The sequence below is a fragment of the Acartia tonsa genome, chromosome 1 (genome assembly GCF_053477335.1).
Source record: "Acartia tonsa isolate MP-2025a chromosome 1, ASM5347733v1, whole genome shotgun sequence".
NCBI classification, from domain to species: Eukaryota; Metazoa; Arthropoda; class Copepoda; order Calanoida; family Acartiidae; genus Acartia; species Acartia tonsa.
The window spans coordinates 2,062,179-2,134,267 of record NC_137260.1 but is presented as its reverse complement, the minus strand read 5'-3'; the positions used below and the strand labels follow the sequence as shown (position 1 = coordinate 2,134,267).

The following is a 72,089-nucleotide window of genomic DNA, read 5'->3' as shown; positions in this document are numbered from 1 at the left end:
TCATAATATCTACGCATATTCTATATCCAATATAAAGAAAGTACAAAAGTCATAAAGTTTTACTTACAAAATTGTAAACAAAATTTATGTTAAACCAAAACAACATTTTTGACAGCTTAGATACTCTATAACTTGAATATACCTTCCGTCTGGTTGGCTTGTACCCAAGGAGGGAGATGACATTGGGCTGTTTATAAAACTAATTCCCAAAGTTTTAAAACAACATTTTCTTATTTGTTTGCTTAACAACTTTGTGGACTTAAATTAAATTTTGATTGGTTGATTCAAAAAGTTGAGTGAACAAACGTTTTAACCACTAATTGTTTTTTTACAGAAGAGGTAACTTTGTTTATCATTATTTGGAATGTACATAGATTTTTTAGATTTGTACAAAAGTATGTATGTATTATAGTTCAAAATATTCTTTGAATAAAAAGATTTTTATTCAATTGAAAATGATACAATTTGTCTTGTATTGAGTAAAATAAAACTTTTACTTTCTATAAGACAGTGTTTATACAAATCTACTGATAATTTTGATTTAGTAAATAAAGGATTTGTAGCCAATTTTACACTAAAATTCTAGACCAAAACTAAATCACTTTTCAATAATGTTCAAAACTTGGTGCAAGCACCAATAAGGGGTAGAATGTAAATGAATTTATTATTACTTAACAGATTATTCTTTACTCTAATAAATCAAAACTTTTATCTGGCTTATTAACGATCCTACTCATCCACCCCTTTCACACTATCCTCTTCCCTCTTACTGGAAAAAAGAACTGACCAATAAATCGTGTTCATGTTAGCATCCTAAATTGGCAATTTTTACCCTGTCATAATATCCACGTATATTCTACATCCATTGTAATGTAAAAAGTTTTTGTGGTTTCATGTGCTACGCGGATTTATTTTCTATCAGTTTTTGTTAGAACATCCTATTATACACAATTTTCAGACGAGCAGTTCTTATTTAGATTTCTGGACTTTTTTGTCAAAATTCTATACAAAAGTAAGTTTAGTACATTAGTGGATATAGAATATACGTGGATGTTAGGACATGGGAAGATTTGTTGTCAATTTAGGTTGTTAATATGAACCTAATTTATTGGTCAGTTTGTTCATCCAGTAGGAGGGGTAAGGGGGTGCATGGGAGGTAGGTATCGTTATTTTAGCCAGCTGCGAGTATCGCCTGTTAAGAGTACAGGAAAATCTGGTACAACATCCAAGTTAATAATATATCGATTGGTACAATTTGGCATTTTGTATTGAAATATGATTTTGTATTCTTATTCTGTAAAATATATATCTTTTGTTTTGTTATTTTTATGCTACTTATGGGCATAATTGTTTTTGTAAGTACTTGCAGTCAGGGAGGGATGGGACATTGGACAGGCCTCAAAGTTTTATATTAACGTTTTCGTAATCGTTGGCATAACAAATTTGGGGACTTTCACTGAATTTTTTATTGGTTGTTTTATTGATTTGAGTGTTCAAACGTTTGAACCACTGATTTTAATCTAGAAAAGAGGAAAAATAGTGTGTCATTATTGGGAATGTACATCATTTAACGGCCATTGTCTTATCCTTTTAGATCCCTGGTAAATCACAAAATTACACTGGTATTCAAAGTTAAGGTTGTTTCAAAAGGGTTCATTTTATTTATCATCATTGGCATGGATGTAAGATTATCGTTCATTGTCTTATCCCTTAAGATCTCTGACTTGTAATGCAAAAGTTTGGTGTGTGTGTATGTGTGTGTGTGTGTATGTGTGTGTGTGTGTGTATGCCACCTAGTTTGCTGTTCTGTCATTAACACAGATTGGTGGTAAGGGTTTTTATTTTTTATTATTTTTTGCTACAACTTATGGAGAACTCGTGTCAACACCAAAGCCTCTCAGAAATAAGTTGTCGCATAAAACAACAAATAATTTTGTGAATTACCACAGGGGTCTAAAGGGATAAGACAATGACCGATAAATTGAAGTTTATTCCCAATGATGATACACAAATTTACCTCAACTGTAGATTACAATTAGTTGTTGAAACGTTTAGACACTCAATTTATTGAACCAACCAATAAAAATTCAATAAAAGTTTCCAAAGTTGTTAAGCCAACGAATAAGAAATATTATTTCAAAACTTTCGGGACTAGTGTAATAAACAGCCCAATGTCCCCTTCCTCCCAGCAAATACCATGATACAAGATATTGAAAAAGCTTACTATTTCTCCTTTATTGATCTTTTCAAATCTTCATATACATAGATATCAATAGTAAGATCTCACAAATGGCCAGAAAGATATTTCTTTAATTTTCAAAGAATTTTTTTTGGTCATAGGCATGTATTAGCTTCTGTAGAAGGAGGTTGCATTTTAGGGATCTTAAGGGATAAGACAGTAAAAGATTAATTTGTACATCCCCAATAATATTAAACAAAATCAACCGTCCGGCAAATTCAGATTGGAATTAATTAATCTAAATTTAAGTTTTTGAGCCAACTAATAAGATAATGAGGATATAAATCTTTTGGTATCAGTGTAATATATAGTCTAATGTCTAAATATATCCTATTATATGCTTTTAAGTCTGAAGCGAAGGATCTTGATTATCACTGAACCTATATGGTTCTCCTTTACAGTGAAGCTTCTTATAGTTCTAGAGAAGGTTTTTATCTATTTTAGGACGGTATCTTCACCCTCCAAATATAAAAATCGTAAGCAGAGGTGTGTTCTTACAAAATCTTTTGCCCCACTAAAATCATTTTGCCTCACTAAAATTTTAGTGAGGCAAAATTATCCCCTCTAAATTTTTAGTGAGCCACACTGATTTTAGTAGGGCAAACTGATTTTATTGAGGCAATTTTTTAAAAGAATTAACCTCTGATCTCATTAAAAAAACTATTAAAAAATTAAATAAATATATTTGTTTGCATTTTCATAAAAACACCTATGTAAGAAATATATAATAATAATATGCAATTTATAGTATAAATAAAATATAGATATATATAATATTTATATGAATTTATAATTCTGTGTATTTCCTTATATGTAAATAATGATTTTCCTTAAGAAGTAAATTATTCTTAGTAACATAATACGTAATAGCCACAGTCTTTTGTAACTAGATATTTTACATAATTTAGGGGTAAACAGCAGTAGGGGATAAGACAATGGCCGATAAATTGATGTACATCCATAATGATGATGCACAAAATTGCTCCATCTGTAGATTATAATTCGTGGTTGAAACGTTTGGACACTCAACTAAATAAACCAAAATCAAACTTCACATAAGACCCCAAAGTTGTTTGGCATACGATTAAGAAAACGCTATTATAAAACTTTGGGGACTGGTGTAATAACAGACCGTTGTACCCTCTCTCTCTTTCTGGGAAAACAGAATCAACAAGGATGACAACATCCATAAGTAGCGAAGCATAACAATTTCTATACTTTCAATTGGGTTTGTATACAGGGAGGTTGGGGACATTAAACTAGTTCCCAAAGTTTTGGCATAACGAATTCTAATTCATTGGCTTAACAACGTTGGGGATGAGATAGGTTGGTTCAGTAAGTTGAATGTCCAAACGTTTAAACCATCTATTGTAATCTACAGAAGTGTGTACTATCATTGCATTGGGGATGTACATCATCTTATCGACAATTATGAAAATTTGCGTATCTTGGCCAATTTTCTTTTTAAAAAGGCATGAGATTTTACAAAACTATTCTTGTTGGGACTTGATTTTTAATATTAACATACTTATTTCAAAGAAAATTTGATAATCTTATTTAAAGCAATGTAAATTTATTTGAAGTACTTTAAGAATAGAATTTCTGTTTGTTATTGTTTTGTTTAAAAGTATTTACAAACTTGAATCACAACTTAGATACAAACTTTAAAAGCTATAATAAACTAAATGTATTTAAATTGTATCTTTATATAAAATGTACTTATATCTAGAAATATATAAGTGATAATATTATCAAAAATGTATATGATGTCTGACTGTCTGTGCTTTTATATCAAAAAAATCTTGGTAACCGCTGAACTGATATGATTCTGCTTTACAGTAAAGTTTATAATATAAATTTTTATTTATGTATAGTGAGATTTCAGGGATCTAAAGGGATAAGAAAATATCCGATAAATTGATGTACATCCTCAAAGATGATTCACAAAGTTACCCCTTTGCGTGTTTGCAACGTTCAACTTAAAGAACCAACAAATAACTATCAATATTAGTCCCCAAAGATTTTAAGAAAACGAATAAGAAAACTTGATCATAAAACTTTAGGGACTAGTGTAATAATAAGCAAAATGACCCCTGTCTTCCTGGGGAGATATTATCATCCATCCTTTGAAGAGAAATCACCAAAGAGAAAAGGTACCCCAAAAATTATGAATGTGTGTTTACCCATTTCTGTAAAGTACTTTGAGGAGCCTCTAGGGGCGTTGTCTTATGCTATGCCAATATTTATCACAGCAACGAACGGAACAATACATTATGACCCTTTGTACAGTAAAAATAAAGAAATTTTTGGACGAATGGCTTATTTATAACGATTTATCAGTGGTCGATGGACGTACGAACAAGCCATTATCATAAAAAAGCGTATAAAACCACAAGAGCCTAAATCAGATCTAACAGAAAAAAATTTAAGATCAAAGAAAGAAAACGAAGTAGCGGGTTTCGTCGTATTTTCACACTAGCTAGCCCCTACGGGGCAATAACTTAACCCTACGGGGCAATAATTAACATTTACCTAAAATTAAATAACTAAAATAATCAAAAGTTACTGTGAAAATACGATAAAACCCGCTACTTCGTTTTCTTTCCATGATCCGAATATTCTATTTCCAGCTAAATAATTGGAATTAGAAATTCCTTTTCAATTCAGGATTTTACTTTAATTAGGTCAAATTTTCTAGGTTACAATATTATAATAGAGATTTTATAGAGTAGTTATTAACTTCTAGATTATACTATGATAATAGAGATTATATAGAGTAGTAATTAGTTTCTTGGTTATTATATGATAAAAGAGATTATATAGAGTAGTAACTAATTTCTTGATTGCAATATGATAATCCGGTCCTACCCCAAACGCAGGAGTCCCAAACGTCGGAGTGGACAAACGTAGGAGTGGGACAAACGTCGGAGTGGGACAAACGTCGGAGTGGACATTGCTTAAGTAAAACCTAGGAGTGTCCGCTATTTTACTAATATGACAATTTTGAAATTTTTTTCATACCCCTGTCTACAAAATAATGACTCGGCATCCTAGCCTGCCTAGCCGCAGCGCTCGGCCCCCTGGCCTATAACCTAACCTAACCTAACCAAGAAAAATAACGGGACCGAAGGATCTCACTAACCAATAAACCGTTATTGTTTAAAGGCTTCATATAATTCCAGGGAAGGTTTTTAACTATTTTAATAAGGTGTACTGTATTAAGCAAAGCAGTGAACTATGTTTGTTAATATTATGAAGAAAAGTACTTTGTCATTATTTTGCTGGAAGCTGTGAGAAAGCCAAGACAGGGAGTAGTATTATCAGAGCTGGATCTTTAAATCATTTTAGTGGTGAGCCAACTTTCCACCAATGAGAGCACAGCATTTTATAAAATGCCGCGCTGTGATTGGCTGAAATTCGGCACACCCCAAACTGGCTCACCACTAAAATGATTTAAAGATCCAGCTCAGAGTAAACTAATAGAGGTGGAAGGGGTTAAATAACTTTATGTCCCTACCCCGTGGACCCTGTGCCGACTTTCAATTGGTTCTTTGAAAACCAGCCAATAGCATCGTAAATATAAATACGGTCAAGTCGCTTTAAAAAAAAGCAGAAATTAAATTAAGCTGGCAGACTAAAAAGGTCCCAAAAGTAGAGGCCAGGTGGTTGCCTGGGTTATACATCTATACTTAATACATTTATTATAGTACATATTAACAAAAAACGCTGATTTATCTATGATTCTGTTTTTTTTCATAGGTGTTACATGTAACAAGTAATAAATAAGTAACAAATCATATTAAGTCAATTGATAATGAATTTATTATTATTTGGATCTTACACCATATTATCATATACTGTGAAACTAGTAGCTGACTAAAATAATGATCCCCCCGCCATCCACTCATTTTACCCAATCCCCTTCCCTTCTACTGGATGAAAGAACTGAATAATAAATGATGTCCATATTAGCAGCCTGAATTGATGACAATCTTTCCCCTGTCATAATATCCTCATCAATTGAATGGATACTTTTCCTAATAAATATCTCTGTTCCAAAATGTATAAAGGGGGGAAGAAGACTCATTTTATCTGCCAAGAATAATGTTTCCAAAAACAGACAAAAACTTTCCTCACAAAAACAACATTACCATGATGAAACAACAAATCTAGGATTTATATAAAAAAAAAGAATAGTGTGTATTATTATTAAACGAGTATGGAGGTTTGGTGGTTTTCCTATAATTGCCTAAAAGAGACAGAACCCTCCCCCCCCCACTCTCTTTATATCTAAATAAATTATAAATACGGGGGTGGGATTAGTTTTCTGTGGGTTTTTGTTTTACTTTAGGTCACATAAAGTTAGGGCTTAGGCGCAAAAACAGCTAAGGTAAAATGTCATAATTCAAAAGTAGGGTAAGATTAAATTATCTTACAAGGTTTTATAAATCCTTAAAAAGTGTGTTAAACCTTTAAAATGACTATTTACGTTTTCAATACTGTAAAAATCAGCTTGAAGTTTTTAAGATGGCAATTGGTACGTTCAGTGTATAAATTTTATATTTAAAGCCTAAATTAAGTATTTATAACAGTTTAACTTTAGCGTGGTGTTTAAGTGATCTCATAATATTGCTTAATTTAATGTTATATTCACATTGTACGAACACTATGAATATTATATAGCCATGGTCACTAGAAAGTATAAACCCTATACGAAAAATCAATCTTCTCTTATTTAATGGACAGTTTAGAGATAATAACTTTAATTATTTATCAATTTGAAACTTTGTTTGAATATTTCTATAACAATAAGGTACGATTTGGAGCGCATAACACTATAAAATCATTACCAGAAAGTCTGTACGTCCATTTAAAACACGGTGATTTTTTACTTATTTGACAACAACTTTTTGTATGATGATATAGTTATTCTAATTATCCCATTTTGGAATGATAATTCCTAGGACAACAAGGTCCAATATTATAAGCGAAGCATTTCTATAGTTAAATCCTAAAAATGAAAGTATGTCCTTAAACAGTGTCTTGTACGCAATTTTGCAACAAATTTGTGTTAAATTTTGTTTATATTTACAAATTAATGTTCTACTTATGAAGATCTGACACTCTACAAGAGTTAGTGTTCGTATGTCATTCCTTCTTATTTTAAAGCTTGACTTTCATGGATGTTGCCATCCTTGTTTAATTCTAAAAATCTTAATTTTTTTCCTTACCTGAAAAAAGTACAAATTTAATACAAATAGTATACGTGGATATATTAACAGGGGAAAATTTTTGTATATGGACCTCATTCATTTGTCAGTTCGTTTATGCAGTAGAAGAGGAGGGGGTGGGGTAAAGGGGTTGGATGGGGTATAGTTATTTCAGCCACCTGCGAGTATCATTTTATTAGAGTACTTGAAAATCTGTTGCAACCTCCAAGTAGTTATATATCGATAGAATTAGGTGACAGGACAAAAAAAGTTTGTACGTATCTTGTAAAATCTGATCTATAGCTTAAAACTATGCGATAGTGTTGTGCAAACATTATTACTAACAATATTTCAAAAATGTTGGTATTATACCTTGAAATAAGAAGTGGAGCATATAACAATATGTTAGTATAGAGAAAATATGACTTTCTAGGCTGCAATTTAATTTAGACTTCTGACACAGCTTCAAAAGCTTCTATGAAGATACAAAAGGAAACCAAAAATGTCTTCATGAAGGTTTCATCATTTCTTATTATTCAATTTCTTTCTTCTAACTAACCAATAAACACCTGCTAAATAACTCAATAACTCAAGTTCATAATTATTTTTTTGTGCTTCGCTTATTATTTATTTTTTATTCAAATAAATCAAATACAAATTTTACCTAACCTAATAATGCATATTTTTATAAGCTTTTTAGTTGCTGATTGGAAACTCTTAAGAAAAAAAGTTTACAGAAGGTTGGGTAACAAAACTTTTAAAGATTAAAAAATTTGCATTTTCTACTAGAAAAAAATAACTAAAACATTTAAAAAATCTTTAGTTACATTATTTTTTATTCTAAATTTTCATAAAATGAGTTGTTGCACGGTTTCCCTCAAAGAACCCGTCGATTATTTTGAAATAACTTTAAATAAAAATGAGGGGAGGGGGGGGGGGGAATTGGTATTTCGATTGTATTTTTATTTATTATTAACTGTATGGTCAGGTTAGGTTGTGTTATATAAAAAAAACATAAACATATAAAAAAACATTTATTCAGTGACAGATTACGCCCCGTCTTACGAAGCAGTACATACAATAGTACACCAAGCTACTGCTTAGTACCAGGTGTACTTTACAATTTTTCATAATATTTATAAATTTAAATTGCATGACTAACACTAGATGTTATGTGTGGCACTGATTAGGCTTCCCTAAAAGTAGGAATATGCGTATCCGAGATGTTTGCATTGCCTTTTTTAGGTTGGCATTAAGTTAATAAGAAAAATAAGAAATAATAATGTCAAAATAAATGTAGGTAAAATTAAATGGACAGGGGAAAAAGAGAAGGAAAGAAGGGTTACAACAAATTTTAAGGCTAGTTTTTCTTAAATTTTAAAACCATTTCTGTAATTAATAATGTAAGGTTTTTAATAAATCCAGGCAAATCAATATATTTTAAGTACATTCATTACATTCTTCAATATTACATATAGATTTAAAAAGTTCATCTTTAAGATTTAATGCAAATGTTTTTTTAGGAATATTCTCATTTAAAAGATCTTTTTCATGACAAAAATTATTCCATAGTCTTTGAAATGGAAATAATGGAAACCTTTCAATTTTTTTAAATTTGGCTATTGGAATATAAAACTCACTAGAATTTCTTATTTGTCTCTGATTTCTTAGATTATTTCTAATCCATACACCATCAAAAGAATTTGGTAGCCTCCAGCGAATAAAATCATAAAAAAATAGTAGTTTTGTATAAATAGATAGCTCCTTAATAGGCAAAACATTAATTTTCCTAAACAAAGGTGGCGTATGGCTGTTATAAGAGGATTTGTGTATAGTTCTAATAGCTTTTTTTTGTAGAACTACTAAAGGCTTAATAGATGATTCTAAGCCACAGCTCCATGCTGGCAAGCAATACAATAAATGGCTATTTATAAAAGAGTGGAATAGTGTTACTAAGGATTTTTCACATAATATATGCTTAACTCTATTGATTAAAAACAAACTTCTAGATATTTTTTTCCTTAAATATTCAATATGGTATTTAAAGTTAAGTTGAGAATCAATAAACACACCCAAAAATTTAATTGTGTTATATTGGGATTAAGCAAAAACAAAGGTGGGGGGGGGGGGGGGTCACGAAATGAACTTTGAGGGAAGGCACCAGTTGTGGGGGGATGATAATATATGTAGATTTTACATCAATTATATTAGGGCTATTTTTTATAAATTTATAACTTTGATAACAATTTTTCCAGTATGGTTTCCACTTGATTGAATTTATAACCAAATGTCTGCCATACTGAAAAATCATGTAATGCGTTACAATTTTCCAAGAATACTAGAATAAAATCTAAGACTTGTTTTAATGTTATAATTTTTTACTTTAAAATCCGTGGAAGCTGTCTATAATACGATGCCATTAATAACTATTAAAGTTTGTCAAACCTCAGCGTGACAGAAAAAGTTTTATTAAAGAGTGAAAAGGCTTGAGATATTTAACTTTATTGTCTTTAAATTCTTGCAGAGGGCTCCCTTTAATCTTTAATCACTTTAAAGGGAGGCTTTGTCATTAATATTTTTTGATAGAATAAACGAAACATTCGTTAGCTAAAAAATCAGCAGTGTCCAAACTTTGTAATAAATGATTTAAACCTACAGAGGGGTTTGAGGATGTACAATGTACATCGCTCCATTTGAATATTAGTTTAGCCATAAATACTTTTATTCAATGTAATTCGACAAATAATGTGTCAATATGAAACATTATTTGTCAATATTATATCAGGCTAGAAAAGTCACGCAGGAATTCTAGAAGTATAGGGCCCCGCAGGGTTAGTACTCCCTTTTTTGGGGTAGGGAATAAAGGTAGTAAGACAAGAGGGGTAATGTCTGATTGAGCCAATAAGAGAATCTCATTGGAACCTTTATTAAATCTCATTGGTTGAAATTGTGTACACATTTCATAAAACGCATGTTTTTTTTCATTTCATACATAGATAAAAGTCAGCTGTAAACAATGTCATTTCTTAGTACAAAGCTTTACTGCAAACTTACTTACTAATTTTTTTTTAAATCAGAATTACCGAGTGTCCTTTTTCTGTTTAATCACTTTAATGACTGTGTCGTGTATGCATTTTATCCACAAGAATTGGCATGGAAAAAGTTCTCAAATCTGCTGGTTAATCTTTTACAGCTCCTTCCACTGCATTTCTTTAATTTTATACCCTGTAGACAGGGATCTAAAGGGATAAGACAATGGCCGATAAATTGATGTACATCCCCAATGATGATATGCAAAATTACCTCTTTTGAAGATTACAATTAGTGATCGAAACGTTTGAACAACTATCTTAATAAAACAATCAAAGTCTCCAAAGTTGTTAAGCCAACGAATAAGAAGGAGTTATTATACAACTTTGGGAACTAGTGTAATAAACAGCCCATTGTCCTCCCCCTCCCTGAATTTTATACCTTGTAATACATACACTATTTGGTAACAAAGTGTTTTTATTTTATTTCTAATTAGATATAAAAACAAGAAATAAGGTTTAACCAACAAGCATTTCATGATTTTTAGCTTTTTTAAACACGATATTTTAATCATCATATTCATTTGATTTTTAAAATAAGGATTTCTAGGACTAGATATAAAGCAAAGTGTCCCTATTATTACGTCTGAAAATGAAAATGTAACTAGACAAAGTGTCTCAAAAATCAGCCATGTGACGTCATAAAAATGAGGTAGATGAGAGGAGAAGTGGGAAAGAAAACCCATAAAAAAGAGATGGACAATCCCTCATTTTTATGACGTCACATGGCGTCACGTCTCTCTCTCTCTCTCTCTCTCTCTCTCTCATACACAACAAAAAAGATAAACAAAAACAAAACTGAAAGAAATGATTATTTTGCCTGAAAACATCCATTTGTCTTGGCCTGCTTTGTAACGCACCAATTTAAGATTATATAATTAATGATTGCTATTACTTTACTTTCTTTCTGTGTCTACAAATTATTTTTTTATGTGGAATACTTATTTATCGCATCGTATTATAGACAGCTCTCCGCGGATAGTAAAATGGAAAATAAAATTTTTGAAAAAATGTATGGGGTTTTAATTTTTACTTTAGGATTTTTATTTTGATATCAATTGAAAATTGCCTGTTATACAATGCTATACATGATTTTTCAGTATGGCTGAGAACTGGGTCTAATCCAGCGGATATGAAACGGTTTCGAAGCCATACTGGAAAATATCTATAATACAAAGTAGAACGATGTTTGTTTGTCTGTCTGTCTGTTTGTTTGTCTATCTGTTTGTTTGTAGCGAAGGATCTCTCTAACTGCTGAACCGATCGGGTTCTCCTTTACAGGGTAGCTTCTCATAGGTCCCGGGAAGGTTTATAAGTATTTTTTTGGGGGGGTGGAACACCTCAACCCCCCCAAAAAAAATTTTCTTTTTAAAACTAAATTTAAAATAGTGGGGTCGTCGACTACCCCAAAAAAAAATCCCCCCCCCCAAGAAAATTTTTTTAAAAATTTTTCTTTTAATTCTAAAATACGAAAAATTGGTTTGATCAAACCTCTTGGGGCAAAGCCCCTAGCTAGAGGCTAGAGGCGAATCCGCTAGTATTAATATATAGTTTTTTTTGTGTGTCTATGCGTAATTCATATTTGTATCAATATACTTTGGTTTACTGGGTGGCCAACAAATTACCAAAAAAATGCTAAAAATATAGTTTTGTGAAAGAAATTATTACAGTGAAAACAGGCCTTAACTTTAGCCGAATTTTAGATTTATGTACAATCCAGTCAACGATTAGCAGCTACCGCAGACCGCATTTTTTTTCCAAATCTGCATCTATGGCAGAAGTATGAATTTAAAAAATACAGTTCTTTAAAGCTCTTCAAAAAAACTCATATTAAAAGGCAAAAATCACAAGGAAAGAGTTGAAAACTGCATAGCAAAATATTATTTCATAAAAATAAAAAGTTAATGATGAAATTTACCCTTTTAACTGATTTAATTTTTAATTCATTCAAGACAAACTTTTTGACTGCAAAATAAACACATAATTTTTCGTTGTACACCCTTTCTACTTATTATAAGTTAATTATTTCATTTCTATCCCATCTTTTTTTTTGGAACACTCTTTCTACATATTGTATATTGTATAGACATAAGTAATATCTAGCAATGTCTGATTATTTATACATTAAAAATATACACTCTAAAAAATGTATTTCAATAAATATTTTTTTTCAGTATGGCTTTTAAACCGATTAATATCTGCTGGATTAGAACCGGTTGTAGGCCATACTGAAAAATTGTGTTTAGCATCCTAATACAGACAATTTTCTACGAATAATAAAATAAAAATTATATAATTAACGCCATTTTATATATTGATATACGCGGAAAGAATTCTATAATACGATGAAATAAATAACTATTTTTTTCACAGTGTATTGATAGAAACCTCAATAGATCAGTTTGTGTAAAACATATGATTTCTTAAGAAATTTTAGTGGTATAAGCTTCTCTATAATTCACACACAAAAAATATTATTCATTAGGAAATTTTAAAGGTACAAGCTTTATTCTCTGTAATTCACACAATTTCGATAAAAATATTACTTAAAAAGGTTATTCCATATGTAATTTTAATGGAATATAAGCTTCACTATAATTCACATTCCTTTGGACATTTTAATAATACTAGCGGTTTCGCCCCTAGCCTCTAGGGGCTTTGTCCCAAGAGGTGTTAAAAAAAAAATTTGGCGAAATTCGTAAAAGGATCAAGAAAATCTTCAGCAAAAAAAAGGACCAAGGAAATCTTCAGCAAAAAATGGGGGGGGGGATTTTTTTGTTTTTGGGAGGTATGGGTGTCCTACCCCTCAAGAAAATAGCCTAAAACCACCACAGGAACAGTAGGTATATACCCTGAAGAGTAGAATCCGATCGGTTTAGTGGTTACCGAGATCTTAAAGGACGGACAGACGGACAGATAATAATAATAATAATAATAATAATAATGTTTATTTGGTGCTGCCAGGTACCCCCTAGCTTAGGAGATAGCACATAAAATACTCTAAATTGCTGCTATCTATTGACAATTTAGAGTTTACATTATGATGTTTAGTCTCATACAAAAATATTATAATATATACTAAGTTTAATTATTAACTAAATATAAATTGGTGGAATAAAAGGAAAAATTTTTTAGGATATGCACCAGGAGCTACAGGAGTACTATCTTGACCAAAATGGGGATAGTGTATTTGATTCCTGGAGCCCCTTTTTAAGGAGGACGAAAAGAAAAAAAAGAATATAAAACAAATTAATTGTAAAAAGGGAAAATTGAAACTTTAATTTAGTTAAATTGAGTTGTGAGGATGGTAAAAAAAAAGAAAAAAACACAAATAAACATTCATATTATGTAAGAGAAATCAGTAAAAAATAAGAAAGATGGAGAAAAAAAAATAGATGAAGGAATTTAGAGAAAAGTAAAACAAAATAAATCAAATATAAAAAATAATAAGATGGATCATTGTTGTATATAAGTTTAATACCATATTTTAAGTTTTAAAATATCATTGAAGATTAATAAGTAGAGATTTAATTTAAAAAGAAAGGAGGAAGAAAAAAATCCATAAAAAGGAAAAAAAAGCAATACTTCAAGCCTATGTCATTGTATTATTTTTCAAAAAAACAGAAAATTTCTCAATTAAAAATAATATCTTTTTATAGAATGCCACTTTGACTTTTGCCCTATATTCAACCCTCCCCTCCCCGCCAAAAAAAAAAGACAAACCCCCCCCCCCCCTCCTTAAAAAAATCACGACAAACGGACAGACATCATTCTACTTTGTATTATAGATAAGCTTCTGTAAAATTCACTTAATTCGGCTAAAACATATGATTCTTCAAGAAATTTTAATGGTATGATAGCTTGGGAATTGATTTCCGTGGTCAATTTTTAATCTTCGGTATGTGTGACTACAACCAGGAGTTGCCAACAATTTTTAAGGGATAAGACATTTGACGATAAATTCACATACACCACAAATTCTAAAAAAAATACCCCATCTGTAGATTTAAAAAGTATTTGCTGTTTGGCCCCACCAAATCAAAATTCAATAAAATTACCCAAATGTTATCAGCCATCAAATAAGAAAACGTTTAGACCAGATTTCCAGTCTAATGCCCCCTCCCTCCCATGGTCATATAAAACAAAGGAGTTAAAATCAGCTTTTTTGGGAGGTTTGCATTAAAAGATTAGAAAAAACTATAAAATTAGAAAACTAACGATTCCAAAAATGTTTAAAAAACAACACGTTTAATTTTTAGCTTGTTGGTTATACCTTATTCCTGAGTTACGCCGATTTTCAAATATTAAAGATAATTATCCTTGGTTCAGGGAGGAAGGGGACATCGGGCTGTTTATTACACTAGTCACAAAAGTCTTATAATAGTCTTTTCTTTTTCGTTGGCTGAACAATCTTGGGGACTTTTATTGAATTTTGATTCGTTAGTTCATTTAGTTGAATTTTCTAAACGTTTTAACCACTAATTATAATTTACAGCTGGAGTAATTTTGTGTATAATTATTGGAGATGTACATCAATTTATTGGTTATTGTCTTATCCCTTTAGATTCCTGGGTTTTCATTGAGAATTATAAAATGAATATTGATGGTGCAAATATTCAATTCATTTCTTTCAATAATATTTCCTTGATCTAATAAAAAAATCATAGTATTCAATAAAAATTCAATATATTAGAAAACAAGGATTCCAACATGAATGGATATAGGATATACGTGGATATATTATCAGGGGAAATTTTATGGTCAGTTTAGCTTGCTAATATGGACCTTAGTTATTGACCAGTTCGTTCATCCATTAGGAAGGGACGGGGTAAAGGGGGTGGATGGGGAGTATCGTTATTTTAGCCAGCTCTGCAAGCATCACTTTATCAGAGTACATGAAAATCTGGTGCAACATCCAAGTAAAAATATATCGATTCTTACAAGCATTGTGCAACATCAATAAGCTAAAAATAACGGTAAACTGTTATATAGAAAAATTTGGATAATCTTATAGAACAATAAAAATATGATAAAAAAATATTATGAGGATTTTAAGAATGTGTATGTCGAGATGTACTAGTCTGTGCAGGAGAGTGTGTTTGTAATTTATCAAATAAATTCATTTAAAAAAAAAAAGAAGAACTAATCCTACAAATAAATCATTCACTATTTTTGCCGTAGAATTTACAAGATTTTTTAATAGACCAAGGGGGTTAGTTTTTACTGGGGCGATTTCTCTCGGGAGGATGGAGGTACCCTCACTTAAAATGTTTATAAACCTTTAGTGGACCTATAATTAGATTGACTGTAACAGAGAAGCATATCAGTTTCAAACAAACCTTTGTACAGTAAAGAACTATGATAAAGAAGGTTGATTAGATGTGATTTAATCGAAATATATTCCTACAAATTGAGCTGTGTGTTTTTCCTTGGATAGTCTCCTTTCAACAACGTTGCTGTGTATTATATATAAGCTAATCTTTTTTAACATTAGCTTAAATACATTTTCACACTTTATTTTCACTTTAGAAATAAGAAGAGTGAAGCATTAATCACAACTTACTCTCAGACAACCTTCACTAATTTTATAGATAATTGAAATAAATGGATGAATTTAATCATTTTAAATATCGGCTTTCATTCAATACAGCCATTATTTTGGATTAGCAAAAATTTGAATATTTTGTCATAAAATTATAATGTACCAATCAATTCTGCTATGATTTATGTATGATTCTTGTCAAGGTCACCCAAGCTTTTTATTTTGAAGGGGGTTAAATGAGGGGTTTCAAAGGTTTGAGAGGGGTAATATAATGTATTTATAAAAACATTTAAGGGGGTAAAATAAGGGGGTTTCAAAGTTTGAGGGAGTAAACACCCATTTACTCCCACTCTTGGACGTATATAATTATTGTCATTTTTAGACATTCTTTACTTGCAATTATGTTCTGGTTGGACCCAATGCCGAAGTAGATTAAAGGCAAGGCTATAACTAAACGGTTTGTCTACAATGTGAAAGCTTTCACTAGCCCAGTTTTGTTAGCCCCTAAAGGCCAGACTATCAAAACTGATGATTATATTTTAATATTCAATGGAAAATAAATGTTTTTAGATTAATTTGCTAAAATTTCAACCCTTTTTTTTTAGGCACACCTGTCTATCAAGGCTTGTGTTAATGGATATAGAATATGCATGGATATTATGACAGGGCAAAAATTGTCGTCAATTTAGGTTGCTAGCATGGACATCATTTGTTGGTAAGTTCGTTTATCCAGTAATAGGGGAGGGGGTGGGGTCAACAGGGTGGATAAGGGGGTCAGTGTTATAGCCAGCTACAAGTTTTACTTTATTAGACTAGAGTACGTGATAATCTTGAGTGTTATCCAAGTAATAATAAATCCATTAAGCTTGTGTATGAACAGATTCTAAATTTAATTTGACATTATCTCATAGTTGTAATTAAATTAATTTTATAGGTCACTTAAGCTATTACATGGCACTTACTTAAAACCTAAATTAATAAGTTAAATTTTATTTAACAGTATTATCAAATCAACAATAAATCTTATTTTTTGTTGGTTATATAAATGAATTATTGAATTTGATAGATATTTCAAAATATACAATATTCTTTTACTTAAAACATACTAAATAATAAAAATTGGTTCATGGCAGGTTTTCAGTGATAACCCCTCCCCCTAAATAATAAGCATCCCTCCAATGGGCAGCTTTCCGCGGATATCAAGATAGAAAAAAAGATTAAAACCAATACTGTTTTAATAACGTCGAAAATAATCTGTTATATGATGCTATAATTTTTTTTCAGTATAGCTGAGAACAGGTTCTAATCCAGCGGATATTAATCAGTTTCGAAGCCATACTTGAAAATGAATTAAAAATAAAATTGTATTTTTTCTGTCCACTTAGTTTGACACAAACGGTTTGAAAAGGTTAATTAACTTATGATTCAATTAGTTGAAATAAAATTATTAAATGGAAAATATTTATTTTAATTAAATTTAAAATCAAACGCTTTGCTAATGTTGAAGTGACGTTATTATAATAAAAAATATTTTAAGAAAATGTTTGTAGGGGGGGGGGGGAGAGGACATTGGACTGAACATTATAATGGTACCCAAACTTTTAAAACACGTTATCTCATTCGTTAGCTGAATAGCTCTGGGTATTTTTAATTAATATTTATAATTATTCAAACTAGCAATTTTAAACGTTACAACCAACAATTTAAATTTAAAGCACGGGTAAATTTTGTTTATCATCATTGTCTTATCCCTTAAGATCCCTGATACATTTTCAAGAAAAATATCTATTTAATCTTACATATTCTAACGTATTAAAGCTTTTGTGTAATTATCATATTACTCTGATTTTAAAATTTCATATCCTGAGACAATTAGGTACGATAAAATATGTAAATCATCTTCATAATGAAGTCATAAAACTCACTTGTGTCAATATTAAGTATTTAAATTAATTTTGATGATAAATCCGTAGTTATTCTATAATTGTTTATTTTCTTTTGCCCTTTGTTTTGTTAAGTTTTGTTTTTATGGATGTTTGTTGACATCTTATATATATGATTGTATAGAATTCAGAAAATAAAAATCTTTTGTATTATTATTAATTTATGATTTCTTATATTTAGAAAAGCATGAAATATTGACAATTTATAGACATTCCAGATTTAACTAGTTATTGGCAGAAGGGATAAGACAATAGCGTCTGAATTATCATCAACTCTATTCTTCCTCCCAAACAATTATAAATAATTGTATAATATGACTTACAAGAATTTGAGATCATTGCCCCATCCATCTATCTCTAACTTTTGGTCAGGTAAAGTTATTAAATTTTTAATGGAAATTATACTGGTAACCAAAAATTTAAAATTAGTTCTCGCATGTGTAGGTCTATACACTATTTATTATTCTTGTTAAGCCGCGACTAAGCCTCAAATTAAAATCCGTTTTAGATTTTTTTGCAATATTTGGGTCAGGTTTATTTCAGCTGATTTTTTTTGAAGATTGCCGCAGGCTTACAGGCAGCTGTCGAGCCCTGATTTATAATATCATAATTGTATCATAAATTATTTTTGTATTGTGTAAAGAATAAAAAAGCGAACATCTTCTTTTTGCTTTCAACTTCTCAAACATAACATTGCTGGGAAGTGTCTTTAGATTGAAAGGAATGATCGAGAGAGTTTTTTTTTCAAAAATTTACTGACATAAAAGTTGAAGGCCAAATAGATGACATACAATCTTTCGACGCTACCTTTGATTTTATTTATAATTATCCTAGCATATAAAGTAGTAAGGTTTTTTTGTCTGGGACTTAAGATTTCAATAACTACTGAAGTAATAATTTTTTTTCTTTAGGAAGCTTCACATGGGTCCCTAGATGGTTTTAGGCTATTTACTCTCCTTCTCTTTCTAATACAGAGCCTCTAGATGCTATTGGCGCAGACGCTAGTTAAAAAGACATAAACAATTCGTACTTTAGATTTTAGTTTATTTATCTTTTAAAATTGCATCTCCTTAACTAACATCAATGACTTTGGGTTTAATTTTAAATAAATTTTATCTAATGTCTAAAATGTTAAAAATAAAATCTTACTTTGTTTTTTTCCGCTTTTCAAATAACAAGAACAAGGGCTGTGCCTAAAAAATTTTCAGGGGGTGGTAGGGGCCCCTATTAGCCCCCGTTTTCGTTGTTGCTAGGGGTATTTATAACTAAACAGTCACTTTATTAAGCACTATTAAATTATTTTTTTGTTTGTAAATTTTCTAAATCACTTTTTTTAAATTCTTATTTTTAACTTAAGCAGATAATTTATAAGGGTGACACATATGTTGATAATATGTAGAACAAATCTTACTATTGTACTTCATATAGAATATGGCTTTTAATACATGGATATATGCTGGATATATATATTAATATATCTATCCATGTATAATATATGTATGTATATATACTACATTATTTCTCACCCAGCTTTATATTTTCACATTAAGGCATATGATCATTTCAAAACTTCACTTAATTAGTACTATTGTTACAATCACTTCTCAATTATCTTGCAATCTAATTTAATTTTATCATTTAGAAATGTAAAATTTTTGTTTACATCTTTTTTAAAGTTATCACCAAAACATTGCGCGAAGCGGCACTGTTTTTGCCCGGTGCGTGAAATCTATACTGGACGTAAGAACAACTTGAGTCAGAGGCTACTCACACACACACAAACACACACACACACACACACACACACACACACAAACCGCTGCGCAGCCTCACTCACTCAATCTAAGTTGGCAAAGTATTTAGATCCACCCGGTTCTTCTTGTTCTTGTCTGTCCTCTCTCAGTGTACACACACACACACACACACACACATTTACTCCCATAGGACGTGCAGGGCCATACACTCACACACTCAGACACGGCATGGGCCATTGAAACACACAAATACACAAACAAACGCACGGCATGGGCCAAACACACAGATACACTTAGAGTGTACACTTTCAGCCTCATTCACCGCGACCCATGCCGTTCTAATGACAGACAGGCACAGCCTCTCTGAATGACCCAACCCGTCCTAATAACCCAGGCAGGGATACAAATTGACCCAGCACGTCTTAATAACACTGCCTGCTACCTACTCGAGTTGGCCCAACCCGCCTGAATGGCCCAGCAAGCCTCACCGAAATGCTCCGGTACGGCCTCTCTTAAGCAACGTACGTCCGAAGGGAGAGGCCTGAAGGATTGAGTAAGGGGTTGTGGATAGCTGCCTAATTTCAGCCACCAACTTCCCATTACATTTTCCTACTTCCTACACCCTATCCTAATATTGCTAAACTCTCTCTTTCACTTATTGTCTTGTTTCAAAAATTTTATCTCAAGTCTGAACATTTACTTTTCGGGATTTTTAGGTTATTTAACTTTTTTTTGTAAAACCTGTAATATATATTAAACTTGTAAAATTCTAAATATTGTCCCAAAGGAATTCTTAAAAGTCGTCCCGCAAATTTTATACGAAGGCCCCCCCCCCCCCCCCTTATTATTTGGGTGGGGTAATTGATAGAGTTTAACTTAAAGTCAAGAAAATAAAACATTATGATAACCTGTTTTACCCCATCCCTTATCCTCTACCCCACTTTTGCTTTCATTACAAAATTCTTCCATCCTAACTTAACAACGCTACTCAATACTGTGGCTCACCAAATTTACACATAAGGTGACGTTAACATGGGAAATACATATAATTAATTATGAAAATAATATATCCAAGTGCGTCTGTCGATAAAAAGAGAAAGACACAATAAATCATTTAGCTCTTTATTTTTAATTTTTTAAGTTTAAAAATATTGTACTCGGCTATTCCTTGGCCGATTTAGGCTTTTAATCATATCCTGGCCGAGACAAATTTAGACCGTTGACTAATCAAAAATCGGTTCAGTTAGAGGGATACCCAACGTCTCAATTTATTGCTACCAAAAGTCTTATAACTACGTTGCAATTATATAAAAACCCGTAAATTGAGTTTAATCAAAGGAGTATACTACATATTTCAATCACGCCCCCATCCCGTGATACAGCGTGGAATTAATTTGTCATCGACCGGGGTAATTATGGGGTAGGGGTGGGGGGTTGATGTCTAAGATGATGGGGTAAAGAATAGAGTTTGACCCTTCACTCACTTTGATGCGTCCCTCCCCTTGAAGGGTATACCAGAAGAAGGAAGGGTAGCAGGGATCTAAAGGGATAAGACAATGGCAGATAAATTCATGTACATTCCAATGATTATAAACCAAATTATTCCTTCTGTAGATTAAAATTAGTGGCTGAAACGTTTGGACACTTTATGTACAACCACTAAAAATATATTGAAGTCCATAAAGTTGTCATAAAGTCAACAAATAAGAAAACGTCATAATAAAACTTTGGGGACCAGTGTCCCTTTCATCCCTGGACGGGTATTCTTTGGGAAGGGAGGGTGGGGGGAGATTATCATCAGAATATACATGGATACAAATTGGGAATGGATAGGAGGGGGGGGGTTATAGAAGGGTGTTTCTTTGCAATTGCAAAAATTTGCAACATTCAATAAACTTTTTCTAGAAACTAGATGGCATTCACATGGAAGAACAAACGCACGTCACATTGTAATTGTAGTGTAGTTTTGTTGCCTATAACAAGAAAAATGATATAACTAAGTAGTATTGCAAAGATAAACTATAAAAAGATTTCTAAAAACGTTTAAATGTTCAAATTGCTGAGTTTATTACATAAATTTTATGAGGTTGCTTATTTAACCCTTACAGATCGGGGTGGGGGAGGGCTGTCCTCTATGACTAGAAAAAGTAATTTTCTCTAAAAATATACATGAACCACCACAAAAAAAATCTTTACATCTCTATCTGTAACAGGAGCCGAGATAGAGGGGGGGGGGGGGCTCTTAGAGTTCTTCCCCCTCCCCCTTCCATGATCTGATAAGGGTCCGATCTGTAAGGGTTATATAAAAAACTGAAATTATGAATTTTAAGGTATTATCAATTAAGCACTAAAAAGGATATTATTTTTGACAAAATATGTTCTGTACAAAATTGAATCCTAAATTAGCCTATATTCCCGTTAAAATATGATGCAAGTATAGTCAAAGTCTAGTTATAGAGAAGCTCTAATACTAAAACTTCACAGAGTTTTTATACGTAATAGTTATAAATAACATGTTATTTTCTGTGCTTTAAATTAATTGACTAATAAAACAACTTTTTTGTCACTTTTTTCAGGCTGTATTGTATCCACACCGGTTGTGGGAGGGTGTGGGGTTAGCAAAGATGAATAAATTGCACAAGATTGTCAGAAGAAGTTTCATGGGATGGGTGGGGGATTAAAATTCCCCCCCCCCCCCCCACATATATCTTTCGACCCCTCACCGGAAAAAAAAATAAGTTGAGTATGCAGTTTTAAGGGGTATATTTCACAGGGGGTTAAATTGATAAAAGTTGACTAACAAGAATAGTTTTGTTCTAAGCAAGACAGCTATGCATTTCTTTGAAACCTTTATAAAGAAATTATTCCAATAGAAGCTACAGGAATACTATTATATAAAGTAGTAAGGTTAGTTTTGTTTGTAGCTTAAGATTTCGATAACGATTAAACCGATTGAGTTCTCCAATTTAGGTAAGTCCTACATAGGTCCCAGAATAGTTTTAGGATATTCTTTTTTTTAGATTAAAGCCTTGTCTACACTTTTCTACTTCTATTAGGCCCCAAGATGCTAGGGACGCATTCAGTAGTAGTTCAATATGAAAGTATATAAAATTGTCCTTCGGTTTATCAAAACCCAATTTAACACCCCAATAATCATAACCTGTCTTAATAATCTTAAATTGTCTTATCCCTGTACAGTTTTATGCATATTTGTACACAAAATTCGTTCTGCTTTATTCGTATCAATAACGTTTACGCCCCTAGAGACCTTTAGGTAATCTTGAGTTGGAGAGGGGAGGTACCCCCCTCCTCCATTTTCTTTTTTTAGGTTTAAAAATATTTTAAAATTTAACATGGGCATTTATATGGAGGATGGCTTTACCTTCTCACAAAAATATATATAAACCTACGTAGTGCCTATGAAAGCTACATTGCAAAGGAAAACCATATCAGTTAAGCAGTTTGCAAGATCCTTCGATACACGAAAACAGACACACACACACAGACGCTTAGAAATCCTGTTATTTTTTACATAAGGATAACTCAAAAATAAGGTAGAGGTTTGGTGATTTTTCATGAAAAAAATACAATATTATAAAAATTTTCAAGGTTTTTAGCTGCATAATCTGCAGCTAAACGCCCTTTTTAAACATTTTAAGCACTATGAAGTCAAACAGAATAAGAATAATGTATTAGTCAATTACATTAGATCTATGTAATTATTGAAAAAGGGTACTAACTAAATTCTTAAACAAAAAAATAATTTAAAGTGCAAATTTATAGTCAAATAGTGGCTACGTCCTTAGAGGCCTCTAGGGGCACTTGAGGAGGGGAGAGTCGAATTTGATAACACAATTTATTATTTTAGATTTAAAAAGAAAAAGTTTTAACAAAATTCTTTGATGGGGGAAACTTTTTTCTAGAGGCGATTTCTAGGGTGGTGGTACCCCCCCCCCCCCCTAGATATTTATAAACCTTCCCGGGACCTACTAGAAGCTACCCTGTTAAGTAGAGCCCGATCGGTTCAGCGGTTAGCGAGATACTTCGGTACACACAAATAGACAAACAGACAGACAGACATCCTGTTACTTTATTATAAGGATATAACTTTCTAAAAGTTGTGTCGCTTAACCACTTTACTAAAGTCAAGCTTACAATAATTAAATTGATTTGTAAAATTAACCAGTTTGAATTCCAATATAGTAGAACCTCATTATGGTACCTATAAAAATGGGTTACATTAAAAAAATTTGGCCGAAAAATCCCGAATGACGTCATATTAGAATAATGCACTATTCTAATGCAACGTCATTGGGGACACTTCGAGACAAAAGTCTATTATAGGTAATATAAAGAGCTTCAATATTATAGTGTATTTGGATAATTATATGCCTTTCTTTTGATCATGGACAGGCTTTAGTCTAGTTAGAAAGATTCTAAACAGCGCTTGAAAAATAATAATAATGTAATAGATTTAGAAAAAAAATATACATACATATGGCATACATGAATTATGTGAAAACTTTGTTTGCAACATAATATTTAGTTATCTGATGATAATATCTCTTTGTAGTGACTTTGGACCATTTATAACCCATTATCGGCGCCGATAACATTAATGTCCAAAAAAAGATATAAAACCGCGTACAAAACCGGGTGAATGTACAAAAATTTTACTTCACATGATATTTAGTAAACTTAATTGCCTTAATAAAAGTAATTTAGAGGCACCTTAATTAACTAACTCCTTCTCACACTAAGCAACTGTTTGAACGAGAAGCTTTTTATAGTGCCTATAAAAGAAAAAGTCATACTGGCCTACCAAAGGTCAATATATTAAATGCATACTGGCCTGTCATTGGTAATTTAGTTTGTGCATTGGCCTATCATTGGTCATTTGTATTTTATGATGTCATTTTGTATAGGCACTTTTTTAGTGAATTTTTTAGTATGCTTATTAAGAGATATAAGTTTTCCGGAATTTTAATGTAGGGAGTAGATTTGAAATCTGCATCAAATTTTAAGGATTTTTTATAAAATTCGTTTTTTTGTAAAATTCTTTATCTAAAAGCGAAAATACTTTTTAAGTTAATTAATTTTGACCAATAGGATAGGTGGATTTAAAACTACCTGCGCTCTAATTGGTTGAATGATGTACGACATCCAATCAGAGCGCAGATTTTTTAAATCCACCAATCACAGATGCCAAAATTAATTAACTTAATTTGTATTTCCGCTTTTAGATAAAGAATTATACAAAAAACGAATTTTATAAAAAATCCTTAAAATTTGATGCAGATTTCAAATCTACTCCCTACATTACAATTCCGGAAAACTTATATCTCTTAATGCTTATGACACATAACTGAGAGTTGATTTATTTTAATACCTGCATCATTGCGGGCACAGGATGCCAGCAAACCCTGCAGGGTCAGCTAGGTATTTAGCAAAAATATTTTTTACTGAAACAAAGTAATTTTTACCGAAATACTAGAATTTTCCATGGATGAACATCCAAATGTAAAATAGTAAAATATAGGTCTTTAGTCAATAAATAAATTTCAGATTCACGAAGGGGAGGGGGGGGGGGTGTTTAAGGACCTTATTGATATATGCGATTTCACATTCTGTTATCTGATGGCAAAAAGAGACATAAATTCTTTTTAACTTTTCTTTCAACACTTTCTTTCCTAATATTTCCTTTAGCAAATGCATATCACAAATATTACAGGGTTTCCCCCACAATAAATTCCAAAAAACAAGCATGACAACATCAATAAGCGAAGCTCTGAAATGGTAGGACAAACAAACATTAACAACACTTGTAGAGTGTCAGAACTGAATTAAAAGAATATAAATGAATAAGTTTAAGCAAAATTGTAAGTAAATTTGCTTAATTAAAGGATACTGTTTAAGGAGATACTGAAATATTTAGCTAGGCCCCGTGATGATTTTAGGCTATTTCAACTTTAGTCTTAAAATGGTTTTACACTATTTTTCTACCCCGTCCTCCCACTTTCAAAGAATGCAAATCCAAAAATGCTAGGGATGCAGCCACTATTAATTTTATAAGTATTTGGTTTATAAAATTTTATAATTATAAAAATAAAGAATTTTCTATTTTAAATCATAATTACAAGAACTATTACTCTTTTCTGACCGATTTTGGTTGTTAATAAAAAATAAGCAACTGTGAGTTATTATGATCACTTCCGCAAAGTGTCAGTTTAATGAGCAAAATATTTTACATTCGAAGCTTATCTATAAAACAAAGTAGCTTGATGTCTGTCCATCTGTTCGTCTGTCCGTCCGTCCGTCTGAAGCTTAAGATCTTGGTAACCACTAAACCGATCGGATTCTACTCTTCAGGTAATATACCTACTAGTCCTGTGGTGGTTTAAAGCTATTTTTTGGGGGGGTGGAACACCCCCAACCCCCACAAAAACAAAAAAATCCCCTCCCATTTTTTTTTTTTTTTGTAGAAGATTTCCTTCGTCCTTTTTTTGTAGAAGATTTCCTTCGTCCTTTTTTTTTGTAGAAGATTTCCTTGGTCCATTAATTTTTTTTACGAATTTCACCTTAATTTTTTTTACCTCCTGGGGCAAAGCCCAAAGAGGCTAGGGGCGAAGCCGCTAGTATTATATTATAGTGCCTATAAAAAATGACGTCATACTGGCCTGCCATTTTTCAAATTAAACTGTATGCCTGCTATTGGTCCTTTAGTCTGTGTAGCGGCCTATCATTGTTCGTTTGTATTGTATGACGTCATTTTTTATAGACACTCTTAAGACTTTAAAAATGGTGCTTTCTTACAAAGAGCATGTTGAGCAGTGATAACCTCTGTCCCTTGTTTTGGAGAACGACTAAACTACATAACTTTTGTGTCACTTTTGAGGGAGACGATTACTATAACGTCATATTTCGGAAAAGAAAAAGGGAAGGGGGGAAGAAAATCTCTTCAAAAGAGATGGGAGAAAAAGGAATCGTCTTCGTCAAAAGTGACACAAAAGTTATGTAGTTTAGTCTTTCTCTTGTTTTGAAACAAATTAAGATGAAGCTAATTGAAAAATGGTTGAAAAATGAATCAACCAATCAAAATTCACTAAACTGCCCAAATTTGTAAGTCAACGAAAAAGAAAACGTTGTTATAAAATTTGGGGACTTGTGTAATAAACAGCCCATTATGCGTCAATGGCAGCACAGCATAAGAAAACCGCGAGACAATGTTAATTGTTGAACAGAAACTTTTTCTGTAAATCATTTACTAAAAAAGTTATTTTGTTACAAGTAATTGGATATTTATAGAAAAACTTACGTGTAAATCATCAACAAGGATGACAAAAGTGTATGTAGAATATACGTGGATATTATGACAGGCGAAAAATTGTCTTTAATTTAGGTTGTTAACCTAGAATCCTTTTTTATTGGTCAGTTCTTTTATCCAGTAGGCAAAGAGGGTATGGGGCAAAGGGTGTGGAAAGGGGGGATCGTTGTTTTAGCCCGCTGTGCTCTTTCTTTTTATTAGAGAACATAAAAATCTGGTGTAAGATCCAAAATATGATAAATCCAATATGATAACATCCATAAAAAGAACAAAGCCCCAAATTGTGTCAAAAATCACAGAATAGGGATTATCCAACTCTTTTTAGGGGGTTTCTTTCCCACTTCTCCTCTCATCTCTCTCATTTTATTACGTCACATGGATCATTTTTGACACAACTTTAACACAATTTTGGCTTTGTCATAAAAAGCATTAAAGCACAAAAATGGGTATTATCCTCTTAGAAATTTTTTTTTCAATATTGAAAATTTGAACAATTTTTAAATTTATGCTTGCCTCTCATTGGTTATTCTCTCGTATGACGTCATAATCTGTGTAGGGACTTAATCAAATATCTGCAAATTAGAACTAGGACATTTTCGGTCAATAGTAGCAAAGCTTTTTAAAATGATAAGCTAATTTAGGGATAGAGAAAGGTTAGGAAAGGATAAAAAAGAGATACAAAAGAGGATAAAAAAAGAGTAAAAGAGAGAGACAGAGAAGAGGGTGTAAAAAAATGAGTAATTTTATCAATATGATAAACTTTTTAGCTGTTATTTCAACCACATAAGCCTATAGTTAATAACAGTTTTGTTACCCCAAGCCTTCGGCCCCTCAGGCCTAACAAAACTGGTTTTAATATTTTTTATTATATTAAATGCAGAAAGCTTTCTATAATGCGATGCGACAAATACTTTTTTAGGAATAAGTTATAATTGTTGTTTATAGAATTCATATTAGAAATTATGTTCTTCAATATTACGTACAGTTTGTGGCGATTTTATTTAGCCAAAGTTTGTTAGAGCTTATGCAATATAACGAATAAATTTATAAAAACCAATATAATAGGCAGTGATTTTATTTTAATTAAATTTATATACAGTAATCTTATTTTAGACTGACCCTTGAAATACTTTAAGAACTATAACTTTTTATGTTATACAAAGTTAATAGAAAAAATAATAGAGCATATAGAAAAAATACCAACCTCATTTTCAATTATTAAAAAAACAAGAAAGAATAGTGTTTGGGGAAGGGCACAAAGTAGCTTTCTTTAGAAAGAAGTCGTTGGAAGCAGAAGGTCATTACAGAAAAAACTAGAAATTTTTTGGATCTACTGCAGTTCACGGTAAAATATTGCTGAAAACGAATATTGCCAAAAATCTATTAATTTTAAAGGCTGCTAGCCAAAGACGTCCAGGAGGGGGGGGGGGAGTAAAGTGGGAATTACCCCCAAAATTTTTTTCATTTTACAATTTATAGATTTTTGGCAATATTCGTTACCAGCAATATTTTACCGTGACTGCAGTAGATCCAATTTTGAAAAATCTATCTCATTTACTGAAATGTATGGACAATAAATAAGTTGATGCTGAACGAACATCCTTTATTTACTTAGTTAAAGTGTTCATGTCAAATATTTTCATATTTTATTTGCTTTTATTTTCATTCCCATAAGATATGCTTTGTCTGAAACTAAATATATCAAAAAATGTCAGTCCAAACTAATTGCCCTTTGAGCAAATCTTCATAAATCTTGTTTTTAGGCTATTTTCTTGACACCCTCGCCCATTCCGAAGTATTAAATGTTTAGGTTTGAAAAATGGCATGTAATAAAAATAAATAACGGGCTAAAAAAGACAAACTGAAAATGAAATTACTAAAAAAAACTTTGCTTTATTGAACATGGTATGCATTTAAAAACATGGATCGTGATTTTCAGGAAAGCAATAATATCATTACTAACCTTTTTTATATTTGCTTGATAGCAACGTAGGAGTTAGACAAAGAGCCCACCCCTAAATCATTTTTAATTTATTTTTAAAAAAATAAGGCGAGGGTTCTGTAGTCATTAAGGGAAACTTTGAGGGAAAGAACAAATCTTTCTCGTATTCATTCGAATCCGGTGGATAGGAACCGGTTCTTACAAAAAAATAAGTTATTCGGCACCTCGGGGCTAAAAAAACTAGTTTTAATCTTATAATTGTACATTCTATATCCGCGGAAAGCCGTTTGTAATACGATGCGAGAAATAACTATTCTTAAATTTCTGTAAGTTTCGTGGGTTAACCTAAGTTTGAAAGTTTTAGCCGGGGATCAAAACTTTCTTGAAAACAGAATTTATGTCCAACACAAACAGGAAAGAGTATTATCTAAACTTTATTAAAAACATGATAAGTCTTAACTTATGCCTTTATATAATTAACAAAAATATTGCTGTCTCTCTTGGACTGATATAAAAACTCCTTAAAACGTCTAGAATAGTTATTTATCATATTTTCGTAATATTGTGAATGCTAGAAAGGATATTAAAATTATTTCAACAATTTTGGTCATGTGATCAAAATTTGAATTTACCTTCTACTATTGCCCCCTCTGGGGGCGAAGTAGGTGGAAATTTAAATTTTTGTCACTTGACCTTAATATTGGTGAAATAATTTTGAATGACCTTTCTTGTATAAGCAATATTAATAAAATATGATACTTGGTTTTGTCTCATTCTCTATCTTTTTCTTAAATTCAAAAAAGTCTATCAAAAAATTTACATCATCTAAGGGTGAATAATAAATATCTCTGTCTATTTTTCTCTATATTTCTACCCCCTCCCCCCTCCCTCACTTTTTTGTCTATTTCCTTCTTTCTCTCCTCCTCTTTTGTACGTTCATTTATACAATAGAGATAACCTAGAGACAGCACAAGGGAATTTTGTTTACATTATGTATCAGCTATAAATTGTTGAATATCTTAGGTTAAAGCTTTCCTTGGGTGAAATATTTGAAGAAAATATTTCTTCCATCATATAATGTGAAGCATATGACACAACATATAATTAGTTATAAATAATTTAATTTCTTATAATAAAGTTATCTTTCTAAAAATTATATCATTGCAAAATTTAGTTGCAAATAATGTTGCCTATAGGGCTGTATTTCATATACAACAAAAAGTGAACAAAGGTTTCTTTTTAAGAAAAAAATGGGGTCAGATTGACCATCTATGTCTAATGTTTATACCCACATCAAATATTAAATTATAACAATGTACAGTAGAGTGGATCAATTTTGGACATTGAATTTGTAATCAACATCTACAGTTTAAACGTCATATAAGAAACCTAAATATAAAAAATTGATTTTGTCCTTGAGGGGAAATGGGGGGAAGGTGTTTCCATGCATTAAAAATTTTAGATGTTTATTCTGGAGGTGCAACTTTTTTTTTTTTTTCAAAGTATTGCTTTATGCATCTTTTTGAATTTGTCTTGTTGATTAATATAAGAATATCAAATTGGTTTTAAAAAATATTCATCCAAGCATGAAAAATCTTAAATTAAATGTAAAATCTCTTGGTTTTTAAATTTATTTATGGATTTTTCTTGCTAGGATCAATAGTTTTAAAAACAGATTTTTTATTCTTATTCTACTCTTCAAGACAAAATTGGGAAGGTGCATAAAGCTATACTTTGAAAGAAAAATAATTGCCCCCCCCCCAAAAAAAAAAAAAAAAATTCTCCCCACAAGTGTCTTTCTAAAAGTTTACATGCATTAGCGAGCCTCCCCATTATTCAAAATATTTTCTTTTCATTTTTTGGTCTCTTATATGATGTTCAGACAGAAAGTGTATGTAGCGCATTTAAAATTAGAAAATCATTGAAAATCAAGCCACTCTAATGTACAGCATTTATTTCTTCAATTCCACAGTACAAAATTATTCCTGTATTTAAATTTAACATATCATATAGGAAAAAATATTCTTGTATTTAAAATTAAAAATCATGTTGGAATTTTTTTTACAATTTTTAAATTTTTTAATAATGTACAGCAAATTATTTCCTTTTTATCTCATGTTTTGAAATTTATAAGATAGTTAGAATAAATTACAGAAATAATGAAAGATTTAAAGAAGAGAGCGTCAGGGGGGGGGTCGAGGGGGGTTGCCCCCTCAGGAGAGGGGGGGTTGAGGGGGGTCTCCCCCCTCAGAAAAAGCTTGGGCTTAAATCTTCAACAAATAAAGAAAACAAAATTATTTTAAAAATTTCTTTTTTATGTTAAATATTATTATTTTTGTGACACTTGATTTTGAATGACAAAAAATGTTGAAATAAATATTACCCACTGTATGAAATGTTAAATTAGAAATCAATAATGATGTTGGAAAATTTATTCTCATTTTATACTCTGAAAAAAGGAATTGACAAAAACTAATAATTTTTTTTCCAAACTTTTAAAACAGCATGCCTATTTCTTATTGGTTGACACTCGAATTAAAATAAAATAATGAATATTATTTCAAGACCAGAAATAAATTTGAAATAAATAATTTTCTTTCCCCTATATTTTTTATTCCAAAATGCCAAGAATTAATTTTGAAATAAAATAATTTTCTTTCCAATATTTTTATTCCTTTTTCTTATTGGACGTCATTTTGTGTCCAATGAGAGACTAGTGTTTAAATATTTTAAAGCTTATTACAGCATTTATTTTGAATATGATAATAGCAACATTCTCACATTAAATGTGATAAATTATTTTCCAGTATGGCTTTGGAACCGATTAGTATCCCGATGGATTAGAACTGGTTCTTAGCCATACTAAAAAAATCATAGAACTAAATCAGTTTGGCAAGCACAGGCCTTCATCCCCTCGGGGCTCACAAAGCTGGTTTGCACCTCGTATTTAGGCCTGGCAATGTGTTTGTGTTAACGTATCGGTCAATTGTTAACACAAAAAGTGAAAATAAACACTAAATGAATTAATATTAAATATATGTATGTGTAACCTAATCGCTTTACCGAACAATTTATAGTGAAAATACTCTCTAAAATAAAACTTTTATTTTATCGGTCTGGCAACAGTTTACCGGCGCAAAGTACTTCTTACAAATACGCTCTCCCATTGGCTAACATATTCACGCGTCTCACCATTGGTCAGCCGACCCACACTCGTCTAGCACCCTCGGATCCGCCATCTTCATTTCATCATGGCCTGTAGTACGTGTGACAACCCAGAATATTGGTCAAAATTCAAATCAAATTTGGACGCAGCTTTGGATGTTAAGTTTAGTGAATATGATGCGAATATAGCCAAGGTAAGGGATGAGCTTATCCATAGTACTTTTGCCAGTCATAAAACCGAAATAAACGATATTAAATCGAGAGTCTCAGATTTAGATGCTAAGTTACAATCTATCGAAGGTATTGAAAATTTTGTTGATGCAAAAATAGTGGCAAACGAGCAAAAAGCGATTAGGACTACGGTTACACAACAAAAAGACTATTTAAACTCTGTCGAAACGTTGAGGGAAAATTTCGTAAAGTATCAACTGCTACAAAACTCGATAAGAGAGCAAAGATGTCGCGATTGGAGCTGCAGAATAGTGAACTTTCAGCAGCCATGGAGCCGCGAAAATATCACAGAGTTTGTTATATTCAGAAACATTATAAGGCCCACCCTTGAAACCGCCGTTAAACGAGGGGAATTAGAGTATATCCCTACGCATTTTAGTGATATCGTTGAGCGTGCTCATATGCTCCCATACTCTAAGGGTCAGATCCCTGTTTTTATCTTTCGTTTTATGTCTAGATCTTACCTCGACGCGTGGATGAACAATAAGAAGGCTGTGCTCGACCGCTACAACGCCGAGATCAAGAGGTTCAACCCCAGGAATAACGCGTCACCGGTCCCTTTCTTTCCCAACAGATTCGTACAGGCCAAGCAAGACATGTCAGACCTCAACAGGAAGACAATGACCTTCGTATATGCCACCAACCAGATCTCAAGGGCCAAAGTCGCTGGCCAATATGTACAATTCCAGCTTAAGAACGGCAGCCGCTGGATCCGTTGCCTAAATCCGTTCGGCAAGGATCTCAAGGAAATGTCTCTGCCCATCCCTGGAAGCGAGGATTTTTTTCCTATCTGAAGCACCGCCGATTCTTCATTTCAATAAATTAACGCCTGAGGAAAGAAAATCATATTTTTCGAACCAAGCTGACCTAACAGAGGAGGATTTCCCCAGACAATTCAACACAATTACTGCTCATCCAGCCAACACGGTTCAGCATCATTCGACTTCAGCCCCCGCCCCAGCTCTTGAGGACCTGGCTGTGTTTCCTCCAATCGATTCTGCCGCCGCAACTGCAACCGCCGCTACCGCCGCACCTAGTGCCGCACACGCCGCCGTTGCACCTGCCGCCGCCGCACATAATACTGCCGCTGCACAGCCTGCACTTACCGCACCCGCCGCCGCATCCGCCGCCGCTGCTGCCGCTGAGTTCACTGCCGCACCTGCCGCCGCGCTCAATACCGCACGTGCCGCCGCAATCACCGCTGCAACTGACGCCGCACTTGCCGTCGCATCAGCCACGACATTTGCCGCCGCACCTGCCGCCGTGTCTGCCGCCATACCTGCACCTACTGCCGCACTTGCCGCCGCGTCTGCCGCCGTACCTGCTGCATTTACTGCCGAACCTGCCGCCGCACACGCCGCCGCACCTGCCGCCGCACCTGCCGCCGCATCAGCCGCCGCATCTTCTGCATCTACTGCATCTGCCGTTGCCACAGCTCCCGCTGATCCTGTTGCCACGAGGGCCAAATCCAGAGAAACTAAGGAATTGAGAGACACCGCCAACAAATCAAAGCGTACAGCAACAAAAGCGGTAATCTCTACATGAAGTTAAGTATCTTGAACGGCGAAAAAAGGTACCTAACATACTCTTTGTTTCCCAGCTCACCTATTGTCTTAAGACTTTCATAGTTATTGCTTTGAATATTTTGAATATTTCAAATATTTTGGAGTCACTTTTGATTGATAAGACGTGAATTCTATAATAATATATATAATATTCAATTTACATTGTCCGAAAATCAATATATAACTAAGTAAATATCTCCAATTTATAATTTTTTGTCAGAATATTAAATAATCAGTGTATTAACGATTAACGATTATTGATTAAGATATTAATGAATTAATATTCTTACTTAAGCTATAGTCTCAGTCACCTCTACATCTCTGTTTTTGTTGATTTAGCATATAAAATATATGGAACTTGAATGAAAATGAGTAGGGGGAACTAAACTAGCTTTTAAATGTGTTGCCACCCCCAACACACACAAAAACTAAACGCGATCGGAATAAATATAGTAAATATAGTAGTTTTTTTCGTTTCAACGATAATGTCTTGTATATTAACTATCTTTATTTGTTTATTAATATCTTCTGTGTTTCAGATGTCCATACTTGACGTTAAAACGATTCCTCCTGCGGTGCTCCTGAACCAACTCTACCATGACAAACCTCCCTAATGAACAAATTAATCAGGATAACGGTAACTTGAACGATAACGTTGGTCTAAACCTTATGAATCCGATTTACGGTGAATATTTTAACGATTTCGAAAACGAATTCGGAATTAATTGTGTCTTTTCAAGTGAACAAGGAGTTGTACAAAAACTGAAAACATTTAACGAAAACCTTCTCAATATTTTTAGTATCAACTGTCAGTCATTACATTCTAAATATAACGATATTGTCTCCACTGTAGACTTCTTCAGACAACATGATATCCACTTAAATGTTTTATGCTTTCAAGAACTATGGCTAAATAAGGATGTAAATATGGATTGCTATGGGATTAATAATTATAATTGGCATGTTAAACTGAGAACAAATAATAGGGGGGGAGGGGTGGGTATCTTAGTAAGCAGATATTATAAAGTAGACATACTTTTTGACAAATTTTCATTTAAAGAAAATATTCTTGAGTCAATCTGCTTAAAGGTTTCCTACAATGGCATGAAGTTTTGTTTATTAAACTGCTACCGCCCGCCCAATCAAAGCAATGCTGAAATCGAAGAATTCTTTGAACTATTCCTAGATTTAATTGATAAAATAGCAGCATTAAACATACCTTATTTCATTGTGGGAGACTTCAATTTTGACCTTTTCAAAATAAATAACATAAATAGCAATTCCATGAGAATTATTGAATCTTTTTCTTTTAACGGTATCATAAATACTGTTACCAGAGCCACTAGAGTTACTAGAACCACAGCAACCCTCCTTGATTTATTCGGGGTGGGGAATTTTATTCAAAACCTAATGTCTTCTTTTGTCTTAACTTCAAAAATCTCCGACCACCTGCCAATTATTAATTCATTCCGAATAGACAAAGTAAACAAACCTAAACTTCCAGATTTTTTTGAAAAAAGAGAATTAAACTGTTTTTAACCTATTTTTTATCATATATAAAAAATATACTATGACACCAGTAGAATCAGACTGCAGAGCCCAAATTTGAATTAAGTCCCCAATAAACTTTTTTTGGGGGATTTAAAAATCAATTTTATATGTTGCTGTGATCATTTTGAAGGAAGCAAAAGCATTTTTTAGTTTGGGGTTAAATTGTTCCTTACAGAACAATTTGATGTGATTCAGATTATATCAATACAATAATAAAAACTCTACTCTGTTCGATGCAAATAATTTTTTTCTAAAACAATAATTTATATAGAAGAAATTTAACATTAAAATAAAACATATTATTCTGAAGTCTGAACCAATTAGAAGTCTCGTTTCATTTCAGTTTTTTACAATTCAAAAAAGAGTGTTTTCACAAAGTGACTTATTTCCAATGTAGTTAAATAATTTTTATTTAATTAAAATGAAAAGAATGAAAACTATACACATAAAAGATACATGCTTTTTAAAAATATTTAAAAAAATAAGTTTGAATAATCTTATATTTTATCATATTTGTATATGTGACAAAAAAAAATTGTTGTATTGCGTAAACGTTTGTTGTCATCTTTTACTATTTAACCCTTTACAGCCATTTTTTTGTGTTTTAAATAAGTGATGGAAAACAAGCACGATAAAGTTAATTCATTGATATATTGTAAAGAATTAAGTTTTTAATGAATTAATTTAGATGAAATCAAAAGGCCTAATTTTACTCTATACCAGAATACTATATATATGAAGCAAAACACTCTAAAAGCTACGAATTTTACCCAAATAAAAAAAGATCTTTTGCTCTGATCAAAAAAGACTACAGCAACAGTAAAATTAATTTTTAAATCCCCTCAAAAAAGTTTATTGGGGACTTAATTCAAATTTAGGCTCTGCAGTTTAATTCTACTGGTGTCATAGTATATTTTTGATATATGTTTTAAAAATAGGTTAAAAACAGTTTAAATGATGAAAACTTTGATGCCTTAAACTATGCACTCTACCACACTAACTGGAACCATGTTTTAAGTCAAGACAACGTAAATTCTGCTTATAATAATTTTATCTCAACCTTCTTAAAACTTTACAATGAAAAATGTCCAGTTAGGAAAAAACGGAAAAACAAACGCACCCAGCCCCAGCAGCCTTTCATGTCAGATTATTTATTGCGTTGTAGATTGCATAGAGACATTTTGTACAGTAACTTTTTAAAAGACAAAACAATAGAAAATGAAAGTATTTACAATGTCTATCGGAATAATTATAATAGGCAAGTAAGAAGGGCAAAGATTGATTATTATAGAAAACAAATTAGGGATGCAAACGGGGATGGGAAGAAACTTTGGAAAACTCTCAAAGAAGTCATCGTTTTAATAAATCTTCCCCTGAGTGTACATACCTCCAAGTAGGCCCAAACAAAATTGAAAATGACCAAGAAATAGCTAATGAATTCAATCGTTATTTTAGTCAAATTGGGTCTTCCTTAAGGCCTGAAATTCCTATCACCCCTAAAAACTTTTTTGAATATTTACCCCCCCCATGTCAGGATTCCCTCTTTTTTGAACCATTGTACCCCTTTAAGGTTATTAATATTATCCGTAGCATTAAACCTAAGCGTTCCACAGACATCAATGATGTCTCAATGTTTGTCTTGTCTCGCTGTGCTGATACCATTGCCACCCCCTTAACACATGTTTATAATTTATCACTTCAAAATGGCATTTTTCCTGAAAAAATGAAAACTTCTAAAATAGTTGTCCTTCACAAATCTGGTTCACTCAGCGAGGCAGATAATCATCGAGGCATTTCTCTCATTGATAACTTTTCCAAACCCATCGAAAAATATGTCTGTGACACGCTGGTTAAGTTTTTAGAGGATCGGTCTTTTTTTAGCAATCGCCAGTTTGGCTTCATGAAAGGGATCTCAACCTTCCATAATGTACTAAATTTAAGCACAATGATTACTCAAGCACTCAGTCGAAGCACTTCCTGTATGGCCATATTTTTGGACATAAGGAAGTGCTTCGACATGATAAACAGAGATATCCTTTTTAGTAAACTTGAGAATTCAGGGATAAGGGGGGTTGCACTCGAATGGTTCCGTAGTTATTATGCAAATAGGAAGCAGCGTGTATTTTTTAAGGGTCTTTTCTCCTCTACTGTTGAATTCATTATTATTGGCGTACTCCAGGGGTCAGTCCTGGGACCTATTCTTTTTTTAATTTTCATAAATGACCTTGTTTCATGCAGTGAAGAGATACTAATCAATCTCTTTGCTGATGACGCAGTAGGCTTTCTTGAAAAGCAAAACATAATCCAATTAATAAACCTTGCTAAGGAACTCGTCCCCAGACTGACCCAATGGTACAACGCCAATAAACTTCTCATACACCCCCGCAAGACCAAATGTATGGTCTTCTCCTCCCCCCGAGAGATACTCACCCCCGCTGAGCTCGCAGCTAAGACCAACTTCGAAGTTTATGTAAATATGAATAATCACAATGAAAATGATGAATCAAAAATTACTAAGTTGGATCTTGTCAGCGGTACCAACGAGGGTAGTATCAAGCACCTAGGAATTCAAATTGACGAAAAAATGAAGTTTTCTTATCATCTTGAAAAAGTCTATAGTAAAGTTTCTAAGATAATTTATAGTATGAAAGTAATGCGACACCTATTGGATAAAAAGCATTTAAGGCTACTCTATTCTTCTTACATTAAGTCGAATATCGAATACTGTTGTCTCCTGTTCACTGCTTGCCCTATGTATTTGTTAGCACCAATTATTAAACTACAAAAACAAGCCATTAGAATAATTGAAAATTTACCAAGCAGAGCTCACACAGCTGAATTCTTTAAATCTAATGGCATACTTCCATTCAATCTTTTAATTGAATTTAATGTTTGTAAATTCATGCACACCTATAAATTAGGTATTTTCCCTAAAATCTTTGAAAACACTTGGAACTTTGTTCAAGACAGACATACATACGGCACAAGGAACAGGAACAACTTTGCTTACGAACCAGGCACCAATAGAAATTTTCTCCTGCACGCCCCTCTTAACTCTTTTCCAACTATCTTTAACAACCTCCCACTTGAAATTAAGTTGATTGAAAATAAAAATATATTTAAGAAGAAATGTTTTACTTATTTCCTAAACAAAATCGAGTTTTAATTAGAATACAAATTTTTGGTCAATTTTTGGTCAATACCAAAAGTGTAATCAACATTGTTTTTATTGATTTTCTTTTTTAAACCATCCAGAAAAAGATTTTTAAGTTTTTTTTTTAAGATTTTAAGATTTTCGCTTGCCTGTTTCTATTCGTGCTTTTTATTCTATTTTTGCCCTCGACTTTTTGTAAGCAATGAACTTATTTTGATAATATTCAATAAAACAGCATTTTTTAACCTCAAATCATAACGTATAGGTTCCGTAGGAACCGACACACATACCCAAGTATAGAGTAGCTTGGCACAACTTGCTTTTTATCCATTTTTATCGGTCATTTTTATCGGTCATTTATCGATTCTTTATCGGTTTTTTATCGATTTTTTTTTACCTATTTTTTTTTTAATCATATTTTTTAAACATATTTTGTTTCTTTTATATTTATTTTATCCAGCAGCTAACGAATCACGCAACCTCTATCTAACAAAAAATAACAAAATTTTATTGAATTTTGAGCCGAAAATTTATTATTTATTCAAATTTTGATATCGAAATTTATTAAAAATGACTATCGCAGACTGGTTAAGCTCTTGTACATGAGGGCATAGCCTCCGCGCAGTTATGAGTCATATTCCTCGCTGGAGCCGCCGTAGGCGCCGTGGACGGGTTCTTGGTTGAGCAGCTCCTCAAGGATGTCCTGCTGGGCTGTGACCAGGCGGTCCATTGCGGCGATGGCGTCCATGTTGGCGTGGAAGGACCGGGCGTACGTGGGCAATGCTTGAATTAACCGCACGACTAACCCATAGTTTCCATACATACACCGGAGGATTTCTTCGTCGATGACGCCGTAGCAGGACCTCCTCCACAACAACATGTCCCCCTCGTACACGATGCCCATCAACCTCCTCTTGACCGTAAACCAGAGGTCGAAACAGCGCCTGTCTACCCCCGGATATGGGAGTAGATCAGGCGCTGCCGCGAGGTTCAACAGCTGCTGGACATCGGGCAGAGGATCATCTGCTTCCTCGCTGGTGTCAAGCATGGCGACGAGTTCCTGTACTTGAGCATGGAGGGGAACATCTTCTTCACCTCCAGCCTCTACCGGAATTTCCGGCGCTCCTCCTGGTATAGCTCCTTGGCCTTGTCCTCCTTCCTCTTCTTGATTTGACATCTTGGAAACAATTAAATCTTGACCTAATCTCCCCCATATTTATACCCCCTTTGTGTTTTAATACCATATATTATGTAATCTTTAATTAAACTTATTAATAAGTAATACACTTTCCCCACTTCCGTTTCCCGCTTATTTTCCCCTATGCTTAATAAACAATTGTTTCCCTCCCGCTTTTTTACCAAGCTATACCAGGAAACCACCCATTCCCCCCCTTTCTTTCTTTCTTCCCCACCCCCCCCTCATCTACCTATACCAAACAAAACGCGCCGCTCAGTCTGATATGTAGCCACGGTGCACGGTCGTGAATAAACCACTCACCACGTCCCTTTTCTCCCTTCGTTTTTACCCCCCCCCCCTTCCCTCTACCTTTTCAATCCTTTAACTTTTCCCCCATACTTAACTATGTTTTCACTCACCTACTTATTATATATTTACCACTTTTTTTCATTATTTATCCGTTTCCTATTTTGATGCCAATACCATATTGATAAATTTGACCCATAGCAACATATTAACAGACATCCTATTACTTTACACATTTTCTTTAATAATATCAATTAAAGTTCATAGCAAGATATCTAGGATTTATAAATGAAATAAAAATTGAAGAATATTATGGTATGTATTTAAAAATTAGTACATTAAACTTTTTAATTGTGCTGTTTTTCACAAAATTATTCATTATAAGAGCCATATTCAATCAAAATTAGCAGCGTTACTCTTCATAATATTCAATTTTTTCACGTGTACATTTTTCACGTGCGCATTTTTCAATTTTTTTCACGTGTGCATTTTTGTGGATTTTTGTGGATATCTTGTATATGAAGTTGTGGAGAATTTGACCATTATTAAGTCTTGAATCAGTAATGGCCACTTTCTGTAACTAAAGCTGGAGACATGCCCCTTCTTGTGTAGTAATCTGCTGAGCAATTGCACCCAATTTACTTTCATGATACTCCATGTCCTTATTTGGATTGTACAGAGTGAGTGCCAACTCGGTTTCAAGATAACCCTGCTGGTATAGTAGACGGGCTACCTCACGACGCACTTCCTCACTGACATCGTCGCCATTAACTATATTGAGAAGTCGTTGATATGTTACTGTCAATCGATCGCGTAGCGGCTGCCACATTTGCTGATACTCTTCCTCTCCGAACATTTTTTCGTGCCTAAACAGCAGTAAGATTAAAACTCCACTAAAAGCTAAGCTACAACCAAAATTAAACGCGCGACAGCGCGCCACAGTTTTATTTTTTACCATGACCTACTTTCACCCTTCTCTTTTATAAAAAAAGTGAGATTAATACAACGTTTTTTGTGGGCACCAACCCTGCTCCCCTTTCCCCCGATCCCCCCCTCCCCCCCCCCCCCCGTCCCACTTCATGTTTGTACCCGATTCACAGCTATGCTGTGACCAGTTCTCAAAACACACAAATCAGATTCCGGAGGAATCGAACTTTACACACTTAGGGACACTCTCCCTACATCTCAAAATACCAAAATCAGATTCCGTAGGAATCGCATACTACCTATATTTTATTTTATTTGTACACAAGAGGATTTTTATATATCCCTTCCCAAGAAATGAAAATCAGATTCCGTAGGAATCGAAACCATTCTTTACTCCTTGTTCACCTAGGTACCTAAATACGCTACAGGTACTGTTTTTTATCTATAGACACATTATCTAAGTATATTTTCTGTCACCATCACCGTTTTACTTCAATATTTTATTTTAATATTCTTATTATGGATTATTGGTTTGGACCAGCAATGTCGCGATATTTACCGTTGCCCTGTAATTATTAGGGTGGAGGTGTCCTTAGACACGGGCAAAACTCCACTCTATAATGAAAATAATTTGTTATAAAGGAACCAGTCTGGACAGAGTTGATAAGGGATCACAACGGGAATAGCAACTTCTCACGAAGGTTTTGGTTCCTTAATTGTTCCGAATTTATGCTTGGAGGAGTTGCAACTGATAGTAGGAGGATGTCTGAAATACACAGCAAGATACTGTACCAACCATTATTATTATTGTTAAGATTATTTGCACATATAACATTGTATCGGCTTGGCAAGCGTCAAAGTACACCAGTGGCTCCACAACCCTTAAAGGGTTATGCCAACTATCTGGTACAATGTTGCATGGAATTTTTCTTGTAAAATATTATCTTTATCCTATTTGAACTGGCTTGGTAACTAGGTGGAGACGAAGTTCGGCCAATTCCATGCTAGGTACTTAATAGTAGTTATTATGTAACTTGTTTCTAAACTTGTACCAAACATAACAAACCAGAAGAAACAAACCAATCAAAGCATAGTAACTTAATATATGATATATATTTAATAAAACATGTTGTACCTTTGAGGAAAATAAATCTTATCTTATCTTATCTTATCTTATATTATATTCTTTTTAAATTTTAATATCTACGGAAAGCTGTCTATAATGCGATAACAAATTTGTAAGCACAGGACATCGGCCATTCACCAATATAAGGGGGAAAGGGGGGGGGGGGTAATGCAACCATCTCGTAATCAATAATTAAATGGCACTTAGAATTCGAATTTCAATCTAAAATTTTTCATGAGTAATCCTTAGTAGGTCTATTTACCCTAAATCGAACAAAAAGTTGGAAAAGTAACGACTGGCGGCTCAGCCGTTTAGCCGTTTTTTGCCTATTATCAGGGCAAATTCATCATTAATTACGTAGGAATCAACTTTTTAAAACATATTTTTGGTTTAATTCATGTCAAATGATAGCAATAACCATTTTTAAATTTCTATTACCAACAGCTACCGGCTAGAACCGTTTGATAAGGTTTTTGAGCGACAAAAATTATTATGTGGAGATAGGTTTCGTGACTAATTTGCTCTAAAAATAACAAAAAAAAATTGCAAAACGCCTAGGCCGCCAGCCGTTAGCCGTTACTTTTTCAACATTTTGTTCGATTTAGGGAAAATAGCCAAGGATTATTCATGCAAAATTTCAGATCGAAATTCGAATTTTAAGTGCCATTTAATCATTGATTACGAGATGGTTACATTTGATGGAAAATGGCTAAGATACGAAAAATTGCTAGTGGACAGCACAAACTGAGACATGACTAAAAGTATAAAAGTTGTACCGTCTGCTTCTTTTGCAAACATTTGTATGTGTAGTACGCGACTTATGATCTAACTCAACATTTTTATCAACCATTACCATGTATTTTTATCAGTTACATTATACAGTAATAAATCAATAGTATAGATGTATAGCAAGATAACTACCTGGATCCACCTGTTATTGACCTTTTTTTTTGCTATTGGCTGTGTTAATATTCTCGACACTATTGATTGATTTTTAAAGACCCAATTGAGAGTTGATACAGTCCTTAGAGTGGGGACATTTAACCCCTTCCCCCTTCTAGTGTTTTACTCTAATTCTACAGTCTTAGATTTCAAAAAGATTGTCCATGTCTTTGATGTGATATAGCAAGCTAGCGTGATAGAAGCATCATTATAATAAGAATTATGTATAAAAATCATATTTGAAAGCGAAGCATTAAAACGGTAGGACAAACGGACTTTAACACTTGTATAGTGTCTGAACTGAATAATCAGAATATAAATGTATGAGAATCGAAACAAAATTGTAAGTAAATTTGTTGAATGAATATACCAAAAATCAGATCAAACGGATAATTAGATCACATAAAAATGAACCTAGTAATAGTGTCGGACTGATTATGACGTAAGAAAAAAGATTAGCCAATGAGAGGCCACTATAAATTTTACCATTTGTCAATAATGGCCTCTCATTGGCTAATTTTTTTTCTTACGTCATAATCAGTCCGACACTATTACTAGGTTCCATGAAAATTTGTTGTTAAAAAGTAGATAAATCAACATGTTTAAAATAGACGTATGGACATTCTAGTAATAATTATAGAGTAGCTACGCTTTCTAAATCATACCTAACTACTAAAGAAATCACCATGCAAAGTTTGAAATCGATAGGACAATTCTAACTTGTTTAAATTAACGAAAAGAGCTAACTGTGACGTACGGACGGACGTCCCGACCCTAATTATAGAAAAGCTTCGCTTTTAAAAATGTACATATCGAAAAATGTACACTTGGGGGAATAGGGTACCTAGGATTCAAAATAACCTAGCCTAACAAAAAATATGGAAAACTACCCCCCTTTATTTTTCATATAAATTTAAATTAAGGAGAGGGGGCAAGGTTCTTTTTGTTTGACTAGGCTCTTTGAGGGTAACTACCTGGAAATGTAATTAATAAAATGATCACTTGGACAATTTTTTTATATATTGTACAATTGATTCTTTTTATTTGAAAGAAAACAAATTTACTGCTTTATTCTTTACCAAAGTATTGTTTAAAAAGTATTTAATGATTGATTACATATAAACAATGTCTGATTCACTATCTGCATCCTTTTCTTTCTTCTTTCTCTGCTTATACACATGAATAATTCCATTCCTACAAAAAAATAACATAAAATACACAATATAATAAAGGGTGACCTTAAAAAACTAATAAATGTTTTTTTTCTGCGAATATACATGAATAATTCAAACACAATATCATACAGGTTGATCCTTAAAAACTGATTATACACAGGAATAATTCTCTTGAATTACTTTCTGTAACAAAAAATGAAATAATATTAATACACAATATCAAAAAGGATGACCATTAAAAAAACTTATTAGTTTTCTTATTTAGAAATTATATTTTCTAGAATCTTTTCCCCCAAATTATTAGATTAAATCTTTTATAAATGGTTTGCTAGACAATTCCTTTTAAGTTGGACTAATTATTTTGTATATTCGCCATCTTGGGTAAAAATCTATTTGGAAATTTTTTATTGGTCATCCTATAAATATGAGTACTATACATATCTGGACTTTATTTGCCAAGATAAAGTAATGTTTGTAAGGGCAACTAGAATTCTTCTCAAGTCTCCCTGCTACGCTCACAGAATAAAATCATACTTAATGTTACCGTAATAAAGACCTATACCAAGTTCTTTTCTCAACAAATATATATGGAGTAGGATATATAAGTTGGAAGGAATTTTAATGTTAGTGGGAGATTTGAAATCTGCATCAAATTTTAAGGATTTTTTATAAAATTCGTTTTTTGTATAATGCGGAAATACAATTTAAGTTAATTAATTTTGACATCTGTGATTGGTGGATTGAAAACTATCTGCGCTCTGATTGGAGAAGCTTAAGTGTCGTACATCATTCACCCAATTAGAGCGCAGGTAGTTTCTAATCCACCTATCCTATTGGTCAAAATTAATTAACTTAAATTGTATTTCCGCTTTTAGATAAAGAATTATACAAAAAACGAATTTTATAAAAAAAAAATCCTTAAAATTTGATGCAGATTTCAAATCTACATTAAAATTCCTTCCAACTTATATATCCTAATATGGAGCATAAAAATTATTGGATTTTTCTCTCTCTATTGTCCGTTTCATTTTCTGCATCAAAGAGATTTACCAAAAAATTCAAGCAAGTTTTTAAGATAGTGTTGAGATATTTTTAATTGAAATTTATATAGAACAAGGACAGTTAGGCCAGAGACAGAGAGGGGACAATAGGCTTTTTATTACACCTGTTTTCTTATTCGTTGGCTTAACAACTTTGGGGACTTTTAAAGAATTTTAATTGTTTGGTTTATTAAGAGTGTCCAAACGTTTTAACATCTAATTGTAATGTACAGAAGGGGTAATTAAGTGTGTTAACATTGGGGATTTACATTAATATATTGGCCATTGTCTTATCCATTTCGATACCTGCAAATAGGTGCAATAAAGAAAATATTTTTGGTCCAGAAGGACAGACAGAAAGTATGTTCACCTATAGAATAGAGTTGCTTCTAAATTTAAACTAAAGGTAATTGCACATGTAAGTGTGCTGTATGATTTCGGAAACTACTCAAGAAGGTCCTAGGACAAAGGCAGGAGTCCCAAACATCGGAGAGGACAAACGCAGGAGTGGACTTTTAACCTAACCAAGCCTATTTTAAACCATATTTTAGGTTTTTTAAATCCCTAACCCCTACGGAGGGCTTATTTGTGTATTCATAACTTAACCTAACCTAACCTGTATAGTAATACTTAAAGAGAATCTCAGGAAGGGAAGGGAACAATGGGCTGTTACACTATTCCCCAAATAGTTTTATTAAAAAGTTTTCCTATTCGTTGGTTTTCAACTTCATTGAATTTTGATTGGTTGGTTCATTAAGTTGCGTGTCCGAAAGTTTCAACCAGTAATTGTAATTTACATAAGAGGTTATTTTGTGTATCATCAGTGGGAATTTACAGCAATTCATCGGACATTGGCTTATTCCTTTAGATCCCTGGAAATTTTCACTATAAATATTATCTTAATTTTGTGTCTATCGCCAATACAAACAATGGAAGGGTAAAAATGTCTGTACTTCCCCAAATACTAATTAAAGAGTAGCAACTCTATAGATAAGAATTAACTTAATTTTGTGTCTATCGCCAAAACAAACAAAGGAAGGGTAAAAATGTCTGTACTTCCCCAAATACTAATTACAGAGTAACAACTCTACACTACAAATATTACCTTAAATTTGTGTCTATCGCCAATACAAACAGAGGAAGGGTTAAAAGTATCTGCACATCCAACCAAATACTAATTATAGTGTAGCAACTCTATAGATAAGAATTACCTTAATTTTGTGTCTATCGCCAAAACAAACAATGGAAGGGTAAAGATGTCTGCACATCCAACCAAATACTAATTATAGTGTAGCAACTCTATAGATAAGAATTACCTTAATTTTGTGTCTATCGCCAATACAAACAAAGGAAGGGTAAAAATGTCTGTACTTCCCCAAATACTAATTATAAAGTAGCAACTATATAGATAAGAATTACCTTAATTGTGTGTCTATCGCCAAAACAAACAGAGGAAGAGTAAAGATGTCTGTACTTCCCCAAATACTAATTATAGAGTAGCAACTCTACACTACAAATATTACCTTAATTGTGTGTCTATCGCCAATACAAACAATGGAAGGGTAAAAATGTCTGTACTTCCCCAAATACTAATTATAGAGTAGCAACTCTATAGATAAGAATTACCTTAATTTTGTGTCTATCGCTAATACAAACAATGGAAGGGTAAAGATGCCTGCACTTCCCTAAATACTAATTATAGAGTAGCAACTCTATAGATAAGAATTACCTTAATTTTGTGTCTATCGCCAAAACAAACAATGGAAGGGTAAAAATATCTGCCCACCCAACCAAATATTTCAACAACAGAATGTGGAAATTGGTTAGCTAAAAATATATAAAGAAAATGATAATCAAATTGGAAAATTAAAGAATAGTTATTTCTCGCATCGTATTATAAACGGCTTTCCGCGGATATAGAATGTACAATTATGAGATTAAAACTAGTTTTTTTTAGCCCCGAGGTGCCGAAGAAAACTGGATATAATACGATGCTAGACATAGTTTTTTTTTTATGAGAACCGGTTCCTATCCACCGGATTAGAATGAATACGAGACAAAAGTTTCTTTATATAATTCATTTTGTCTGTCCGTCAAAGAAATGAAATTTACTTGGCTTCTATTAAAGATGTCCGTCGGGTAAAAAATAGGCTGAATGAAATATCGTCTTTAAAAATAGAAATAATTTTCAATATATTTCAAATAAGTTCCTTGTGGGGGGGGGGGGGGGGTTCTGTGCGCGACTGGGTACTTTAAGGGAAACCGCCAGGCTACTTACTCCAGGAAAATACTGTGGAAAGATGCCTTCGGCCAGGATAAAGTTGATGGAATAGTTGACAGTGAAGCTGATGGCAACAATGTAGGAGAGAAACCAGGTTCGCAATCTAAATATATTAAGAATGACAACATCCATAAGTAGCGAAGCATTAACAAAAAATGAATGGATAATCGGACAAAGTAAGTTTTAGAACTGATAAAAAATATTATGAACAGGCTAACTAAAGTGGTTTTAATGTTATGATTGTACATTTTTAGAATCGTAGAAAACTGGATATAATACGATGCTATACATTGCTGAGAACCGGTTCTAATCCAGCGGATATTAATCTTACCTGGATGGTATGTGAGGGTATTCAGACCTTAGGAAACAGCGGCGTAGGAAGAAAAGCATTTCTACAATACTCGCTAAGAATGGTCCTAAATATATGTAGATACTTTAAAATCAAAGCTTTTTTACATACGTATAAGTTAGATATTAAAGTTGTTAACTGTAAAAAAAAATTAACAGATACGCCCATGGAGGCCTCTCGGGATACTTGAGGAATGGGGAGTTAAATTACATATCCCATCTTTTTAAATTTTAGGTTTAAAAAGCAAAAACATTTTTTTATTTGGGGGGGGGGAGAAAAGGAGAACCCGATCGGTTCAGTGGCTAGCGAGATCCATCGATACAGACAGACAAACAAACAAAAAGACACCCTGTTACTTTATTATAAAGATTAGTATTTTTAGTTTCAAAGCACTTTGTCTGTTCTTCAGTCCGCAACGCTAAAAAAGAAGGTTTCTCGGTTACTATGGTAAAATATAAAAAAAGTAAAAAAGTCGTCCAAATAAGACAATGTAAATTAAAATGTCGTCCTACTGAGAACAATGAATCAGAAATTAGGATATTGTAATGTTATATATATTTTGTGAAATCAAATAGATTTTTTTTATTAGAGACAGTAGCATAGTTCCGGGGTTGGTTTTAGGTTGTTTTCAATTAGAATGAACCCTTATGATGGCTTTATGCTAATTTTTGCCCTCACCCCTTTAAAAAACTAGATGTCTGTCTGTAGCCTAAGATATCTGTAACAACTGGATTTACATGGTTCACCTTTTCATAAAAGCTTCTTATGGTCCAAAGAAGGCTTTAAACTATTTTAGGGAAGGTTATCTACACTGCACTGATTGAGAAATCGCAACTAAAAATATCAACACTCTTTTACCTCCCAAATTTAAAAAGAATTAAATTGAATGAAAGAGGAGGGTTGACTTATTCTTTATCCCCACCACAACACTTTCTTCAATTGCACCTAGATATCTCTCAGGGAGTAGTTACTGGATATTAATGTAAAGTTTACCAAAAATAACAGGAATGCCCACAAGAAGAATCCAATTAATGAAATCCAAAATTTCTAGTTCCTGAAAGAAAATCTTATAATAGTTATTTCTCGCATCGTATTATAAACAGCTTTCCGCAAATATAGAATGTACAATTATAAGATTAAAACCAGTTTTTTTAGCCCCGAGGGGCCGAAGGCACGAGTTTCTTTGTTTAAGGTCTGTTTAGGGATATCAAATAGACCATAGATTTCTTGTATTTCTTGTAAATCTTGTATTTTTGGATTGAATCATATGAGACTGAAAAAAGGTCCATCTGTTATTTTTTTTTAATTTGGCGGATTAATGTGTGTGATTGACAATCTAGTGTAATAAAGCTATTTAGTATGGAATAGATGTAATTGAAATGGATGTAGAATTTACGTGTATGTATTGGCTGGGGAAAATTAGTCGTTAATTTAGGTTGCTATGATGGACTTAAATTATTGTTCAGTACTTTCATCCACTAGGAGGATTGGGGATGAAGTTAAGATGTTGGATGGGGTATGTCGTTTTTTTTAAGTACATGAAAATCTGTTGCAACATCCATGTATTAATATATCGATTTATTTTAAGTATTGAAACAAGAATGACAACATTTGAAGCAGTAAATAAGAAAAAAGTTACCTTTTTGTAAATTTTGCAGTAGGCAACATCAAAATCTCTGACAATTGTTATTTCTTTTGTAGAATTTGCTTCTGGTCTTTAACAAGAAAAGATGATAGTAGTTATTTATTGCTACGTATTATATACACAGCTATCCGTTGATATTAAATATTAATTATGAGATTTCAACCAGTTGTTAGACCCGAGGAACTGGTTTTTATTTAGGATTTTCATTTTAATTTTCGTGGAAAATCGGAAATGATGCAATACCTGATTTTTTCAGTATCGGATTCGAAGCCTTACTGGAATATTTAATTATTTAATTAAAATTTCTTACCTAATTAAAAGTTCTCTTGATTGTACATTTATCGGTGTGGTTTTATCCGGATCATATAAACTGAAAACATTGATGTCAACATCCAAAAATAGCGGAGCTAAAAAATCATGGATTAACATGCAGAAAAAGTGAACTATAGAGCAATGTCATTAAAAAAAAAACATTATACTTGATAACATTTATTTTAAAATTTATAATAACGTTAAAATCTAGAAATTGATCTAGCACCCAAAACCCACTTGGTGGAAATATTTAAAATGTGAACTTATTAAATCCTTGGAAATTTCAGTCGTCTATCTTGAATAGGAATCAAGAAAAACCTAAGAATGATCTTGCACCCCATGCAATATGCAAATTAGAATGTTAATTTATTCAATCCCTAAAAATTTCATCATTTTATCTTGAAAAGGAGAAAATTAAAAATCTAGGAATCTACCCTAAATAATTGAAAGTATAATAGTTATTTCTCGCATCGTATTGTAAACAGCTTTCCGCGGATATAGAATGTACAATTATAAGATTAAAACCAGTTTTTTTAGCCGGTGCCTTCGGCTAAAAAAAACTGGTTTTAATCTTATGATTGTACATTTTTATATTTGTAGAAAGCTAGATATGATACGATGCTAGACATAGTTTTTTCGTATGGATAAGAACCGGTTCCTATCCACCGGATTCGAATGAATACGAGAAACTTACTTTACTAGTCCAAGCATTCCACAAAATATCCATAAAGCAACAACCATTATTTGTTGGGGTAACCTAAAAAAAATAATCCTTATACTAAAGTAACAGGATGTTTGTCTGAGTGTCTGTGTATCTGTGTGTCTATGTGTTTGTACCGAAAGATCTTGCTAACCGCTGAACCGATTGGGTTCTTCTTAACAGGGTAGATTCTCATATGTCCCGGGAAGATTTTAACTATTTTGGGGGAGGTTTCCACCATCCTCCCAAGATGAATCACAATTAATTGAAAAAAAGTTTAAATATTTCTGCCGTATAGTGTCGCTAGCAAAGTCTCGCTAGCGTAGTCGCGCTGCATAGAAAGATGAATTTAACAGCTGATAACATAGACGAATTATTTCTCAAATTAGATATTTAAAATAAAAAAAAACATTTAAATGCCACTAGAGGCCTCTTGGGGGCGTAGCCGCTAGTATAATATATTGCAGCTACGCCCCTAGAAGCTAAGCATCTCTATAATCAAGTCCATGAAGTGTTTTACTTAGACAATATTTCTATTATGCAGTATACAAATTTAATTACAATTTGTTCATTTTTTATACCTTTATATTCTAATTATTCACTGGTTCTCATAATCTACAAGTGTTTAAGCCCGTTAATATCGTTTCAGAGCTTCGCCTTTTGGGTGTTGTCTTTAAAGTTGACTTTAGGGCTTTTAAATAATGTAGCATTTCAAAATGTGAATAATATGTTACCTGGGACCTTCGTAGATAGTAACAGCTTTCTTCCTATTCCTTTTCTGTTCTGGGGTTGGTATGGTCCAGTCTGGGGAGAGGGGTGGGCTAGATAGATAGATAGGTAGATAGATAGATAGATAGATAGATAGATAGATAGATAGATAGATAGATAGATAGATAGATAGATAGATAGATAGATAGATAGATAGATAGATAGATAGATAGATAGATAGATAGATAGATAGATAGATAGATAGATAGATAGATAGATAGATAGATAGATATATAGATAGATAGATAGATAGATATATAGATAGATAGATAGATAGATAGATAGATAGATAGATAGATAGATAGATAGATAGATAGATAGGTGAATGTATACCTATCCTCGCCATCTCTAGCGCCATATTGAGCCACCGAACTCGCGACTGTCTTGACCACAGCAAAGAACTTGATGGATTTCTTTAGAATACCCCGGCTGCGAAGTTCTGCCCGACGTCCGGCTGCAAATGTGTGCCAGGCTATAATAGAATACATTAGGTTTAGAGATGATACCTGCTATATTATCAGGGAGGGAGGGGACATTGGGATGTTTAATACACTGGTCCCCAAAAATTTACAATCACGTTTCTTATCTATTAACTTTACAACTTTTGGGACTTTAATTGAATTTTGATTAGTTGGTTCATTAAGTTAAGTGTCTAAACGTTTCAATTACTAATTCTAATCTACAGATGTGGGAATTTTGTGTATCATTAGGGATATACAATATTTCTTTAATAGAAAAATTATTTAGCCTCCATTCTTCAAATAATTTTTCACAATAGACCATGGGAGTATACCCAGAGCACCAGAGTATGCTATTGTGTACAAAGTATAGAACTCTAAACTTACCAAGGATCATAATGGACCATGGGAGTATACCCAGAGCACCAGAATTCGCAATTGTGTACAAAGTACAGAACTCTAAGCTCACGTACTCTTCACTCTAAATATAATTTACAGATTAAATAGGTCAAAAGATTTTAATACCTTTTTTTTAGTAGCAGATCTACTCTTTAATTCCGTCTGTCCTTTCATCTGACAGACAAGGGTAGAGGGAAACGTAATTTTGTAAGCTCCTGTTAATAATACACGGCTGAAACTTTTTGTCAGCATTCCCGTCATTAAAGAGCTTAATTAACTATGTTTTCGGCTATTTTTTATATTTTTCACATATTTCCCCTTAAATTTGATGTTTTTGGTCAGATTTTTTATAATTTTTAAAAGATTATAGTATCAAAGATAATCACGTAGCGCATCAACTCGTCGCCGGGGAGGTGGTAGGTTCGAATCTCGGGCCGACACCACGTCATAACTATAGACGTTAAAAATGGTTCCTACTGCTGCTATGTCAGGTGCACTACATAAATAGTAAGTGTAGGGGGAATGCATTGGCCCATAAGATAATTCTACCCATTGTTCTGAGCATCCAGTATGTAATTTACTATGACCGTCGATCTGTCATTTTTCATACAAAATAAAATAAGGTTTTGTGTTAACTTGGACGTATTCCCATTCACGATTTTTTTGTGCATCGCTATTTATGGATGTTGTCATCCATGTTTTATGGACAAAACCAATACATTACTTTTCTTTTAACAATATTATTGACTTTTAATAAAATTTTGTCTATCATTTAAAAGCGAGGCTGTTTGGGGATTTTCCTCATATTGCAACTTGACCACAAACCAACCTTTCAAGAACAAAACTAATTTTGATAATTATTTCATCGAATGTTAGATTAAGTAAAGATTCGAAACGCCCACTGGAAAAATGTCTCATAGGAAAAAAGACCAAGTAGGGATAAAACTCCCCCCGCAGGGGCTAAAAAAACTTATATTTTCATGAGACCTTTATTGATGGCCGATTTCAAACTTTCATAGAATATTAGTTGTTACAACAATCCAATAGATTCTGATAGGGAAGTTGGTCTGTCTGTCCGTCAGTACCTAAATACTAACCTTTGCATAAGCGTAGCTGATATAAATACTTGACATTGGTTTGACAATATTACTGACCAAAAGGTTAGATAGGGTGATATTGCTATGTATCGGGAAGTCTGTCTGTCTGTCTGACATTCCCTAAATACTAACCTTTGCATAAGCGTAGCTGATATAAATACTGGACATTGGTTTGACAATATTGCTGACCAATAGATTGGAGAGAGTTATATTGAGAATTAGAACATGGTAGTTGGAGGCCTGTTTTTAGCAGATATTTAAATCATAGAATTTTAGGAAAATTTCTGGTAGGAAGGAGACATTGCACTGTAATTTGCACTGGTAACCAAAGTTTTATAAGCATATTATCTTATTCTTTGGCTTAAAAACTTTGGGTACTTTTGTTAAATTTTTTTTGGTTGGTTCCAAACTAGCAGTGCTTAAATTTTCAAAATTTTTATCTATAGAAGGAGTAATTTAGTTTATCATAGATGGTATTATACATCAATTTATCATCCAATGTCTTATCTCTTAAGATCTATTGGAATGTTTATTTTAAAGATTTTACCCGCCAAAGATGCTTTGTAATAAATTTTGCACGGAATTTTTTATTACTAATACTCTGTTTACATAAAGGCTGCGCCAATTGCATCTAGGGGCTCTGTATTCTAAGGGGAGGAAGGGATGTAAAGTAAAGATACCTAAAAAACATCATATCCCTTTTAAATAGAAATAAATAGCTTAAAACTATTCCAAAAACGTTGTTCTCGTCAAAATGGATATCAAAAATAGTTTATGGTTTTTTAAGATCTTAGCATGCAGACAAAAAAGAATTACAATATAAAATTGTGTTATCCTTTTATAAAAGTAATATGATCTCTGTATGTTTGTCTGTCTGTACCGAAGAGTTTTGCTAACCGCTGAACCGATGTGGTTCTCCTTTACAGGGTAGCTTCTCAATCTAAAACTAAAATAAATATAAGGTTATCGAATTTAACCCCCTCCCTCAGAGGCCTCTAGGCGTAGCTGCTAGTAGGAATGTAAAGAGGTATAAAAACAGGTAAATTACAGTTTGACTCGTCTTCAATATCTAAATATCCGTTCCAGAATGCCAGGTGTCTCCTATGCCAATGGATAAATTGAAAAATTAAAAAATGATAATGGAAAAAGATTAATCATCATGAAAACTAACGCCTTATGAAATTTTGAAAAAAATCTTTTTTCTTGTGTAAGTATCGGAGCACTATAAAATATCTAGAAATTATTTGTAACATATAATAACTTTTGGAGACCACAGTTTTAGAGTTCCCTTGGCTATAAAAAAAACATAGAATTGGTGAAAAAAACTACACTTTTTTTGAAAAGGGCATTTAGCAAAAAATGTTTTCACTATTTAATATTTTTCATTAATATTTCATCTTATTCTTTCTAGATTATTTTAAAGCTAAATAAGGACAGTGAAGAAATAGTGTTGAGATTTCCTTTATGTGCATTTAAAAATTGTATCTTTTTATTGTAAAATGGGTGTAGAATATACGTTGATATTATGACAGGGTAAAAATTTGGATCTACTGCAGTTCACGGTAAAATATTGCTGGTAAGCAATATTTCCAAAAATCTATGAATTTTAAAGGCTGCTAGCTGCCAAACGGCTGAACGTACAGATCAAATCCGCATACTATTTTAAGCGGCATAAGAAGGCCTACAAATAATCTGGAATAGCCAAGATCAAATGATGCAAAGGGAAAGCTTCATTGAAAACAAAACGCTTAAAATAGGTCTTTTTCGCGCATTTCTCTGCACTGCGAGATAATTATGCATTATTGATTTATTGCTATTCCAGATTAATTGTAGGCCTTCTTATGCCGCTTAAAACAGTGTGCGGGCATGATCTGTACGTTTAGCCGTTTGGCAGCTAGCAGCCTTTAAAAATCATAGATTTTTGGAAATATTGCCTACCAGCAATATTTCACGGTGAACTGCAGTAGATCCAAAAATTTTCTTCAATTTAGGTTGGTAACATGGACATCCTTTATTAGCTAGTTCGTTCAAATACAATTTTCACTTTATTAGTGTACATGATAATCTGGTCCAGAGATTTTAATAAATCCATTATTGTAGATCAAAAGATGAATTTGTATAAAGTTTTATTGGTCCATTCCTTGATGGCATTGAATAGTAGATTGTTCAAGACTGTTCCAAATACGGTGAAGGAAAGCTGGGATAAGGCTAAGCCACATGTCTCATACTATGAAAAAAAAACAATGAAAAAACACCCATAGGTAGCGAAGCACAAAAAGATCATTGTTGCTATTATGAAAAATAATAATCACGAAACCTTTTAATGTATTTTTATTTTTCGATAATTATATTTTGTAACATGACTGATAGTCTGACGTACAAAGAAAATTACATACTGGATGTTCATTGGTATAGGGAATCTTCGTAAAATAAATTTCAGTCGTCTATCTTAATTAGCAGCTGAGTTACGGACTGACTGACAGACAACGTAAATTAGAGAGTAGCTTCGCTACTAATAAATATACGTCATATGTGATGATTCCTGTAACAGTTGGGTACAATTTAAAAGACAAAGTAAATCTATAATCATTTCCAGAAAGTCCATAATTTTATTTCAACATTATGTTTTTTTTCATATGATATTAGGGGTTTTTTTCATAAATGACAGACAGAAAAAAATAAATTAAGAAAAATAGACAGATAGAAAGACATACAGACAGAAAGATAGACAGAAAGTGTCCCGCCTGTGACCTTAACATTAATCAATGATTATTCAAGTCAACCTGTAGCTTACCTTTTGATTGCCTAAAATATATACATTTTTTATAATCGCACAGAGACCCTATTTCTTCTCCACTTTCCTATCCCCCCCCCCCCCTACTTTTCCTAAACAACCGTCCTTGCATATTGCTGTATATAGTGTACATATATTACTTATATAAAAAGATCGCTTTAAAAAAAACATTTAAATCGAAGTCTAAAATTAAAAGGCTGTCAACACCGCCCTCAGGCGTTTTTTAGTCCTTGGATACTTGTATTATATTGTGTTAAACCTATAGTATTCATTGTTTATAAAAATAGTTTATTAATAAATTCTTAATACAATGTAATTACCATTTATGAATGTTGAATATTAAATGTATATGTTGTTTTGTCCCAATAAATATTTGAATTTGAATTTGAATTTGAATTTGAGACAGACTGAAAGACAAGAACAATTATAGAGAATCTTCGCAATGAAAGTTTTAAAATATACTTATTACTTACAGTACTAAAATCAGTGCCATCAAAGCCAAACGGCAACATCTTTATCCAATGATTATTTCATTTTCTAGATAATTAAAATAATAAGCAATAATAATATAAGGTAAGCAAAAAAAAATATTTTAAAAGAAGGTGTATTAACTTTTTTACTTTTTATTTAAGATAGCTAGCCGGTTCTTTTAGTAAGTAGTAGATGTAAAATTTTCAGAAATGCAATCGGTTTTTTTGTAGACCTCTTATTTTTTAAGTAATTTAAGTTTTTTTTTTAAATTAAGTCGATTTTAAGGTACTAAAATGCATCAAAAAAAGAAAGAAAATGGCCATTATGAACAAAAATAGTAAGATCTTTAATTTGACACCTTACTTTTTCAATTCTGTCAAGTAATTATTGAAAAAAACTATTTTTTTAAACCCACGAGAATAAAAACTTTGAAGTAAATTTTATCATTACCAAGGCATAAGAAATAGGCGTTATATATACTGTTAGAATGAGAAAAATATTACAAATCCATTCTAAGCAAAATTGAAATAAAAAGTTTACTACAATATAGTTTACTAGAGGCAGCGTTCTAAAATTAGACCGCTATTGGCTAGATGGAATATCAACCTTTTTCTTCCATTGTCCTATCCCTAAAAATTAAACTTTTTCTTCCATTGTCCAATCTCTGAATATCAATCTTTTTCTTCCATTGTCCAATCTCTGAATATCAATATTTTTCTCCATTGTCCAATCTCTGAATATCAACCTTTTTCTTCTATTGACCTTTCCTTGAATATTATTTTTTTCTTACATTCTCCTTTCCCTGAATACTAATTTTTTACTTCCATTGTCTCTTACCTGAATATAATTTTTTGATTTCCTTTGTCCTTTCTCTGAATATTAATTTTTTACTCTCTTTGTCTTTTCCCCTACTATTAACCTTTTTTCTTCCATTGTCCTATCTCTAAATATTATTTTTTTAACTTCCATTGTCCTATCCCCGAGGCCGCGTTCTAAAATTATCACGCGATTGGCTAGATTTATCAAGTATTTTATTTTATTTTATTTGACATAACAATTATACGTCTTGCAAGCATTGCCTTTATCCTATAGAACAATAGTACATCAAATAGCAAAAACTGAGATCTGGCGTCACCCTTCCAACCTAATGCATGGCAGATATCAGGGATAGGACAATGGAAGAATATTGCTAATAGTTTTACGCCTTGACTCGTATCGATGGGCTCTATGTAATTATCTCGATTAGAATATTTGATTAAAAAATAAGTCATTAAATTTAAAACTAATTAAAAAAAAAGGAAAAAGTACTAACAAAACTTTCTTGAAAAATAAGTTGCGCGAAAAATATGTATATCGTCTTTGTTTTGGTTTTGTAGCAGACAATAAATTATTTGTTATTATTCCGCCCTCTTCTTTTTCTAGTCGCTGTTGAAACAAAACATGGACTCCGTTCTAGTCTATGAATTAAGATCCTACCCCACGTTGGGTAGTCGCCTCTCATTGGACAATTTCTAATTGCTTGTTTCTCATTGGTAAATTTCGAGAATAAATTCAGCTTTTAGGAGATTAATTTGTTACAGCCAAATATTCATTATTTACTTAATATTATGATTATTTAATACCTATATTTGCGACAACTTTTATATAATGAAATCTTCCAATTTTTAACATGTACAAAATGCCTGGCCCTCTCGGACGGGGTTCGAACTCGCGACATGCGAATAAGGAAAGAAGACTTCTATATTCAAGCTAATCTTCAATCCAATTTTCAGTACTTAAAATAAACAAGATAGCAAAAAATATATTACTCACGAAACCTCCCTATCCTTTTTTATCCTTGAAAATTGTATCACGAAACCTCCGTGTTTTTCTTACCAAACCAAATATTTTTCTCACGAAACCTCCCAACTTTTGAATTTCGAGGTTTCGGTCGAAAAGTACATGGACAAAATTTCCCATATAAAAGATTTAAAATTTAGCAATGTTTCGTATAAATTAAGCTCAAACTGACCTAATATTAATTAAAACTATTTAAAACATTATATCTAATGTACATACACATATAATAATCCTAAAAACGATATTCTTTTAACAATTTACATCAAAATTAAGTTTTTGTAAAAAAAACTATACTATTATTATAAATCCATCCCACTTCATATGTTCTTCCTTCCCTATTTCCTCCTTATGTCTCCCCCCACCTCCCAAAATGAAATTCACGAAACCTCCGTGATTTTTTTTATCTATCTATCTATCACTCATCGCTAAACTACAAAGGCCATATGATGCTGGTTCAGTAAACCCCTCCTCCCCCCCCCCCACCACTATTGTAATTAATTTCACACATTTATACTAGCATTCATGGTATTGTGGTTATCGTACTTACTTATTAACGGAACCATTGCGTGTTCAAATCTCTGCGATTGATCAATAAATTTTTAACTAAGACTAATTTAAATATTTTTTGTTTAACTTCGATTCAAGTCGGAAGGTTGTCAGTTCGAAACTACCCAAACACTAAATATCATTTTCACTCTCTGATATAATAAGTAATATTTGGTAAAAGTTTACTTATTTACATTGTATTAACAGTCACTTAAAATATCAAAAAGCTAATTTTTAAAATTTGTTTTTCGTAAGTCTTGAACTCGCATCCAAGGTAGACAAGGAAACGAACTGAAAAAAAAACATATCAAATCCGGGAATTGAACGCTCGATCATGATAACCAGTCACCCCAACTTTCCCACTGAGCTATGGAAAATACTGAAACTTAATTTCAAAATTAGACAATGTATAAAAAAATTTATGTCTTAATTTTTAAAAATTTGACGCGGCAAGAAATTACACATGATGGGGTGTTGATTCAACAATCAACATGTTTAAAAATTATACCTATTTAATGTCGTCTTTGTAAAAATTATTAGATTAATTTAAATTAAAACAAAAGAGTATTTAAATGTCGGCGGAACGTTTTTTAGCTCTTATAACAATATTTTTAACAAAAATTTGGTGTAATTTAATATCGGTGTAATAGTTTTAGCTATTATAATAATTTCAATTTCTATCCCCTTAATATTCAGAGATTAATAGTCGGGGATTGGAAAATGGAAGAAAAAGATTAATAGTAGGGTAAAAGACAATGGAAGAAAAATATTAATATTCAAGGAAAGTTCAAGGAAAGAACAATGGAAGAAAAAGAAGGGTTGATTAATCCCCATTATTAATTTTGTTTTGGGTTGTAAAAACATGACCAATTTTTGTTTGATATTATTGCGGCTTTTGTGGCATAGGGGTACGTTGTAAGGCTAAGGTCGAGGTTATCCAAGATCAACTCCAGGCGGGGACATTAATTTAAAAAATTTTTTTGTTTAACATAACAGACTGAAAAATATATTTAACATCTTATTATATCCAGTTTTCTATGAATATAAAAATGCACAATCATTTCAGATTAAAGCCAGTGTTATATAATAATAGTTAATAATACGATGCTTTAAATAACTATTATATTACTCTCCCTACCCTCCAAACATACAAACACACAGACAAATATCCTGTTACTTTATAAATTTTTGATTTTTATATCCGTTTAAACGGTCGCTGATGATTGAAAATTACGCAACCTACGAATTTCTTTCTCTCTCTCTCTCTCTCTCTCTCTCTCTCTCTCTCTCTCTCTCTCTTTCCTCCTATAATATTAAGTATCCCTCAAAGCTTATAGGTCGCCGGTTCAAAACCCCCCAAGTAACTTATCAAGAATTCCAGTTCTATTGCCCGCATGTATAATAAACTATTAAAGCTATCATCCATATAATAAAGTAACAGAATGTTTATTTGTCTGTCTGTTTGTTTGTGACAAAGGATCTCGCTAACCCCTGAACCCATATGGTTCTCCTTTACAGGGTAGCTTATCATAGGTTCTGGGAAGGTTTCTAACTATTTTGGAAGAGGGTAACACCACCCACCCAAGAGAAATCGTTCTGGAAAAAAATTACCCCCCCCCCCCCTCCACACAACAATATCTTTCTTTCTCTTTCTCTCTCTATACAGATAAAAATATTTTTTAAATACCCGAAGAGGTTTCGATCTTAGGTGCTTCAGACTGCTTGGATAAAATATTAACAATAAAACTTATCCACTGAGCTAAAGAGGAAAGCTTTAATGGTCTGTTAATTTAAACAATTACTTTAAAGTATTCTTTAAAATATTTAGGGCCATGGAAGTCGGTTCGAGGCTTGGCGATAATTTTTTTTTTAATTACCCTTTTAAATATATTAAGGGACTTCAAAATTAGTTTTATTTTATTAATTACTGATATTGTTTACAATGTTATAAAAAAAAATATTCTTTAGAATATTTAGGGCCAAGGAAGTCGGTTTGAGGCTTGGCAACATTTTTTTTTAAATTGCTTTTTTAAAGATTTTAAGTGACTTTTCAAAATAAGTTTTAGTTTTATTTTATTTATTTAATAAAAAATTAAATTTTTTTTAAAGGAAATAAAATATGTTTATTCTAACAACAATAATTGAACCACTGATCTTCGTACCCCATTCTCTCATATCATACCACTACGCTATGAAAGAATAGCTATAAGATGCAATACCAATAATGTATTATAAGAGAAGGAAACAATAATTTTCACTAATTTATCTAAACCTGGATGGTACATCCAGGCATTTCTAGTACATTTTATATCCGCGGAAATTAAAATAAAGAAAGATTTTTTTAGGATAAGATAAATATCTCAGAAAATACTTTATGTTTCTTAGTGGCATTATTTAATAATCAATTTAAAATTAATCTAATAATTTTACAATCTAAAATTTTTTTTAAAAAGACGACATTAAATATATATTTTAAACATGTTGAATTAATACCACAACATGTTTAATTTATTGCTGCAACAAATTATGAAGACACCTGCCCCCCCCCCCCCCACCCATTATTTAATTCCCCATACATATACAAATCATATACAAAATAGGGGTTACCAAATTTCTTTTATAAATATTATTGTAATAGCCAAATATATTACGCAGATATTGAATTACAACAAATTTTTTAATTTCTAAAAATATTGTTATAATAAATAAAAAACGTTCCGCTGATATTAAAATGCTCTTTTGTTTTAATTTATTGAATATTTGAAATTTTAGAAAAAGTATTTTGGAAAACCCTATTCATAACAATACCAAACCAAATTTGAGGGGGGGGGGGGTAGGGTGGGTGAGTGGGAGTGTTAGTAAAACAATCACCAAACATCCAACTTTTTTTTCATGTATTTTGTAGATTTATTGTTTTAATTTTTTTTTCTAATTCGATCATTTAAGTCACTCTTTGCTTTTTCTGCAAAAAAACAATCTAGAAATTCAAATCTACAAAACACGCATCCCCCTTTTGTATATGACTATATAATCTTCGAGGTTTGGTGATCCCCTCTCTCTCTCTCTCTCTCTCTCTCTCTCTCTCTCTCTCTCTCTCTCTCTCTCTCTCTCTCTCTCCTCCCTCTCTCTCTTTATTGCTCTAATTAATTTTTATCATATTAAAAATTATCGTTGATGGTAGAGTGGTTAAGGCACTGGCTTCCTAATATTACGATGGCGTGTTCAATTCACGGTGAATGAAAGCATACTTTATTTTTCTCTTTCTCTCTTTCTCTCTCTCTCTCTCTCTCTCTCTCTCTCTCTCTCTCTCTCTCTCTCTCTCTCTCTCTCTCTCTCTCTCTCTCTCTCTCTCTCTCTCTCTAATTTTAGGTTTAATGATTTTCTGTTGTGGGGTGGTGGTTAAAGGTCTGGCTTCTGGTCATAATGATCATGCGTTCTATTCCCAGCTATGTTTTTTTTTCAGTTTAATATTTCCTTGTCTTATGGATGCAAGTTCAAGTCTCAACAAAAACAAATTTAAAAAATAGCTATTTGATATTTTAAGTGACTGTTAATACAATGTAAATGTAAATATTTTTAACTTTACCAAACATTACTTATTATCTCAGAGAGTCAAAATGATATTTAGTGTTTGGGTAGTTCAAACTGACAACCTTCCGACTCTTACCGATGCAAAACTGGACCCTCATCTCTACCCCTGAGCTAAGATGTCAGATGAAAAATGGCCTAAATTTTAAAGTAATCTATAAGAAATAAATTTTTGAGTACATTGTCTATTTTCACACCTGGTGATTGGTCTCCTTCGTAGTTCGTATATAGAACGTTGGTTACCTTATCCACATGTCGTGGGTTCGAGGCTCTCCGAGAGGGGCAGGTATTTTGTTGTTGTTCAAAATTGGAAGTTTCTGTGTAGTAAAAGTTGTCGCAAATATAGGTATTAAATAAACTACAATAAAAGGAATTATATGAAAATATTATATTATATTATACAGGCAACCACCTTATTTTTTGAATTGAGAATAAAAATGGGAAGGGGGTAAAGAGGGGGTAACTGGGGGATGACAAAAGTGTTGCCTGTACAACAAAATACAATAGGCCATTTTTTCATTTTGTATTTCTTTACTTTTTTTCAATTTTGCTTACAATGGATTCGTAATATTTTTCTGATTCTAAAGGTATAAATGAACCCATATTTTTTTTACCTGTGAAATGATAAAATTAAGTTCAAAGTTTTTATTCTCGTGGGTTTAAAAAAATCAATTTTTTCAATAATTACCTGACAAAATTCAAAAAGTAAGGTGTCAAATTAAAGATCTTACTATTTTTGTTCATAATGGCCATTTTTCCCTTTTTTTTTGTTGCGTTTTTAAAAGCGAAGCTTTTCTATAATTAGGGTCGGTCCGTCCGTCCGTCCGTACGTCCGTCCGTCCGTACGTCCGTCACGGATAGCTTTTTTCGTTAATTTAGATATGTTAGAATTGTCCTATCGATTTCAAATTTTGCATGGTGATTCCTTTAGTAGTTAGGTACGATTTAGAAAGCGTAGCAACTCTATAATCATTACCAAAATGTCCGTACGTCCATTTTAAACATGTTGATTTTTTTACTTTTTTAAATAGCTTTTTTCGTCAATTTAGGCATGTTAGAATTGTCCTATCGATTTCAAATTTTGCATGGTGATTCCTGTAATAGTTAGGTACGAGTTAGAAAGCGTAGCAACTCTATAATCATTACCAGAATGTCCGTACGTCCATTTTAAACATGTTGATTTTTTTTACATTTTTAACAACAAATTTGTATGTGACCTAATTATCCGATTGGTCTGATTTTTGGTATACTGATTCCTGGGACAACAAAGTACAATATTATAAGCGAAGCAACTCTATAATCAAGTCCTAAAAATGTAAGTATGTCCATAATCATTATCCTGTATCAAGCAGTTTTTCACAAATTTACTTACAATTTTGCTTTGACTTTTATACATTCGCAGTCTGATTATTCAGGTCTGACATTATACAAGTGTTAATGTCCGTTTGTCCTACCGTTTCAGAGCTTCGCTTTTATGGATGTTGTCATCCTTGTAGTACCTTAAAATCGACTTAATTTTTTTTAAATACTTAAATTACTTTAAAAATAAGAGGTCTACAAAAAAAACGATTGCATATCTGAATTCTATGAAAAAATTTACATCTACTACTTACTAAAAGAACCGGCTAGCTATCTTAAATAAAAAGTACAAAAGTTAATACACCTTCTTTAAATGAAAACCAACCTAATAATTAATGTTATTTTAAATCTTATAAATTTTTTGATTATAATTGTCATAGGAAAACTTGAAGTAAATATGATTTTATTTTAGAAGTAACTAGCACCTTAATCGTTTAACGCACGCACCCCCCCCCCCCCCGACCGTAAAGGGTTAAGTAAATTAAGAAAGAGTTGGATTTTAAATTAACATAATTCATTATTATAACAATTTTCTATTTTTATTGTTTTGAGTTAAAATCTTCTATCGTGACTGTTGTCGCTAGCCTCTTGTCTGAACGCTTTGTCTGATTTTCAAAAATTAAAGGGAATAACAATAGTAAAACTTTTGGAAATTATTTTATGTATTTTTCTTCAGCGAAGCTTTCCCTCTTCATCATCGGATCTTGGCTATTCCAGATTATTTATAGACCTTCTTTTGCCACTTAAAACGGTGACATACATGTACAGCCGTTTGACAGCTGGCAAGCTTTAAAGTTTTTAGATTTTGAGATAATCGTTACCACGAACATTATACCGTGAACGGCTCTAGATCCAAATTATTACCTATCATCATTTCATGTATGTTTCTTATAAATAATAACATAGTGGTTGCGCCTCTAGCCTCTAGGGGCATTGGTGGGAAGGGGAGGGGATGTCGACCCACCACTTTAAATTTTAGTTTTAAAAGAAAACGTAAGAACAATTTTTTGATTGAGTTGTTTCTCTTAGCGGGTATAAATATCCTTCCTAAAAATAGTTATAAACATTCCCACATGCCCTAGGAGAAGCTACACTGTAAAGGAGAACAATATCGGTTCAGCGGTTAGCAAGATCATTCGGTACACACAGGCAGAGGGACTCATAGACATCCTGTTTCTTTTATATAATAATATCCTAAATTCCAAGTAGTAAGAATTTTGTTTATAGTTTTAGTTTTTGATAACTGCTCAACCCATTGGGTCCTCGTTTTTAAGTAAGGTTATAAGTACTGGGATGTTTTAGACTATTATACTTTTAGAACTTGGTAATTGGATGGTTTTAGTCCTTTTATCCTCCTTTTGTTTACAGAGAACCTCATAAGAGGTGCGCAGCCGCTAGTATTATACATTTAGAAAACGGACTAAGCTAATTTTTTGTAATTTTTTTTATCCAACAATCCTCTATCCTTGAATTTATATCCAGGATATTGTTTTCAAGTTGAAGTTCCCTCGTAATATAGGTTTAAGCAGAATCTAAAGGGATAAGACAATTGCCGATAATTTTATGTATCACAATGATGATACACAAAAGTATCCCTTCTCTAGATTACAAATAGTGGTCAAAACTTATGGACACTCAACCTATTAAACCAACCATCAAAATTTATCAAAAGTCCCAATGTTGTTAAGTCAACGAATAAGAAATGGTTATTTTAAAACTTTGGGGACCAGTGTAATAAAAAGCCCAATGTTCCCTCCCTCCATGAGGTTTAAAAGAGACTGTTTGGAATAACAAAATAAATATTTTCATCAAAAGGATATTTGACTGTCCCTTATGTAAAAAAAGTTTTATATTAGATGGAAAAAATTCCACAAAAAAGATGAAAATCTATACAGTCCATAAAAGTTGATTTTGAATGCAAAACTCTGTGCAAATATCTTTTAATTACTCGTTTGTATAATGATTTTGTAAAGCAGGTTTTCTGCTAGTCTGAGATGTTGGTTCGTCTAACAAATTTAATTTTTATTTTTATATTCCCCTATTTCAAACTATTTTCTATTAGCAAAAATACTCTATAATTACAAATGATTTTTTACTCAACGATCTCTAGGGAGTAAGAAATCCCTATATTGTGTTTAACTTGTTCATTTTGATTAGTTTGGCTTCAAATATTATTATGCTTGTTTTGTTTAATATTGCAATCGACATATTATTACTTGGATGTTGCACCAGATTTTCTTGTTCTCAAATAAAGTGATACTCGCAGCTGGCTAAAATAATGATATCCCTCCCTGCTACCCACCCCTTTACCCCATCACTTACTCTCCATCTGGATAAACGAACCGACCAATAAACTAGTTCTAAAATAGCAAACTAAATTTACGACAAAATTTAAAAATTTTGAAATGCCGGGTTTGTTAAGATTCAAAAGTTATTATACTTGTTAGTAGCAAAGCTACTCTATAATTCACTTAGTCTGTACGTCCGTCAATCAGTCAGTCCTTAACGCTATAGATGAAATTTTATTTAAGATAGACGGCTGATTTTTTGTGAAGATTTGCTACACCAGTGAGCGTCCAGTGTGTAATTTACTTTGTCTATTAAAAAAATATAAAACTATATGAGAAAGGTTTCGTGATTCTTGATTTTATCAAATTTTTTAAAATCTCCTTGTCCCTAACTCAATCCTTGTTTTTTTATGCTTCGCTACTTATGAATGTTGTCCACCTTGTTTTAGTAGAGACGGGAAAAAGTGTCGCAAAAATCAGCCATGTGACGTCATAAAAATGAGGAATTATTCTTCTCTAATCTCCCTCATTTTTATGATGTCACATGGCTGATTTTTAAGACACTTTTTCCCACTACATTAAAGTGTTGACATCAGTACAAACACAGATAAACTAGCAAGAAAACTAAGAAGAAAATGAAGAATTATGACGTCCAAAGCAGGGATATAAAGGGATAAGATAATGGCGGATAAAAAGATCATCCCCAATGATGATATTAAAAATCACCTCTTCTGTAGATCTTCATTAACATGTGTGGACACTCAACTTAATGAACCAACCAATCAAATTTAATAAAAGCCCCAAACTTGTTAAGCTATCGAAAAAAACTCTAAGGACTAGTCTAATAAACAGCCCAATGTCCCCTCCCTCCCTGCGTCCAAAGGGTTCTAATCAATTGATGATAAAATCCAGGGGGGGGGGAGTGGACATTGGGACTGTAAAATACGCTGGTACCCAAAGTTTTATGATCACGTTATCTTGTACGTTGGTTCAAAAACTGTACGTTTGTGAAATTTTAATTGATTGGTTCCAAACTATTGACCAACCTTTTTAATCTATAGAAGAGATAATTTTGTTTATCACTAATGGGGGATGTTTATCATTTTCTTATCCCTTGAGATTCCTGATAAATCATGATTTTCATCTGTACTCTTTTTAGTAGCGAAGCTTCTCATATCTATAATACAAAGTAGAACGATGCCTGTCTGTCCGTAAGTCCGTCTGTCTCGGTAACCACTGAACCGATTGGATTCTACGCTTCAGGGTATATACCTATTGGTTCTGTGGTGGTTTTAAGCTATTTTCTTGGGGGGGGGGGGACACCCCAAAAAATGAAAATTTCTCCCCCCCCCCCTAAAACAATTATTTTCATTAAACTACGAGCAGCACCAGTGATACTCTTTTTATATTTATTTTTTAATTATCTCTTGGTGCAAAGCCCCTAGAGGCTAGGGGCGAAGCCGCTAGTATTAACTTAAAATGATTATGTCTGTGGGCCTTCTTGGCTTCTATATGAGAGACCAAATAAAGCTAATAAATTTTTTTTTATAATAATTATCTAGACCATTGAGTATCTGCTTTTAAACGTTAATTTTTCTATATGGAATCAAGTAAAAGAATAGAGAGGGCAGGTATATATGGAGTAACAAAAATAAATATTTTCACCAAGGCTAATTTTGTGTAGCATCAGTTGGAATGTAGGTCAACTTATCGGCTATTGTCTTATCCCTTTAGATCCCTGCAAATTATGATTATCAAATTACCCTTTCTGTAAATTGGAATTTTTGGTGGAAAAGTTTGGACACAGCTAGTTTCAGCCAACCAATCAATATTATAAAAACTTTTGGGTCAAACAATGGGAGAAATCTATAATACAAAGTAGAACAATGTCTGTCTGTCCCTTAAGATCTCCATAACCACTGAACCGATCGGATTCTACTCTTCAAAGAATATACCTACTGGTCCTGTGGTGGTTTTAGGCTATTTTCTTGGGGGGTGTGACATCCCCAACCCCAAACCTCCCAAAAACAAAAAAATCACACACCCTTTTTTTTACGAATTTTGCGAATTCGCGATTTATTTGCGAAAATTTGCGCTCCATTCGCATTTTTTCCCTCTTTTTCTGGTAATAATATACATATTGATTAAGGCGGCTAAATGAGATATCCTTTTACAGATATTATTATCCTTGTTACTCTCTGTCTAATCAATTAATTAAATCTTCATCAAATGATCAGAAACTCGTCAAAGAACAAAAGTATTCTAAGTTTGGTTCCAGAGACTAAATTTTACCAATAAAAGTGCAAAAAGGCATGGGAAAATAATTGTCATATGTCATAAAATCACGCCTAAAAAATGGAAAGGGAATAGACTCGTTTTTTATTCTCTAAGTTTAATAGTATTTTTACTATTTTTTAAATGTATAAAAATCTATAAAAAAAAATTATGGAGTAGTGTTACTAATACCAGACTCAACAAAATTTGAAAGCTATTGAAACTACTTGATGTACGGGGTTTGATTAAGAAATTCGACCGTTTATAGCCGACAATACGGCCTTTCTTACCAAAAAGTGTACAGAGATAGGTTCTTATTAAATTTGGGTCGTCTTCCGTCAATCAATCATTATCATTATTTGATCGTTTCAAGATCAATTGTCTCTAACTGAAGAAAATCTTAATTATCTTTTTTGTTCATATTGATGAACTGTGTATGTGTACTGAAGGATCTCGTTAAACGCTGAAAAGATTAGTGAAGCTTCTTATAGGTCCAAAGAAGGTCTATAACTAATTTTAGGGAAGGGAATCATCATCTAACCAAGAAAAAACACCCAATTTTTTGGTTTTTCATTTTAACGAAAATTTAAATTGAATGGTCAAGTCCACCATTCCCAATTCTCCAAGTGCCCCTATAGGCCATTTAATATCTCTTGAAAAGTGAAAAAAGGTGCAATATTTTTTCAATTATTTTAACTTACACAGGAAGCATCAAAGGCTTCTGGTATAAAAGGAGAGGGGAAGGAACATAAAAAGTTCCTTCCTTTCAAAAAAAAACCATACTACTTTCTGTCAGAATAATTATATGGTAATTTTAATCTTTTTTTATACTTTTTTAATTTGAAGACATTTTAAAATTATGAACAGAATTTTTTTTTCAAGATTTATCTTATAATAACCGCTCTAATAACTTTAATAGCAGTGTGTCCACTGATTATTCCAGCAGTAAAGCGACAATTTCAATAGATTATTATATTTGTTGATGTATCTGAAATGTCCAGGTCTTGACTGTGTGTCCATGCAGAAATGTTCTATCTTTGGAGTGCCAGCGCACCTTTGGAATTCTATCGCCTTATATCTAAAAACAAGGATGACAACATCCATAAAAGCGAAGCACTGAAACTGTAGGACAAACGGACATTAACACTTATAAAGTGTCAGAACTGAATAATTAGAATATAAATGTAAAGCAAAATTGTAAGTAAATTTGTTGGAAAACTGCTTGATACACGATAATGTTTATGGACATACTTACATTTTTAGGACTTGATTATAGAGATGCTTCGCTTACAACATTATACTTTGTTGTCCCAGGAATCAGCATATCAAAAATCAGATAAATCTGATAATTAGATCACATAAAAATTTGTTGTTAAAAAAGTAGAAAATCAACATGTTTAAAATGGACATACGGACTTTCTGGTACGATTATAGAGTTGCTTTGCTTTCTAACTCATACCTATCTCCTATAGGAATCATCATGCAAAGTTTAAATCGATAGGGCAATTCTAACATGACTAAATTAACGAAACGAGCTATCCATTACGTACGTACGAACGGACGGACGGACCGACCCTAATTATAGAAAAGCTTCACTTTTAAAAATTATATTACTCAGATACCGGTTATCTGCCAGATTTAAAATACCGAAAATCATACAGATGAACAGATTTTAAAAAATAAGATAATGGTTATTAATTTATGTCAATGAAGTGGGTTAAATAAAGCAATACTTGTGTTCCTTTAAATAAAAACACACTGTATTTGCAGCTTTCTATTTGTACACTAATATGGTTTATCAAACACAATAACGACCCCATAAAAAAAGAGGTTGGATCAAATATTTGTTTATATTTAGTTTTTAAGGTAGAATTTGTGGAAAACTGCTAAAAACGTTTACTCTTGTACAAAATGCCCCAAGCCAATAAAGAAAAAGAGGTATTGATTATTTATTTCTGTCAATGGTAAGTGGGTTAAATAAAGCAATACTCTTGGTCCTTAAACTTACTGTAGAAAAGTATGATTAGTAAAGTAATAATAAATGTAAAAGAACTAATGATATCTATAATACAAAGTAGAACGATGTTTGTTTGTCTGTTTGTTTGTCTGTCTGTTTGTTTGTAGCGAAGGATATCGATAACCGCTAAACCGATCGGGTTCACCTTCACCGGGTAGCTTCTCATAGGTTCCGGGAAGGTTTATAACTATTTTATAACCCCAACCCCCCCAAAAAATGAAAAACACCCCCCCCCCCAAAAAAAAAAATGGTTTGATTAAACCTCTTGGGGCAAAGCCTCTAGAGGCTAGGGGTGAAACCGCTAGTATGTTTAATGTTTTGTCTGATATAATTGTATATGAAATGGCTTACAGACAAGGAACTACCCTAGCAAAAACATTGCCTTAATATTCTATAACTCGAGGTTATACCTGGATTTCCAAAGATCTATCATTTTGTGTCCATTTGATGAGACTGACTCTTTCAATTTTGATATTCCCACTACTGGCTTAATTAAAAATAAACAACAAAATAAGAAAAATTGAAGAAAAAAAATATTAAAGGGTGTAAAACAACAATTACTCACAATTTGTTTAGAGTTTTTAATGGGACATGCAAAGAACTTTCTATAGACACCTAAACCAGTTTTCTACCTTACAGACCCATCAATCATATAGAGAAATAATGGCTCTGTCTTAGAAATCAACAACAACATATAAAAACATACTCGCTCTTATAATGAAATCTTTCATTTTATGTTTTGGTGGTTAGATACAGGAATAGTTATTTATCGCATCGTATAATAAACAGCTTTCCACGGATATAAAATTGTAAAATTTTAAATTTAAAACCATTTTTTAGCCCAAGATGATGAAGGCAAAGACCAAAAAAGTCGGTGTAATTATATGATTGTATATCTTTAAATTCGCAGAAAAACTGAATATAATACGATGCTATACATAAGTTTTCAGTATGGCTGAGAACTGGTACTTATCCACCGGATATTAAAGCGATACTGAAAAAATTTATCTTTGTAATTTACCTGATAATTAAATGTGCAGGGAAGAACAAAAACCTGAAAAGAAATTTGGAAATACATTTTGGGTTAGGAAAAAAGGGGCGTGCACTGGGTTCGGAAGGGGGTGTCGCAGGGAATAACTAACTAACAATTGTAATTTCACCAGGGGAGTGGAGACTCATTTCAAGGGGGGTGTAGAATCAGAGTTGAGTTTTTAAATAGCTTAAAATGAGAATACACGGCCTCCCTCAAAAAAAATATGAGGGCCCCCCCATACTCTTTTTTACTCCCCACTCCCCCACCTCTCTTTTAAAGGCAGACGATAGGGAAATCAAAGAGGGAGGTGTGAGCAAGGAGCAAGGGATATGAATAGGGAGAAAAGGGGTAAGCATTCAACAGTTGCCAACTAGAAATTACATTTTTCTAATAATGTAAAAGGATGTGGTATTAAAATATTACTCGTAAGATATAATAGTAAAAGAAAGCTAGAAGGATTATAAAAAAT

At 32.5% G+C, this 72,089-nt stretch overlaps 2 protein-coding genes across 3 annotated transcripts; both read right to left on the bottom strand.

Annotated features, from left to right (window-relative positions):
* Positions 1-44,224: 44,224 nt before the first annotated feature.
* On the bottom strand, positions 44,225-56,793 carry LOC145331863 (uncharacterized). Of its 2 annotated transcripts, XM_080176712.1 has the most exons (15): positions 56,679-56,793; positions 55,554-55,638; positions 54,496-54,514; positions 53,544-53,652; positions 52,303-52,396; positions 51,791-51,929; positions 51,424-51,510; positions 50,684-50,746; positions 49,988-50,047; positions 49,672-49,747; positions 49,026-49,086; positions 48,015-48,099; positions 47,681-47,786; positions 47,132-47,229; positions 44,225-44,381 (listed from the first exon to the last, which is right to left on the bottom strand). In XM_080176712.1, exons 1-15 carry the CDS (start codon positions 56,715-56,717, stop codon positions 44,300-44,302), a joined length of 1,203 nt encoding a protein of 400 aa, XP_080032838.1. In that variant the 5' UTR covers positions 56,718-56,793; the 3' UTR covers positions 44,225-44,299. The 2 variants fall into 2 exon arrangements, with proteins under 2 accessions (XP_080032838.1, XP_080032849.1); XM_080176723.1 differs by lacking the exons at positions 53,544-53,652; positions 54,496-54,514; positions 55,554-55,638; positions 56,679-56,793 and adding an exon at positions 53,412-53,465.
* An 11,944-nt stretch (positions 56,794-68,737) lies between these two features.
* On the bottom strand, positions 68,738-71,641 carry LOC145331851 (uncharacterized; the record flags this gene model as incomplete). Its single annotated transcript, XM_080176703.1, is given in 3 exon segments — positions 68,738-69,648; positions 70,998-71,074; positions 71,609-71,641. Coding segments are annotated over 3 exon segments (276 nt in total), but the record flags the coding sequence as incomplete, so codon positions are not given.
* Positions 71,642-72,089: the final 448 nt, after the last annotated feature.

Excerpts from the sequence above, each read along its gene's own strand:
- LOC145331863 (XM_080176712.1), bottom strand. The coding sequence starts at position 56,717 with ATGTTGCCGTTTGGCTTTGATGGCACTGATTTTAGTACT. Across the intron at positions 51,930-52,302 it reads ATGGTCCATTATGATCCTTG|CCTGGCACACATTTGCAGCC; the intron begins GTAAGTTTAGAG and ends ATTCTATTATAG. Across the intron at positions 47,230-47,680 it reads TTCCACAGTATTTTCCTGGA|CTAACCAATTTCCACATTCT; the intron begins GTAAGTAGCCTG and ends ATATATTTTTAG.